Source organism: Pecten maximus, chromosome 15 (assembly GCF_902652985.1).
Source record: "Pecten maximus chromosome 15, xPecMax1.1, whole genome shotgun sequence".
NCBI lineage: Eukaryota > Metazoa > Mollusca > Bivalvia > Pectinida > Pectinidae > Pecten > Pecten maximus.
This window is the reverse complement of record NC_047029.1, coordinates 20271732-20343820: the sequence shown is the minus strand read 5'-3', so window position 1 is coordinate 20343820 and position 72089 is coordinate 20271732. Positions and strand designations below refer to the sequence as shown.

At 38.4% G+C, this 72089-nt stretch overlaps 1 protein-coding gene across 2 annotated transcripts; it reads right to left on the bottom strand.

The window, feature by feature from the left end:
* Positions 1-28883: 28883 nt before the first annotated feature.
* On the bottom strand, positions 28884-53840 carry LOC117343496 (cytochrome P450 3A25-like). Of its 2 annotated transcripts, none has more exons than XM_033905869.1 (15): positions 53768-53840; positions 51520-51627; positions 47622-47718; positions 44086-44138; positions 43047-43143; positions 42458-42580; positions 41761-41849; positions 41304-41452; positions 40796-40932; positions 38834-38945; positions 38415-38572; positions 36662-36750; positions 33369-33506; positions 32571-32733; positions 28884-30949 (listed from the first exon to the last, which is right to left on the bottom strand). In XM_033905869.1, exons 2-15 carry the CDS (start codon positions 51600-51602, stop codon positions 30878-30880), a joined length of 1560 nt encoding a protein of 519 aa, XP_033761760.1. In that variant the 5' UTR covers positions 51603-51627; positions 53768-53840; the 3' UTR covers positions 28884-30877. The 2 variants fall into 2 exon arrangements, with proteins under 2 accessions (XP_033761760.1, XP_033761759.1); XM_033905868.1 differs by having other exon boundaries at positions 53712-53835.
* Between the last annotated feature and the right edge of the window lie 18249 nt (positions 53841-72089).

The window sequence follows — 72089 nt, the reverse complement described above, 5'->3', positions numbered from 1 at the left end:
GACAATTTAAGTTTGTTATCGCTATTTCTCAGAAAGCACTGAAGGGATCTTTATCAAATTTCATATGTAGGTTCCTCTTGGTTTCTTATTATGCATATTGCATTTTGGGACCGATCAGAAAACAACATGGCCGACAGGCAGCCATCTTTGATTTTGACTATTTAAGTTTGTTATCGCTATTTCTCAGAAAGTACTGAAGGGATCTTTCTCAAATTTCATATGTAGGTTCATCTTGGTGCCTAGTTATGCATATTGCATTTTGAGACTAATGGGAAAACAACATGGCCGACAGGCAGCCATCTTGGATTTTTTACAATTGAAGTTTGTTATCGCTATTTCTCAGAAAGTACTGAAGGGATCTTTCTCAAATTTCATTTGTAGGTTCCCTTGGGTGCCTTGTTATGCATATTGCATTTTGAGACTAATGGGAAAACAACATGGCCGACAGGCAGCCATCTTGGATTTTGACAATTTAAGTTTGTTATCGCTATTTCTCAGAAAGCACTGAAGGGATCTTTATCAAATTTCATTTGTAGGTTCCTCTTGGTTTCTTATTATGCATATTGCATTTGGGGACCGATCAGAAAACAACATGGCCGAGAGGCAGCCATCTTTGATTTTGACTATTTAAGTTTGTTAAAGTTTGTTTCAAATTTCATATGTAGGTTCCCCTTGGTCCCTGGTATTGCATTTTTGGACCAATCTGAAAACAACATGGACGACAGACAGCCATTATCGCTAAATCTTTATATAGGTTCCCTTTGTTTGAAAAGTACTAGAGGGCTGTTTCTGAATTTACACAGATTAATAAGACTTAGAGGAAGGGAAAAGTATAGAAAAGATCAATCTGACATGGAACCTATAAAGATCATTCAATGGTGGGCGCCAAGAACCCTCTGGGATCTCTTGTTAAAGACTCTAGTATACATCGGCCAGGGGACAGAACAGAACCCAAAACCTTCCTCACAGGGGCAAACACTCAACTAAAGGCCAAAAGTGAGGCATTGTCAAGGGAGACATTAGGAAGTAGTTGCAAAGCAAGAAGAGAAAATATAAGATCCCAAATTTAGTCGCCTCTTACGACTCTTGCGCCCTACCTGCAGAGCAGCCCTTTGGGAGGAGGTAAACAACTTCACTTTAGTTTATATCAGGGAAATCACATTTTTAGCTCACCTGCCCGAAGGGGCAGGTGAGCTAATGCCGTGGTGCGGCGTCCGTTCGGCCGTCCGGCGTCAACTTTTTAGCCCACCATCTGATGATGGTGGGCTATTCAAATCGCCCTGCGTCCGTGGTCCGTCGTCCGTCCGTCCGTCCCTCCGTCCGTAAACAATTCTTGTTATCGCTATTTCTCAGAAAGTACTGAATGGATCTTTCTCAAATTTCATATGTAGGTTCCCCTTGGTGCCTAGTTATGCATATTGCGTTTTGAGACCAATCGGAAAACAACATGGCCGACAGGCAGCCATCTTGGATTTTGACAATTGAAGTTTGTTATCGCTATTTCTGAGAAAGTACTGAAGGGATCTTTCTCAAATTTCATATGTAGGTTCCCCTTGGTGCCTTGTTATGCATATTGCGATTTGAGACCAATCGGAAAACAACATGGCCGACAGGCAGCCATCTTGGATTTTGACAATTGAAGTTTGTTATCACTATTTCTGAGAAAGTACTGAATGGATCTTTCTGAAATTTCATATGTAGGTTTCCCTTGGTGCCTAGTTATGCATATTGCGTTTTGAGACCAATCAGAAAACAACATGGCCGACAGGCAGCCATCTTGGATTTTGACAATTGAAGTTTGTTATCACTATTTCTGAGAAAGTATTTAAGGGATCTTTCTGAAATTTCATATGTAAGTTTCCCTTGGTGCCTAGTTATGCATATTGCGTTTTGAGACCAATCTGAAAACAACATGGCCGACAGGCAGCCATCTTGGATTTTGGCAATTTAAGTTTGTTATCACTATTTCTGAGAAAGTACTGAAGGGATCTTTCTGAAATTTCATGTGTAGGTTTCCCTTGGTGCCTTAGAGAGTTATGCATATTGCGTTTTGAGACCAATCGGAAAACAACATGGCCGACAGGCAGCCATCTTGGATTTTGACAATTGAAGTTTGTTATCGCTATTTCTGAGAAAGTACTGAAGGGATCTTTCTCAAATTTTATATTGAGGTTCCCCTTGGTGCCTCGTTATGCTTATTGCATTTTGAGATCAAATGGAAAACAATATGGCCGACGGACCGCCATCTTGGATTTTGACAATTGAAGTTTGTTATCTCTATTTCTCAAAGTACTGAATGGATCTTTCTCAAATTTCATTAGTAGGTTCCCCTTGGTCCCTTGTATTGCATTTTTGGACCAGTCTGTCCTGAAAACAACCTGGCAAACAAACAGCCATTATCGTTAAATCTCAAATTTCTTATATAGCTAGGATTCCCTTGTTTGAAAAGTACTGGAGGGATGTCTCAATTTGCACAGATTAGTAAAATGAAGGGAAAAGTAGAGAAAAGATCAATCTGACATGGAACCTATGAAGATCATTCAATGGTGGGCGCCAAGATCCCTCTGGGATCTCTTGTTCGTTTAAACAACTTCTCAATAACCAAGAGGTCCAGGGACTTGATATTTGGCCTGTGGGATGCTGGGGTAAAGGGCTACCAAGTTTGTTCAAATAAATGACCTTGACCTTCATTCAAGGTCACATGGGTAAAATAGGCTATAATCTTCTAACGTCTTCTTATCAATAACCAAGAGGCCCAGGGACTTCATATTAGGGCCTGTAGCATGCTGGGGTGAAGGGCTACCAATTTTGTTCAAATAAATGACCTTGACTTTTACTCAAGGTCACATGGGTCAAATAGGTTATAATCTTCAAACGACTTCTTCTCAATAACCAAGAGGCCCAGGGACTTGATATTGGGCCTGTAGCATGCTAGGGAGAAGGGCTACCAATTTTATTCAAATTGATGAACTTGACCTTCATTCAAGGTCACATGGGTCAAATAGGCTAAAATCTTTAAACGACTTCTTCTCAATAACCAAGACGCCCAGGGACTTAATATTGGGCCTGTCTGTAGCATGCTTAGAGCCAAGAGTCACCAAGACCCGATCTTAGGCCAATAGTATGGTGGAATGAAAGATATTGACATGAATAAACCTAGCTTACTCTAATATTTGAATAAAGTTGTTATCAGCATAGTATCTGTAGAAATGACCTCAATCAACTGCAAATTTGCTGTATAGCCAGGTGAGCGATACAGGCCCATTGGGCCTCTTGTTGACTTGATATCAGGGAAATCACATTTTTGATTATCATTTGTTGAATTTATATTGGATTTCAATTTAACTTTGGTTTGGTTTGGTTTTGTTTATTTTGTTTAACGTCCTATTAACAGCTTAGGTCATTTAAGGACGGCCTCCCGTGCGAGCGACATGTATGCGTGTGGTGAGTGCGTATTTGTGTTTTGGGAAGCTGCGGTATGTTCGTGTTGTCTCCTTGTGATAGGCCGGAACTTTTGCCGATTTATAGTGCTACCTCACTACAGCATACTGCCGAAGACACCCAGCAGCACACCCCACCCGGTCACATTATACTGACAACGGGCGAACCAGTCGTTCCACTCCAAATATGCTGAGCGCTTAGCAGGAGTAGCAACTACCATTTTTAAAGACTCTGTTATGTCTCGTCCAGGGGACAGAATCCAAAACCTTCCTCACAGGGGCGAACGCTCAATTAAAGGCCAAAGGTGAGGCATTGTCAAGGGAGACATTAGGAAGAAGAAAGTTGTTAAGAAAGAAGAAAAAAGATAAGATCCCAAGTTAAGTCACCTCTTACGATCATGCAATGGGGGCAGCAGGTACAATTCTTACGCCCTACCTGCAGGGCCTAACTTTGGTGACAAGTACTCACGCTTAGTAGCTGCACGTACACATTACGGGGTTCAGGATCATAAAAGACCGCTCTCTGACACCCCGCGGGATTAAATACTAGCTCACGTACGAAATGAGTTCCAACCAAGGGAGGTAACTCCCCGATTTTCACTAAAATATTCATGGCAGTCTTTGTGCGCATTGGCATATAACAATGGATATTAGAAACTCTTGTGCTTCAGTCACACATCTATACTAAGAGATACGGTGAGTGCTGAAGAATGGAAATAAAAAACTACATCAAAATGTGCTTAAGTTTAAATTAGTATACATTTTTATTAAGTTAAAGTTTCTGAATAAAAGTGTTATATTACATATGTTGATGAAAACAAGATAATAATATGTTGTTTTCTTTCGTCAATTGTTAAATATTTTCTTGTTGACGTTTTCTAGCGACTAATTCTACCAAGGGTATTCGGGGTATCTGGTCATTGTTCTCGAACGCAAACTTCCACAATCTCGTAAAGTATGTGTCAACCAGGTGTGTTCTTTCTTCGTGTGATCTGTTGGACGACAATCCATCATAGATAGTGTTGTATAACCATGGTTTGATGCCAGCAATGATGCGGTCGGCGTACACCTTTTTAGTGGATTCGTCTAGTTTTGAAAAAATAGAAAATTGATATATTTAAGACAACATTACTGCTGCTAGATTCGATTACATCTACCCGTGTAGGGAAATAACCATTACTTTTGCGTGCTGAATAAATTGATAACCACGTAAGGATTAGCATTTTCCCCTCTGCTAAGGAAAACCAGTAATCTCTTTTCGCCATTCAATATTTAGGACTTGTAATTAATTTTGTTTATTTTTTTTCTTTCTTTTTAAACACAACTCTTGACGTCTCCACTTTTGATATCAGGGCTTATTGGATGCGTCTTCAGACAGAGACAAAAACCGAGTTCTATAAAACTAGGACTAGCTGTTTACTGATCGGGGTTTCAGATTGGCGTGCCTCTATAATGTGACCATGTGGCTGTAATGTGACGCTTTTAAAGTATGACAATTCAATATGATGCCATTTCGAGAACACGACACTGGCTGCCCTGTTATTTGTGAACACCGTCGGCACACGATTATTGATCGTGGTAAACCCAAGAAAACAAATACCATTAGGATAGAGTTTCAGGAATAAAGTTTAAATAACATGATCAGTAGGGGAATCGCTACCTTTTTCGGTGATTTCGAAGGAAGGGTGATGAAGGTTATGAACGAACGATCGTGTCGATACCAGCTCTAACCCTGTCTCCAGTATTTCCTTGTCATTTTCTGTAAACGGTAAAGCATGGTCTTCCTCGGTCCTATATAGTGTCTTTATATGATAGTCGTAGCTGTCCATGAACTCATTCTGTTATAAAGAATATGCGAGATGTACGTGTTCTACTTACAGCCCCGAACCCCTTGCCTACGTAATTATATCGACTGGCTAAGGTAAATATGTATATCCGTAGTTATTACCGCAACTTAAGCACATTTTGATGTAGTTTTTAATTTCCATTCTTCAGCACTCACCATATCTCTTAGTATAGATGTGTGACAAGAGTTTCTAATATCCATTGTTATATGCCAATGCGCACAAAGAGATGCAGAGATATGTATGTATGCTCTTTCTTAGTTACCTTAGTAATGATCCCGTCATCCAGTAGAGTCCGTAATACATATCCCAGAGTTGCATTTCCACCTTTGATGTGTATGATAGTTTCTCCGTGTTTTGTAGCTCCAATATTGAGTACCACCAAACATCCACCTACAGCAATACGTCAATGTTAACAAGAGTCCTACATGCCTTATCGCTCACCCGATCAGGTAATGTTTTACATCTTGAACAAGACACAATACATGTAGATTTGATTTTCCTTTTAACTTATTTTTAAGATAATTTTCAATGTGTTTACAGGTTTTACATGTCATTCAACTCGTTCTTTCCTTATTTCGTAAGAATTGTACCTGCTGCCCCCATTGCATGATCGCAAGAGGCGACTGAATTTTGGATATTATCTTTTCTCTTTCTGAACAACTTTCTTCCTAATGTCTCCCTTGACAGTTGACAATGCCTCACTTTTGGTCTTCAGCAAAAGTTCCAGCCTATCACAAGGAGACTTAACAGGACCATACCGCAGCCTCCCAAAACACACATACGCATTCACAACACGCATGCATGTCTCACGCCCGGGAGGCCGTCCTTAAATGACCATAGCTGTTAATAGGACGTTAAACAAAATAAACCAAACCAAACCTCAAAAATCAGCCAAGCCTTGTCTAAAAGTCATTTATCAAATTAACTTGCACATACAATACTGCAGGCTCAATGTCAATGCCTACATGGAAGTCAACAGAGACCATTGTTAAGATTAGTTGGCAAAGTACATCAATGTGGGGAAAAAATGCATATTTCGTATCTCACTGCAGTCATTTCAGTGGTTAATATAAGGACACCCAAGGTCTTATGAGCGTAACATATCATGTGATTTCTACTAAGTCAGGTTACTCGCATCACATAAGAGTAACAAGTTATTTTAGGCTATGTCAGGTTACTCGTATTAATCAAATGCGAGTAACGTGACGGCTGATATCGGCCATCGTAGAAATATGTATCTTAATTACCTGGCCGAAGTTCCCGTCCGCGCATAACCAGAAATGTTTTCCAATCTAAGGCTGCCTGGGCTTTATAGTCTGTCTTTTCCTCTTCGCTTGGCTCGAATGATCGTGGGACATCTTTGGGCCGATACGGACTAATTACGATAAAACATTTGTAAATAATGCTATTTTTATATGGGGAATTTACAAATCAATCGTACAATACTTTTGGAAAATAACACCCCTAGTAGCTTTTTTTTCGGCTGTAAAAATGGTAAGTTAAAATTAGTAAAAGAATATATGAAACATTGCAGATCGCTGAAATTGTTATTACAGGTTGTATGTTTTTACATCGTCTACATGTATCATAGCCAAAACAATCAAATGCACACAGTCGATAAATTATACTGATCGAAAGTTTCAAAAGGGCTTCATCAGTTTGGTACAAATATGATTTAAAAGGATTCTCATGTGCATCTTAAACACATACAGCGATTGAAAACTGTTCTTGTGAGTTTTCGAAAACATCTTTTTTTATTGTCATGCGAAGTGTTCGAATGACGAAGCTTTGACGATCGGTCAATATTAGGTGATAGAATTTGGTTTGGTTTGGTTAATTTTGTTTAACGTCCTATTAACAGCTAAGGTCATTTAAGGACGGCCTCCTGTGCGTGCGACATGCATGCGTGTGGTAAATGCGTATGTGTGTTTTGGGAGACTGCGGTATGTTCGTGTTAAGTCTCCTTGTGATAGGCCGGAACTTTTGCCGATTTATATTGCTACCTCACTGAAGCATACTGCCGAAGACACCCAGCAGGACACCCAACCCGGTCACATTATACTGTCAACGGGCGAACCAGTCGTCCAAGTCTGCCCTGCAGGTAGGGCGTAAGAGTTGTACCTGCTGCCCCCATTGCATGATCGTAAGAGGCGACTAAATTTGGGATCTTATCTTTTCTCTTCCTTAACAGCTTTCTTCTTCCTAATGTCTCCCTTTACAATGCCTCACTTTTGGCCTTTAGTTGAGCGTTCGCCCCTGTGAGGAAAGCTCTGGGTTCTGTCCCCTGGCCGAGACATACCAGAGTCTTTAAAAATGGTAGTTGCTACTCCTGCTTAGCCCGTTGACAGTATAATGTGCCCGGGTGAGGTGTCCTGCTTGGTGTCTTCGGCAGTATGCTTCAGTGAGGTAGCACTATAAATCGCCAAAAGGTCCGGCCTATCACAAGGAGACTTAACACGAACATACCGCAGCCTCCCAAAACAAACAAACGCACTCACCACACACATGCATGTCGCACGCACGGGTGGCCGTCCTTAAATGACCTTAGCTGTTAATAGGACGTTAAACAAAATAAACCAAACCAAACCACTCCAAGTATGCTGAGCGCTAAGCAGGAGTAGCAACTACCATTTTTTATGACTCTAGTATGCCTCGGCCAGGGAACAGAACCCAAAGCCTTCATCACAGGGGCGAACGCTTAACTAAAGGCCAAAAGTGAGGCATTGTCAAGGGAGACGTTAGGAAGAAGAAAGCTGTTAAGAAAGAACAGAAGATAAGATCCCATATTTAGTTGCCTCTTACGATCATGCAATGTGGGCAGCAGGTACAATTCTTACGCCCTACCTGGAGGGCAGCAGTTTTCAATCGCTGTTTGTTGTTTAAACCAGGGTGATGAATTTTATATTGTGCATTAATTATCTTGAGGTTATATATGCACTTCAAACCACAGCTACATGAATAAGATAAAAACAACAAAATGTAAAACATATGATAAATTAAATTCAGTAAATCTTCTGATTAAAACCGTGTAGCAGCTGGACAAAAGCAATGCGGATAGCAGGATTTTAGCTCACCTTTTAGACAAATTCATTGCAACAATAGAAGAAAATATCAAGTCAGCAGATTGATCTGGTAAGCACTGCTCATACATCGTACGACCAATGGCAGCACAAAACACATTGGGGCCAAGGTTAAGACCGTCTGCAAGTTAAATCGTAAATTACATTATATGAAGGGTACATGTGCTATCTGTGGTAGCCATATATAATATAAGATTTTTAATTTTTTTTTTAATATTGAAAATCGTAATCATTTACAAAAAAAAATAGTTTGAAAAATGTCATTGAGCAATACCAAAACGTAGGTATGATTATAAATTCCTACCATGTAGAACATTGAACATCCTGTTGAAATCGTTCCCTGGTAAGTCTGTGTAGAAAATCGTGACCTGCTGAGATTTTCCCTTGCGCTTTCGGATTTTTTCTATAACAAGTTGAATTAAATCATTAAATTAGAATTACATTAATGTTCGGTATTAAGTTAAAAAAATAATTCTGCAAAGATGTTGCATAGAGGGTGAAAATAGTACCACGGTGATTTTTTACAATTGAATTAGAAAATTATATCAACACATATATTTGTTTGTTTGTTTATGTTTTACGGCCCATCGACAACTAGAGTCATTTAGGGCCAAACACTAATATATTATCGTTTTTAATTTTAACGGTAAAATTTGTCATTTTTTAAAAGCATCATTTTTTAAAAGCATTCGTATTGTATATTTAGATCATTATGATAAAAAAGTTCGTTAAAAAAGGTAAAATATATATATATGTACGAATATATTATGTGGACTTAGTGATATATATAGAACATCAAAGAGAGTAACGTAAAAGACATCAAAGTCTATAGAATAGATGGATTTCTTGCAAGTAACTAAATATTGTTTTCGAATCCACGGAACTGAAAAGGGTTTTCATATCCGGGACCCGAAAGTATTTATCACGAATGTGCTTGAAATCGGAACATTCTATTAAGCAAGAGCTGTTGGAGAACAGCATAGCTCGTCTCGCAAATGTTTGTCAATAAATAATTAAAATATATTAATTGGAATGGTTTCGCAAATTGCATTAATAACATTTATATTGTTTACTTGATCAGATTATGTTTTGTGAATTCATGCAATTTTCAAAACCATACCAATTTGTATATATATCAATTATTTATTGACAAACATTCGGGAGACAAGCTATGTTGTTGTAGATTAAATGGATATATGAAATACAAATGTAATTGCTTTTGGACATATTTCTTCAATTTTTTGACAAAATATTATCCTAATGAGAGTTGTCTCCCTTGAAAAATGTGGACCTGTATAATTTGTCTATTGTGAGCATTTTCACATTGTTTTATTTTCAGTTTCACCCCAAGAAGGGATAGTGTAACTACATAGGGACTCTTTTACCAAATATCAGCACCCCAGTACAATCATAAAGTGATGTGTTAATAGCTTTCAACATTTCCACAAAAAATTTTTAAATGTGTTTTTCCCCCAAAAAATTATTTCAGTTCAACTCCGGCAAGGGATAGTGTAACCCCCACAGGGAACCTAATACCATGTATTACTATGCCTTTCAACACTCACAACTTAACACAAAGTCCAAAAATTAAAAAAAAAAAAAAAAAAAACAGATTTAAAAAGTTTTTTTTTTTTTTAAAGTTTTACTCCAGGAAGGGATTGTCTTACTCCATAGGGACTCTATTGCCAAATATCAGCACCCTAGTACAATTATAAAGTGATGTATTAATACCTTTCAACACTTGCACCAAAAACTTAACACAAAAATTTCAAAAATCTTTTTTTTCCAAAAAATCTTTGTTAAAATCAAAGTTTAACTCCGGCAGGGGATAGTTTGACCCCCACAGGGACCATATTACCATAAATAACTATGCCTTTCAACACTTACATCAAAAATTTAACATTTGAAAAACCAACGCCGACGCCGGAGTGACGACATAAGCTCTCACTCTTCTTCGAAGAGACGAGCTAAAAATGCTCCACTGTGAATTGAGCATCACATGCATAACATATTGGTGGATCTTCTCGTTTTAAAAGGAACGAATGAAAAGGATATGTGTGCCCGGTACGGAGCCGAGAGAGGACTATTTCATCTCTACGATCCTTCCGAATTTGTGTTGATGTTTTAAGTTTAGGTTGTACTTTAAAAAGTTTGTTGCTCGTCTGGAGAGACCACCGCTGCTGCCATTTATTAGCCCACCATCATTAGATGGTGGGCTATTCAAATCGCCCTGCGTCCGTGGTCCGTCCGTCCGTCCGTCCGTCCGTAAACAATTCTTGTTATCACTATTTCTGAGAAAGTACTGAAGGGATCTTTCTGAAATTTCATATGTAGGTTCCCCTTGGTGCCTAGTTATGCATATTGCATTTTGAGACCAATCGGAAAACAACATGGCCGACAGGCAGCCATATTGGATTTTGACAATTGAAGTTTGTTATCGCCATTTCTGAGAAAGTACTGAATGGATCTTTCTCAAATTTCATATGAAGGTTCCTCTTTGTGCCTTGTTATGCATATTGCGTTTTGAGACTAACCGAAAAAAAAACATGGCCGACAGGCAGCCATCTTGGATTTTGACCATTGAAGTTTGTTATCGCTATTTCTGAGAAAGTACTGAAGGGATCTTTCTGAAATTTGATATGAAGGTTCCCCTTGGTGCCTAGTTATGCATATTGCGTTTTGAGACCAATCTGAAAACAACATGGCCAACAGGCAGCCATCTTGGATTTTGACAATTGAAGTTTGTTATCACTATTTCTGAGAAAGTACTGAAGGGATCTTTCTGAAATTTCATATGTAAGTTTCCCTTGGTGCCTAGTTATGCATATTGCGTTTTGAGACCAATCTGAAAACAACATGGCCAACAGGCAGCCATCTTGGATTTTGACAATTGAAGTTTGTTATCACTATTTCTGAGAAAGTATTTGAGGGATCTTTCTCAAATTTCATATGTAAGTTTCCCTTGGTGCCTAGTTATGCATATTGCGTTTTGAGACCAATCTGAAAACAACATGGCCAACAGGCAGCCATCTTGGATTTTGACAATTGAAGTTTGTTATCGCTATTTCTGAGAAAGTACTGAAGGGATCTTTCTGAAATTTTATATGTAAGTTTCCCTTGGTGCCTAGTTATGCATATTGCGTTTTGAGACCAATCTGAAAACAACATGGCCAACAGGCAGCCATATTGGATTTTGACAATTGAAGTTTGTTATCACTATTTCTGAGAAAGTATTTGAGGGATCTTTCTCAAATTTCATATGTAAGTTTCCCTTGGTGCCTAGTTATGCATATTGCGTTTTGAGACCAATCTGAAAACAACATGGCCAACAGGCAGCCATATTGGATTTTGACAATTGAAGTTTGTTATCACTATTTCTGAGAAAGTATTTGAGGGATCTTTCTCAAATTTCATATGTAAGTTTCCCTTGGTGCCTAGTTATGCATATTGCGTTTTGAGACCAATCTGAAAACAACATGGCCAACAGGCAGCCATCTTGGATTTTGACAATTGAAGTTTGTTATCACTATTTCTGAGAAAGTATTTGAGGGATCTTTCTCAAATTTCATATGTAAGTTTCCCTTGGTGCCTAGTTATGCATATTGCGTTTTGAGACCAATCTGAAAACAACATGGCCGACAGGCAGCCATCTTGGATTTTGACAACTGAAGTTTGTTATCGCTATTTCTGAGAAAGTACTGAAGGGATCTTTCTCAAATTTCATATGGAGGTTCCCCTTGGTGCCTCATTATGCTTATTGCATTTTGAGATCAATTGGAAAACAATATGGCAGACAGACCGCCATCTTGAATTTTGACAATTTAAGTTTGTTATCTCTATTTCTCAAAGTACTGAAGGGATCTTTCTCAAATTTCATATGTAGGTTCCCCTTGGTCCCTTGTATTGCATTTTTGGACCAGTCTGTCCTGAAAACAACCTGGCAAACAAACAGCCATTATCGTTAAATCTCAAATTTCTTATATAGCTAGGATTCCCTTGTTTGAAAAGTACTGGAGGGATATCTCAATTTGCACAGATTAGTAAAAGGAAGGGAAAAATAGAGAGAAGATCAATCTGACATAGAACCTATAAAGATCATTCAATGGTGGGCGCCAAGATCCCTCTGGGATCTCTTGTTATTTTAACATATCATTTAGATATAATGCTGTGTTTTTAGCATTTGCAACAATTTCTATTCGCGTGAGTTTGTATTAAAAGCAAACACAAACTTAGGTAACCGACTTTCCCCTACACGCAATAATGGTATGTTCCGGTATTCACAAGTGTTACAATATAAGGTCATAGTTCATGGAAATGCGAGACGTCGTGAAGTCGCGACTACAGCATAGTTTAACTGTGTGGTTTGGTTTGGTTTATTTTGTTTAACGTCCTATTAACAGCTAAGGTCATTTAAGGACGGCCTCCCGTGCGTGCGACATGTATGCGTGTAGCGAGTGCGTATGTGTGTTTTGGGAGGCTGCGGTATGTTCGTGTTAAGTCTCGTTGTGATAGGCCGGATCTTTTGCCGATTTAGAGTGCTACCTCACTGAAGCATACTGCCGAAGACACCCAGCAGCACACCCCACCCGGTCACATTATACTGACAACGGGCGAACCAGTCGTCCCACTCCAAATATGCTGAGCGCTAAGCAGGAGTAGCAACTACCATTTTTTAAAGACTCTGGTATGTCCCGGCCAGGGGAACAGAACCGAAAGCCTCCCTCACAGGGGCGAACGCTCAACTAAAGGCCAAAAGTGAGGCATTGTCAAGGGAGACATTAGGAAGAAGAAAGTTGTTAAGAAAGAAAAGAAAAGATAAGATCCCAAGTTTAGTCGCCTCTTACGATTATGCAATGGGGGCAGCAGGTACAATTCTTACGCCCTACCTGCAGGGCAGTTAACTGTGTGATATCTAACTTTGAAAGCAATGCATCATGATGCATCAGGATGAATTAGAATATACTGGTAGAAAATGAATGTTCGTGTCTATAATACTACTCCGACCATAGTCCCACTAAAAATGTCCTGAATTTCTTTAGTTTACCCCCAAAAAGTAGTCCTAGCCCCTTGTTTTCGTGTGTATCCCCAAAGAAATCCATTTCAGAAGGTAAAGTAAAGGAAATAAAGTTTAGAAATATATCATGCGTATAGGATGGAAAGATCGTCGCTGTATTTGTATAACTTCCTGCTTTGGAATCGTCCCGAATAGGACGATGCTAAGATATAGCCATATCACCATTTGTAGACGATGGGTTCTCAACAATGGGTCACACACTACCAAATTAACAATGAGAGGCGTTTTTTTCTCATTTCATTGGAATGAACATTAATTATGTGTTGGACAACGCAATCATTTAAATGGTCTTGAAATCATGGAATGTGCCTGCAGATGATTCTTTCAAGGATTGTCGTCATTCTAAATTGACGCATTTAAATCTTCAGCATTCGGAACAAATGTGTCAAGTTACATGTCAGATGCTTATATCTCTGAAGAATATAAATCTAGATGGTACCCTATTTACAGCCAAATACCCCAGCGGAATGTTTACATTTTTGCCAACATTATCCCAACATGTCGTGAACCATGGTTGCAATTCCTGCAATTGGCTATCGTCTTAAATAACCTCTATGCCACTTGTCAAGAGTGTCTGCAGAATTTTTATCATGTCATCTTCCAGATCATAGTCTTCTTCCTCGTCAACTGCCGAAGAAAAATTCCTCGTCAACTGATATCATCAGATGAAAGCTGTGCCCCGAAGTATATTGTCAATGCATTAACAGTGCCATGATATCCGAGACACAGTCCGGCATGGCTAATCTGTTTGAGGGTTTCCTTCTTTATCCCTCCTCTCTACAGCTGAATTGAGAATAAAGTTGGTAGACAAGAAGCTTTAATTTGGACTGTTGCATTGAGTAAAGACGACAATGCAACGGCGATCGTTCGTGTGTGATTCTTTCTGCCTCGCGTTAAAATTTCCGAACCTTTAGGTGTAGTAGCCACGCTTTACAATACCTGAAATGTGAGGGGAGCCGTATTCATGTCTGCCAAAGTCTAGTTCAAGAAAAAAGAATTGATATTTTCTATTGTTACTTTCCGAAAATGAGGAAATTCCGTTGTCAAGAGACTGTTGATTTCTTGTCTAACAATTTTGGCTATGACTTGATGGAAATGTTTTCTCGTGCCAGTTGTAGCATTGTACATGCCTCTGATAGCTGCCATTGACCTTCTTACCTTGATATGGTTTATTAGAGGATCCCATCTTGTAGCACTTGCAGCACTTTTCTAAAGAAATCCATTTTTTGTGATGATATTGGAGTACTTGTTACTCATGTGTTGTTTCCTATTGGACAGCTCTGCTTTCCAATTGACATAGGTATTTTTACATGACCGGCTCCAAAAGACATCAAGTGATTTCTGGTGTTTGTTTCCTTCGATCAATAAACTTAAGCATTGAGGGCACAAACATTTCTCTCTTTTCTTCACTTAAACGGGTGTAAAGCTCGCATTTGTAAATCCTTCCGCTTGTGTCCGATTTCGGCAGATTTTTTTCCAAAGAAAACCTCCAATATATGCTTTACCGCCTTTCTTTGATTTGAATTGTTCGTTACAATTTGCGCAATTTCTATCGCTCTCAATTCTTGGTAAGTCAATAAATGAAAGGGTTTAGCGGTAACACACCACCAAACACACTAACAAATACGACAAAATAAGTCGTAGTCCAGGCGCTGTCGCTCCTAAAAGTCAATAGATGAAAGGGTTTAGCGGAAAATGTACACCACCAAACACACTAACAAATACGGCAAAATAAATCCTCGTTCTTGAATTTTCGGTAGGTATCACTTGATAATGCCAATAAAACTCGTAGCAACCAAAACATAACCTTTCCACCCTTTTTCTGATGAATGTTTAAGTCACACGTTATCCCGAGGTCTAATACCGTGTCGGTAGGACCATCGGTTATCTAGGCAAATTTGCTAACACTGAAATTGTTAGAATTCTTACACAAACAATTTCTCCGAAAACTAGAGCAGCACATGCATTTTGTACAAAGACATCGATCTGTTCCACAATGTCCTTCACATATTTTAGATTCATCTGTGAATGCGTTGTCACAGAGATATTTAAAAAAAATTGTCTAAAACATCCAGAATCTTCTACTGTCTTCTTTAGGTCTTTTGATGTGCCATTTCCTGATAAAATGCAGTTGTCATACAGTAGATATAAATACCCTAAACGTCCGTCCCGCGAACACCTTCCAGCTTCTTGCCAATAAGATAATACTGTTTAGGGACTACCGAGGTGAATAACAATGTCTACATCATTTATTTGTGTTCCTATTCCAAGAGCAAGTGTAGCGACTAAACATCTCAAATTTGAGTTAGGATCTTGAAACGAACGAACAATTTCTGGTATTGAATTTTCGTGGATACTACTTTGGAACATATCTATGAGGGCATGGTTTGAATCTTTATTCTAATGGCATATGTATCTATTAATGCAACTTTTAAGAAGAATGAACACTTCGGAAACTGTCTGCTTCTGCAATAAATGATGATTTTCAGCTTTTTTGAAATCAATGAAAATAGTTGGCCTGTCTGGAGATCTGTGTACTTTACTGGAGTCTTTAAAAATGGTAGTTTCTACTCCTGCTTAGCGCTCAGTGTATTAGGAGTGGGACGACTGGTTCGCCCGTTGTCAGTATAATGTGACCGGGTGGGGTGTGCTGCTGGGTGTCTTCGGCAGTATGCTTCAGTGAGGTAGCACTATAAATCGGCAAAAGATTCCGGCCTATCACAACGAGACTTAACACGAACATACCGCAGCCTCCCAAAACACACATACACAATCACCACACGCATGCATGTCGCACGCACGGGAGGCCGTCCTTAAATGACCTTAGCTGTTAATAGGACGTTAAACAAAATAAACAAAACCAAAGCCCTGCAGGTAGGGCGTAAGAATTGTAGCTGCTGCCCCCATTGCATGATCGTAGGAGGCGATTAAACTTGGGATCTTATCTTTTCTCTTCTTTCTAAACAACTTTCTTCTTCCTAATGTCTCCCTTGACAATGCCTCACTCTTGGCCTTTAGTTGAGCGTTCGCCGCTGTGAGGAAGGCTTCGGGTTCTGTCCCCTAGCCGAGACATACTTTATAAAAGGTAGTTGCTACTCCTGCTTAGCGCTCAGTTTCAGCGCTCTTCAAATTCAAGAGGAAATCAGTTCGACACTTACAGACTGCCATTTGATCTGAAATTAGACTTTATTAACAAAAGAGGGGCAAAGGTTCTGGATTTGAAACGAGATATTGTAAAGTACTTGCAGACATGTCAAAACGTAATTGTGTTTATATGTATATGAATTAATGAAATGCAACAGCTACAGCGCAATGAACGCGGGAAATATATTACTTTAATTTCAAAATCAGGAGAAGCATTGCTGGAAGATTATCGAGAATTAAATCGCTCAATCATTGAAACATGTACGGCTACCGTCAGTTTTGTCACTGTCCCTCCAGCAAACATCGGGGATTTTAACAAAGAATACAACAATGAGGATCTATTCCGTGCGGAAAAGATTCGTGAAATACGAGAAGAGCTTGCAACACTAGTTTCTAAAGTTACCTCGGAGTTGAAACATTTAAATGCATCAAAATTCAGTCAATTGGTCTGAATAAATAATGAAAAAACAGAAGAAAAAGTGTTGACGATCACGTTATATAATGTTATCTTTTGGATTTTCAACATTCGTATGGCGGATTACATGCTGTATCCGATATTAACATGAATGGTTCTTCGTTTTATATGCCTTCCGTATTGTATACACAAACGCAATGTCGATGTAGTAACCCAGAAATTAAACAGTAGGGTGCAAGTGGTTTGGTTGGTTTATTTTGTTTAACGTCCTATTAACAGCAGGTCATATAAGGACGGCCTCCCGTGCGTCCGACATGCATGCGTGTGATGAGTGCGTATATGTGATTTGGGAGGCTGCGGTATGTTCGTGTCGAGTCTTCTTGTGATAGGCCGGAACTTTTATAGTGCTATCTCTCTGAAGCATACTGTCGAAGACACCCAGCAGCACACTCCTCCCGGTCACATTATACTGACAACGGGCGAACCAATCGTCCCACTCCAAATATGCTGAGCGCTAAGCAGGAGTAGCAATTACCATTTTTTAAAGACTGGTATGTCTCGGCTAGGAAACAGAACCAAAAGACTTCCTCATGGCGGCGAACGCTCCACTAAAGGCCAAAAGGGAGACATTAGGCTGGTTTGGTTTGGTTTATTTTGTTCAACGTCCTCTTAACTGCTAAGGTCATTTAAGGAAGGCCTCCCGTGCGTTCGACATGCATGCGTGTGGTGAGTACGTATGTGTGTTTTGGTAGGCTGCATTATGTTCGTGTTAAGTCTCCTTGTTAAAAATGGTAGTTGCTACTCCTGCTTAGCGCTCAGCATATTAGGAGTGGGACGACTGGTTCGCCCGTTGTCAGTATAATGTGACCGGATGGGGTTTCCTGCTGGGTGTCTTCGGCAGTATGGCTTCAGTGAGGTAGCACTTTAAATCGGCAAAAGTTCCGGCCTATCACAAGGATACTTAACACGAACATACCGCAGTCTCCCAAAACACACATACGCACTAACCACATGCATGCATGTCGCAGGCACGGGAGGCCGTCCTTAAATGACCTTAGCTGTTAATAGGACGTTAAACAAAATAAACCAAACCAAACCAAATCTTGTGATAGGCCGGAACATTTGCCGATTTATAGTGCTACCTCACTGAAGCATACTGCCGAAGACACCCAGCAACACATCCCACCAGGTCACATTATACTGACAACGGGCGAACCAGTCGTCCCACTCCAAATACGCTGAGCGCTAAGCAGGAGTAGCAACTACCATTTTTAAAGACTCTGGTATGTATCGGCCAGGGGACACAACCCAAAGCCTTCCTCACAGGGGCGAACGCTCAACTAAGGCCAAAAATGAGGCATTGTCAAGGGAGACATTAAGGAAGAAGAAAGCTGTTAAGAAAGAAGAGAAAAGATAAGATCCCAAATTTAGTCGCCTCTTACAATCATGCAATGGGGGCAGCAGGTACAATGCTCACGCCTTACCTGAAGGACAGAGGTTGCAATTGAGTTGGTGTGGATTTGATTGTATTTAAGTGGTGTCCATCAACAGTTTCAACAAGTAAGCGTAAACATAGTTGTTAACATGAATTATCGTTTTAGATGGTTTATGACACTTTTTTGTCGCGCCTCAGAATTCGGACACTGGCAGCTACAAGAAAAACACGCTGATGAGATATGAGGTCGTAATATCCACCAACGTAATCAGGTGGAATATTACGTATAGAAGTAGGTTGGTGTTACCTTCGTTCGAGAATGGATTAGTTTAGGGTTGGAATTAGGTCAGTTTCGGACGTACAAGTAAGCTGTTTCTCTTCACTGACACTACTCACACTGCCAAGCTCATCAACTGTTACTTGGTGTTCACGACTCTCCTCAACACCCGCAAAGTTATCAACCCACGAATACTTTTTATTTCATTTTATCCAAATCCTGGCAAGCTCGCCAAAAATGTAACAGGACTGTTCATACCTCTTCCTCAGACTCGAGGATTTGAGCGCTTTAATGTAATATTTCAAATCATGAACAAAGAAGCTATTTACTTGAAGAAATATGTCATGTAATATTATATATCGTACTTTAGATCGTTACTATTGTAAAAGAATCGGCTTTTCACCTCAAACCGACACCTTTAAAATATTCATACCCAGGTTCGGTGATCTTGGATCCATCAGGGTCTTACATTCTGAGCCATAATTTGTACGTGAAGTCTGGCAAATAAACACAAACTCAAGATATATCAAGTCCAGGTAGTTTTATTAGACAACACTAGTAATGTGTAAAACACACTGACATATAGACAAATTATACCACTCTGTCATACACTCCAACACACATACTCTGACGTGACAGTAGTGTCTAGTGAACTCTCGGCCACATGGTCCTAGTTCTAAAAAATACTAACGGCTACACGGCCATACTCCTATATGATAGACGACGGTGTAAAAACCTACAAACAATTCAGAGTCGAAATATACTGACGACTACATGACTGACATGAAACCTACCCCTAATGACTGTGACTGGTAAGCTATTCTATTCTCTATACCCTAACATAATTATATCTAGCAATACCCTACATAATCTACCTACAGCTATTCCTATCAGGGAAAGAGAGCCAAACCAGTCTTGTCCAGACTTTAATTCTGACTGACGAACAATAGCGATGCACCGGCTTAAATAGGCAACCGCGGCGATCCGCACGTGCAATATTCGCGTCAAATTGTTCGGAACACTTCCGCTGCTACACTAAATACAGAGTTCCGAATGGTATAAACTTTCGGTATAGGAACACATGAATAAACCAGATTACGGTAAGCAGACGACAGCCAAAATCTACCTAACGATTTTCCTCAACTTCTACACTCCTTCCCCCTTAAGACTAAAGTTATAACTTTATGTCAATCATTTACAAAATTGCAGAATTTCGACACGGATGAGTAGATAACTCGACCATCCCGAACTGTACCGATCCAGTTAACAAACATCAGATGCAAGGTTCAGCTAAACTTGGTAAGCTACAAAGTACTCTTCATTCTTAAAAAAAAATCATATATCACATCAAAGGAAATATAAAATACCAGAAACTATTCGCATCCTTTCCGAATTCATACGCACAGATTTACACAATAATATTTACACAAACCAGCATTTCTGTCACCCATACAAAGTTCATGTAGACAATGCACTTACAGGTAGGCCTACAATCTATCGCACCACTCTCAGAAAGTATCAATTTGAGATAACAATTACCCAGAGGAAGGAAATGTCCCTACTAATTTCAACTACCTTCCTCCAACGTCAATAATCTACATGGGTATAACAATATTCATATAATGTTAACATATAACAATCCGTATAAATTTAAAGTGGCTAAAAAAAACATGACCACATAATTTAGGAAAGAATTCATTACTACATAATAATTCATGAATTCTGTCTGTAAATTACAAAATGACAGTAGATGTAGGATGAAATTCATTACTAAAAAAAATACTTCATGAATTCATACAACTCTTTTAATTATAAGTTATCAATTTACATTTATAATTTCATCTTTTAAATTAAAATTAAATCAATCCACATATATCAACATAATGCATCACTAATAATTAGAACAGATTTGATGCAACAAATAGGAAAAATTTACATCCACCCCCCACTCTGACTCAGTCACAGTCATACTATTTTTTTTTTCTTTTTCAGTCCTCCTCAATAGGAAATTGGTCAAAGTCCACCTCCAGGGGCGAGTATTGTTCTGGACAACTGTCCATACCCCTTAACCAGCGAACCTGATTTCTTATAATGGCCTGCCCTCGACCAAGAGGAACTACCTCCTGATCTCGGGCCACAGATACTGTCCGCGACACAAGTGATGAAAACATGCACGGCTCCTGCCTCAGCTACTCGTCGGACTGGTTCCTCCTCCCTTCTCTGGATCATCGTTGCGGTTGGCCGCACAAGAGGCAACTCCTTCTCCCCTGGATTGAGGAACTTACTATTTACGGACTCAGTACCCGTATCACTAAGGAGCTTACTCTCCTCAACCGCACAGTGGTGACGTCTCCGGAGGTGGCGCTGAAGCTGATTTCTTCTTACTGCCCGGAATGCACACTGTGGACAGCAGAAGTATGTCACCAACGGCTGATGGATCCTATTCCAATGCAACCGGAGGTCCGTATATTTGGTGAATGTGGAATCGCATCCCTTGACAGGGCACGACATACCAGGCCTCCAATACATGTCATCATCAAGATCAGCCTGTTCATCCATAGTAACTCCCACATCCAAGATGTCCTTGGTTTAGGTAACCTTTTAATGAAATAAATAAACATGTCTCAGTTCAATCTATTTTTGAGGTGGGCCCATAGAAACAATATTGTACCTCAATTACACAGTGAAGTGAGTACATTGACAGCAGGACTTTACAGCTTGTGTGAATTGGGTTCTACTACACCCTCTGTTCCATCAATAGCCCCGTCTACATAACCCTTAATGTGACATTCTGAGTAAGCTGGCACAGAAACTGTATTACACACCCATACACGAGCACACCCATTGTACCCTTCAGTAGCTAGATTGACACATTGACCCTCTAACCTAAGAGTCTTATCCCTAAAATGAATTTCACCTCCGTGTTTGCTCAGGAAATCTACACCTAGTATTCCTGACAACTGGTCTAACCTAGCCACTATAGCCTCCTGCTCATAAACCAACTTGCCTACCTTAATCCTAAAGTTGGCTTTACCAGCCACTGCTAACTTGTCACCTGAGGCTGAGAACAGCACAATACCACTGCTTGTTAACTCTGGCCTTCTATTAGTTGGGATAGAATTGTATAGATCCTGAGTAACAATTGTTACTGCTGAACCAGTGTCCACCAGATACCTAAAAGTTTTGCCACACACTGAAGCATCTATAAAGCGACAACCTCTGACAATAGCATTTAAGCTAACCTCCCTAAGCCCTTCTGATCCACTACCAGATGACTCCTGCTCAAGCTTGACCGGACCTAGTTTTTTGGTTCCTTTAATGTCAGAACATAGGGACACTCTGCTACAAAATGCCCCGTTTCCCCGACACCTAGAGCATAGGCTTTCATTGCCACGATACTGATTTTGGCCTTGACCTTGATTCCTATCTTGACCTTGACCTTGATTCCTATCTTGACCTTGACCCCTATCTTGACCTTGATTCCTACCTTGACCTTTGGGAGAACCTCTACCTCTCCTGTTTCCTCCCCCTCGAACAGCATTAACTAACTGCTTCCCAAGGGTTTCAAAACCTTCACACAACATAGTAGCTAGTTCAGTATTCTGCCTATTAGTGGATGGACTATTCTCCTGGACAACTTGTATATGACCTTGATCGACCTCGTCGACATAAGCCCTTGGTTTCTTTTCAGGAGCACGTAACTCCTTGTCAAAAGCCTCAAACTCAATAGCAAGAGTGATTGCAGCCTCTAAAGAGGATGGGTGATGAAACTGTACATGTCTTTTCATATCAATATTGCTCAACCCATGAATGAACTGATCGATCACATGGACCTCTGAGGAATCTGCCGCCATACCACGGAATGCCAAACCAGCCAACCGTCTTAGTTCCCGGCCATAACTAACTAGACTCTCTTTCTGACTATGAGTCCTATGTTTCAGCTGACACCTATAGGCTGTTTCTCTACCTGGGGGATCGAATTGTGCCGCTGACACATCTCTTAATTTCCCATAATCCCCTACCTGAGCCAGGGTCAGAGTGCTAAGAACTTTTTGAGCGGGTCCCCTTAGACTCATGGCTAATTGTTGTGCTTTTTAGCCCACCATCATCAGATGGTGGGCTATTCAAATCGCCCTGCGTCCGTGGTCCGTCGTCCGTCCGTCCGTCCGTCCGTCCGTCCGTCCCTCCGTCCGTAAACAATTCTTGTTATCGCTAATCCTCAGAAAGTGCTGAAGGGATCTTTCTCAAATTTCATATGTAGGTTCCCCTTGGTGCCTAGTTATGCATATTGCATTTTGGGACCGATCGGAAAACAACATGGCCGACAGGCAGCCATTTTGGATTTTGACCATTGAAGTTTGTTATCGCTATTTCTGAGAAAGTACTGCAGGGATCTTTCTCAAATTTCATATGTAGGTTCCCCTTGGTGCCTAGTTATGCATATTGCATTTTGGGACCGATCGGAAAACAACATGGCCGACAAGCAGCCATCTTGGATTTTGACCATTGAAGTTTGTTATCTCTATTTCTGAGAAAGTACTGAAGGGATCTTCCTGAAATTTCATATCTAGGTACCCCTTGGTGTCTAGTTATGCATATTGCATTTTGGGACCGATCGGAAAACAACATGGCCGACAGGCAGCCATCTTGGATTTTGACTGTTGAAGTTTGTTATCGCTATTTCTGTGAAAGTACTGGAGGGATCTTTCTCAAATTTCATATGTAGGTTCCCCTTGGTGCCCAGTTATGCATATTGCATTTTGGGACCGATCGGAAAAAAACATGGCCGACAGGCTGCCATCTTGGATTTTGACCATTGAAGTTTGTTATCGCTATTTCTGAGAAAGTACTGAATGGATCTTTCTCAAATTTCATATGTAGGTTCCCCTTGGTGCGTAGTTATGCATATTGCATTTTGGGACCGATCGGAAAACAACATGGCCGACAGGCAGCCAGCTTGGATTTTGACAATTGAAGTTTGTTATCTCTATTTCTGAGAAAGTACTGAAGGGATCTTCCTGAAATTTCATATCTAGGTTCCCCTTGGTGTCTAGTTATGCATATTGCATTTTGGGACCGATCGGAAAACAACATGGCCGACAGGCAGCCATCTTGGATTTTGACAATTGAAGTTTGTTATCACTATTTCTGAGAAAGCACTGAAGGGATCTTTCTCAAATTTCATATCTAGGTTCCCCTTGGTGCCTAGTTATGCATATTGTATTAGTTATGCATATTGCATTTTGAGACCAATCTGAAAACAACATGGCCGACAGGCAGCCATCTTGGATTTTGACAGTTGAAGTTTGTTATCGCTATTTATGAGAAAGTACTGAAGGGATCTTTCTCAAATTTCATAAGTAGGTTCCCCTTGGTCCCTTGTATTGCATTTTTGGACCAGTCTGTCCTGAAAACAACCTGACAAACAAACAGCCATTATCGTTAAATCTCAAATTTTTTATATAGCTAGGATTCCCTTGTTTGAAAAGTACTGGAGGGATGTCTCAATTTGCACAGATTAGTAAAATGAAGGGAAAAGTAGAGAAAAGATCAATCTGACATGGAACCTATGAAGATCATTCAATGGTGGGCGCCAAGATCCCTCTGGGATCTCTTGTTCATAGTTTCCCCACTGATTCCACAAGGCCACTTGCTCAAAGTGTAGAATGTAGTCATTAAAGTCACCAGACCCATCAAACTGTTGGGGGTCTTTCTGTTTCCTATGTACTCTTGGTAAACCACCAGAATTCCCATGATCCATATACAAGGAAGAACCCGTACTAGTATCCTGAGGGGGTCTTGGAGTGCTTACGGGGGTACTAGCATATGGAGTGCTTACGGGGGTACTAGCATATGGAGGCGGAGTGTGTGTAAAGACCGTCTCCTCTATTTCACTGGGTCCTGTGTATTCCTGTACCCTAGAATGTCTGAGCCGCGGTGGGGGTGTTTCAGGTACAAATATCCTGTCACTCTGACCATTCATCCCAGAATGTAAAGGCTGACCACCACACACAGGCCCCCCGGTTACCATCAAAGTACGACTGTGCGTCGTCCGCTTTGTCTACCCCACTAAAGGACACGAGTTTGGGACGAGCCCCTGTGCATGCCTGATTTCCTGCATACCTATGACCATCACTGTACATGTAGTTCCCCTGTTCTACGGAGTTGGGCCCGTATGTAGTAGATGCAGTGCTAACACAACTATCTCCCGGGATTCTACTTGTAAAAGTCGAACATGGAGGAGTTGTAATACTAGTAGTTATACATGTTGTAGTAGTAGCAATTGACCACGTGTACAATGCCCCCGGACCCCTAACGGGTACACTTGAAATATATTTATCTGCCATCACTTCAACTCAATTTTAACAAATTTTATCGCACCAACATTTCAAAAATGCCCAAAACGGGTTACCAAGATCCTGGTCAGTACGGCACCAATGTAAAAGGATCGGCTTTTCACCTCAAACCGACACCTTTAAAATATTTATACCCAGGTTCGGTGATCTTGGGTCCGTCAGGGTCTTACATTCTGAGCCATAATTTGTACGTGAAGTCTGGCAAATAAACACAAACTCAAGATATATCAAGTTCAGGTAGTTTTATTATACAACACTAGTAATGTGTAAAACACACTGACATATAGACAAATTATACCACTCTGTCATACACTCCAACACACATACTCTGACGTGACAGTAGTGTCTAGTGAACTCTCGGCCACATGGTCCTAGTTCTAGAAAATACTAACGGCTACACGGCCATACTCCTATATGATAGACGACGGTATAAAAACCTACAACCAATTCAGAGTCGAAATATACTGACGACTACATGACTGACATGAAACCTACCCCTAATGACTGTGACTGGTGAGCTATTCTATTCCCTATACCCTAACATAATTATATCTAGCAATACCCTACATAATCTACCTACAGCTATTCCTATCAGGGAAAGAGAGCCAAACCAGTCTTGTCAAGACTTTAATTCTGACTGACGAACAATAGCGATGCACCGGCTTAAATAGGCAACCGCGGCGATCCGCACGTGCAATATTCGCGCCAAATTGTTCGGAACACTTCCGCTGCTACACTAAATACAGAGTTCCGAATGGTATAAACTTCCGGTATAGGAACACATGGATAAAGCAGATTACGGTAAGCAGACGACAGCCAAAATCTACCTAACGATTTTCCTCAACTTCGACACATGGATTAATACTTCATCAACAAGTAAGCGTAAACATAGTTGTATACATGAATTATCGTTTTAGATGGTTTATGACACTTTTTTGTCGCGCCTCAGAATCCGGACACTGGCAGCTACAAGAAAAACACGCTGATGAGATATGAGGCCGTAATATCCACCAACGTAATCAGGTGGAATAATACGTATAGAAGTAGGTTGGTGTTACCTTCGTTCGAGAATGGATTAGTTTAGGGTTGGAATTAGGTCATTTTCGGACGTACAAGTAAGCTGTTTCTCTTCACTGACACTACTCACACTGCCAAGCTCATCAACTGTTACTTGTTGTTCACGACTCTCTTCAACACCCGCGAAAGTTATCAACCCACGAATACTTTTTATTCTATTTTATCCAAATCCTGGCAAGCGCGCCAAAAATGTAACATGACTGTTCATACCTCTTCCTCAGACCCGAGGATTTGAGCGCTTTAATGTAATATTTCAAATCATGAACAAAGAAGCTATTTACTTGAAGAAATATGTCATGTAATATTATATATCGTACATTAGATCGTTACTATAATAAACAGTGGTGATCATTTAAGGACGTGGCCTACAAATATCGGTATAACTTAATAAGGAAAGGCACTTGTGTAAGTAATGGGGTGTTACAGGGTGGTCTGTTATGTGCACCCTCGTTCAAAAAGTCATTGGGTTTGACACATATAAAAATAAAAATTCAACACTTTGCAAATGGTAAAGTTTCGATCTTTGACACATTTATTTACAAGCATTCCAAAACCTGGTGATCATTTTTGAAAGAACAGGAGAATATTTGCTTTAAATTTGTATGGAATTTTAGAAATAGAGTTGCCAGGACTCAAATTGTACATGACTACACAGATGGTTGATGTAGAAATGCCCTACCTGCAGGGCGTAAGAATTGTACCTGCTGCCCCCATTGCATGATCGTAAGAGGCGACTAAATTTTGGATCTTATCTTTTCTTTCTGAACAACTTTCTTCTTCCTAATGTCTCCCTTGACAACGCCTCATTTTGGTCTTTAGTTGAGCGTTCGCCCCTGTGAGGAAGGCTTTGGGTGCTGTCCCCTGGCCGAGACATACCAGAGTCTTTAAAAATGGTAGTTGCTACTCCTGCTTAGCGCTCAGCATATTAGGAGTAGGGACGACTGGTTCGCCCGTTGTCAGTATAATGTGACCGGGTGTGGTGTGCTGCTGGGTGTCTTCGGCACTATGCTTCAGTGAGGTAGCACTATAAATCGGCAAGAGTCCCGGCCTATCACAGGAGACTTAACACATACATACCGCAGCCTCCCAAAACACATACGCACTCACCACACGCATGCATGTCGCACGCACGGGAGGCCGTCCTTAAATTACCTTAGTTGTTAATAGGACGTTAAACAAAATAAACCAAACCAAACCAATTGATGTAGAATGACACATATTTGCTCATTTATAAAATCCTTTAAATTAAGTTAGATACGCAGAATTGTTAGCTCAGATGGAAAACATTGCTGTTAGATGTATGTGGCACAAATATCAACAAGTTGTTAGTGTTGGGAGACAGATATTTTTCATGGAAATACAAAAATCCATTTTGGAAAAAAGTATTTTCAACCTATGTATATTAGTATATTAGAAACATTGAGATTAAGACGCATGACCTAATGAAAATGCCAATCTGGTACTGTATAAGTATCAGTATCAAAGAGAATGTTTTTTTTTAACAAACTTGGTTTGATAAAGGAGTAAGATATCTGTCGTACTTGATTTGTACAAATAATAAGTGCGTGTATTCTTATTTAAATTTTTGCAGAATATTCTTTTCCCGGCTGAGACAAGCTATTAGAAATATATTGTATGAGTTAAGGGGCATCTAAACAGCAAATCCAGTCAAAACATTGATATTTTACAGGCCTATAAATCCCTATTATGGTGCAATGTCACAGAAGTAACATGATGAACTTTTAGTATGTATCATGGCAAACCCTGGGTCTTGCTGTTGAAATGTAATTTGTTAAGCTGTTTGTAAATTTCAACAAAACGTAAGAAAAATGCATGTTTCAGGGGGACATAATTAACTCATTTGTATCCCATATATTACACAAACTTGCCATGTCGTTTTGCTCACAAGTGTCTAAAGCACAAAATAGGAGCATTGGTTTGACCAGCTTTGACGTTATTATATGTATAAACGCTGTTTTTATTTTGACCTTGAATTGCAAATGGCGGTCGTGAACGATATCACACAAATATGGCATATAAGGAGGTATTTAAAACATCAAAAATGCTCTTATTAGACAATATAAAGTATTCTTGAAGTGGCAAGAAGACTGTTTTTAAGAAAAAATGTTCAACCGTTGAGTTTGGGGTAAAATATGCCTATTTCTGAAAAAGGCTGCAAACTCACCATTTTAACAAATTGACATTCAAATGTTCATGTTACTATGATGAGATGTCTTAAAAGTATGATATAGGAGTTTTGTTATGAACTGAAATGCCTCCTTTAAGCCATATTTGTGTAATATTATTCTCAGCCGCCATTTGCATTTCAAGGTCAAAACAAAATAAGTGTTTATACGTACATACAGTAAAATCCAGTCAAACAAATGCTCCTACCCTGTGCTATAGACACTTGTGAACATAACAGCATGGCTATTTTTCAGGTTTGATCATTTGCGTGACTTAGAATTATTCCATGCCAAATCTTACCACAAAGAAGAAACTGGTAGCATCTATAGCATATTATTGGTGATTGTAAGAAGCTACATATCCAAACAAACATTTTGGTATATTACAGGATATTTTTTGTGCAAATCTTAAGGTATTTATTCGTGTTTGAAATTCAACACTATTCTGCTATATAGATGACCCTTAAGTCAAAACCACACCATAGCCGACTTTGCACCTCCTTTCATTCCAATTTATTTGGAAGCTATTATAAAAAAAAACATGAAAGGCTGTATAGATATGTACATTTTTATTTCTAGACTCAAGTTTAATACAATGTACATTGAAAAATGGTCCAATGTATTAGAAACTAGTGATATTGAACTAAAAAAATAAATAACTGTTTAAAACAACGATTGATGTTCGTTGAGATGGCTCTAGTACAGGCTTATACATAGAATATTGTCAACAAATGACTACCTTGCGTAGTTAAATATATATGACGATAATTCTTGTACATTTTGTAAAGAAGTTGAAACACTTTTACATGTGTCTTATGAATGTGAACACGTTTAGAGGCTGTGGATATTACTTGAAAATTGGATATTTGAAGAAAAAAAACTCGCTGCCCTGCAGGTAGGGCGTAAGAATTGTACCTGCTGCCCCCATTGCATGATCGTAAGAGGCGACTAAATTTGGGATCTTATATTTTCTCTTCTTCCTGAACAACTTTCTTCTTCCTAATGTCTCCCTTGACAATGCCTCACTTTTGGCGAGTGACAGAACGACTTATTACATATACATTTACATGTATTGACCAGTCTTTACACTGAGCGGAGTTATAATGATTATATAATGTTGACAAATATTGACCAAACTTTTCACCAAAAATGGCAACTCGCTTAATTAGAACACTCGGATAACTCAAAGTTTTCTTGTGGTCCCGTCGAGTTCGAGTTAACGAAGTTCCACTGTACGTGTGGACTATTACAATATGGGAAAATATACATCAACAATAAATAGTACACTTTATTCACTCACAAATGGAGGTTTTTTCATAATCTTTTTGATCAATAGACAGAAAAGAATTATTCATCTGTTAGCTATAGCTAAAGCTACACACTTTGGTATTCAACTTATACATATATATACAGTTTGTGTATGCAAGTGTATGTAAAAGTTGTCTTTGTTTCTTTCTGTATCATGTGATTACTTTATGTTGAAATCTTAATATAAATGGCAAAAGTAAAAAAAAAAAAAGTTCCGATCTTTGGGCAGGATTAGGGTAAGTAATAATTAAAGCTCTCTATATGCTAAATGGTTTTGAATTGACTGAATACGGAAAACATTCAAGATGTCATTTGTTTACAAACAAATTACGTTTTTTTTCACAAAATGCTTAAAAATAAATAGCATCCGCGGTATATTTACTGTTTTAGTATTTTGGTATTTAACATCCACGCAGACTTCAACTAAGATGACTACCACTTCCTTTGAAAAGTTTTTAAACAATATTATATGGCTGGCAAATGTATATCCTCTGTCGTAGCCATGTGTAACATAAGTTGCAAATATTTTTTTCCCAAATACATGCATATGACGTACTACATGTATATTGACTGCTATAAAAATATATAAACTAATGTAATACCCTTCTTTTGTGTGATGTCATATAATCATGGTATATAGGAAAATAATTATTTGAAAGTGCGCGGGCTGATTGATAAGTTGTGAGCCTCATATTGAAGGAGGCACCCAAGGTGTTATAAGTCCTATTATTCTCTGACAGTTTCAGCAAAAAAGCTTCCAAGTGAGATTAACAGCGGTTTAGTTCGTGCTGTCGCTTAAATATATTCTTGGAGTGCATCGTATCTATTCTAAGACATTTCTTTTGTTGCATAATTTGTTAAGTTGCAACAGTGAACGAAACTGTCCAACTCGAAATCGATCAAATGCGGTAGAAATATGAACACATCATACAGATATTCCGTCTGTGCAATAAACAGAGTTGTCGTTCCTAGGGAAGAACAGGTCGATTTCACGAACATTAATAGAAAGATACAATAGTTGCATCATCGCGCATAAATGGACAAAACGTAAGTGGAACAAGACGCTATGTTGGAGCTTGACTCGCAGCACTTATTGTGTATAAATATAAAGATCATTTGTTCATATACAAAAAGGAATTCCATCTGTAAATTATTCTTTCATAAAAGTATTACATGTATATACAGTCGATGTCTCTGGTATCAATTTCAGGCCACGTCAGTAGTTATACCGGACCGGACTAGTTCCTCTTTTCGAATTTTAGGAACAATCCCATGGGGATGTTGCCCATCTTTGAAACTTTCACGGGAACCTGCAATATACATAAACATGTGATAATTATTGAAAATCTTCCAAATTTTGAAAAATTCTTTTTACCCAATACATATTTGATTTCAATAACAAATTTGCACTTGAACATTTGAAAAATATTACCAGGGAAACTTCAAAAATCATTTCGATAAAAATGTTATACAATCAACTATAATCAATGAAGATATTTTAATACTGGCCAGATAGAACGATGCTACCTGTCTATCGAGGAGACCCATGGGGCGTAACAGTCGCATGAGTTCTGAAATAGTTTATCAGTTTGTCCCTTTTGGCCATGCCCACCACTCCCTGTGGTAAGTCGGGCCAACAGTGCGCATACCATCAAATTGCCATCCAATGCTTATAATAGTAAACATATATTTTAAAATGCGATTCCCTATGTTTACTATAATAAAGTGTATCCCTTTCCTAGTGAGAAAAATGAGACCCAAGGGTCACGAAACAAATAGGCAATCTAGGACACTTTCACATACATGTTTTTGTATCAAGGCTTTTTCATTCCAACATAGCTGGGTAAAGCTAATTCTAAAATTTCAGGCCTTTTTGGGCCCAACCCATCAGCCCCTGAGGGTCAATCAGGACCAACAGGTGTATACAATATCCCATACTGATATTTTAAACAAGTTATTATTATGATCAATGATATTTAAACAAATGATGCAAAATATGTGATTTTCCTATATAACTTAAAGTTAAGTTTACTCCTTCCCGGCGGGAAACGTCCTCAGGATCAAGAAATCCACAATTTTGATAATAAAAACATCTTCAAATCCTTCTATCTAAGAGTATTTTCTATTGCTTCCTGTCTCGTTCATGAGAGGAAAACTTTTGAAATTTTGCTACTACATGTACTATTAAATTTGTTTGATGCGGAAGTATGTTTCGTCTTTAAAAATAGATTTTAAATGGTTTCCTGTTGTATTTCGCCTGCCCTGCAGGTAGGGCGTAAGAATTGTACCTGCTGCCCCCATTGCATGATCGTAAGAGGCGACTAAACTTGGGATCTTATCTTTTCTCTTCTTTCTTAACAACTTTCTTCTTCCTAATGTCTCCCTTGACAATGCCTCACTTTTGGCCTTTAGTTGAGCGTTCGCCCCTGTGAGGAAGGTTTTGGGTTCTGTCCCCTGGCCGAGACATACCAGAGTCTTTAAAAATGGTAGTTGCTGCTCCTGCTTAGCGCTCAACAAATTAGGAGTGGGACGACTGGTTCGCCCGTTGTCAGTATAATGTGACCGGGTGGGGTGTGCTGCTGGGTGTCTTCGGCAGTATGCTTCAGTGAGGTAGCACTCTAAATCGGCAAAAGATCCGGCCTATCACAAGGAGACTTAACACAAACATACTGCAGCTTCCCAAAACACACATACGCACTCACCACACGCATGCATGTCGCACGCAAGGGAGGCCGTCCTTAAATGACCTTAGCTGTTAATAGGACGTTAAACAAAATAAACCAAAATTGTATTTCGCATGTAAAATAATATAGCAAAACAAATACACGTATTTTTAACATTCATATATTAAAACCATCAAATGGTCTCCATATATCATAAATACAAACACACACACACACACACACACACATATATATATCGTGTGATTACCTCAGTCTTTGGACTTTTAACAGGTCGATATTTCTGTAGAATTCTGGCAATACCGATCTTGAGTTCAAGGAGCGCTAGCCTCATGCCAACACAGTTGCGGGGCCCAGCACCAAACGGCATGAAGACGAATGGATCCCTGTTAGCCTTGGCCTCATTTGTGAATCTATGGAGGGGTAATGTATAATGATGAATTAATGTCAATGTTATGATTTCACATAACAGATTATTGGTCAAATGAGTGGATCGGGAGTGATCTTCAATAATAAGTACATGGTTAAATGGAATAAACGAACAATACATACACACGGATATCATTGAAATGTACGGAGGGAATGGGACTAAGTGTTCTTGAAAAGTAGAGGTTTTCTTTTTCATCGACAGCATTGCCGATGAAATTGATGATTTTTCCTGTCACCATCCCGGTTTTCCTTTAGAAAACCCGACATTATTCCTAGATTTACTAGGCGAGTGTTGGAAGATGGAGCAGACTGGTCTGGAACGTCTGATTTTATTCCCCCAGTTCCTCCCACAGGATATCCGTGTAATCTATATTTTGATTTCGATATCTCGTTTTTTCGATGATGAAATAGAATTAAAGATTTTGTTTTCATCCGTTTGTTTTATATGTGCGTTTATAAGTTAATTTCAATTTTTGTCAGACTAATTCATTTTGTAACCATGGCTCCGATCGCTCAAATTAAAACATTAGGAGATTCTTACTTAATGGTAACATTTGCTGTTTTTCAGACGATTGAAAGTGTGGATTAAGAAAGCAAATTGTGTAAGATATCAACTTGCCTTTCTGGATCATATTTCTCTGGCTCTGGCCAGTATTCGGGATCCATGTGGATAGCGCCTATTGGTATGTTGACAATCATTCCTTTCGGGATTTTTATATTTCCAATGGTAACGTCATTGTTTGCCATACGGTCAATCCTATATACAAAATAGAAATAATACATCAATTCGCCGGACAAACTTTTCTAATGTCAGCATACTTCACTGATGTTTAGATAATAAACATGAAGATACTGATGTTAAGGTAAAACCTTGCAAGACAAACGGGTCAATGGGAATACACGGTCATCTGACAAACTCTTGGAGCAAGGACAAACACCTCAACCCGAAGGGCTCAAACCAGCATCATTACCATAACTTGTCTGTCTACAGCCAGTTATGTTTTAGACCACATTTCGTTTTAATCCATTTTGGCCAATGAATAAGTAATGTTTTAAACCAAAATGTCGGTCAAGTTTCTATTTTGGGGCTTCACCTCTCTGTCCCAGGGGTTGGACTAACCTCATTTATATAAATTATGATTACCTCCCCCAATAATGTGTCAGACCAAATTAGGGTGTAGTCCATGAAGGCATTGAGGAGGAAAAGAATCTAAAAACAGAATTTAGGCTTCCGCTTTTGGGGTCTTACCCCACTATCCCCAGCGGTCACACTAACTGCATTTATATACAATTTATTGGTCTTCAAGGATGTTTTAATGGTAATAAAATATAAGGTTAAGCTAATAACAAAACAACATATATAAACCAAAAGCCTTCAATCGTAATTTTCTATAAAGTAACGTATTATATCACCACAGTTATACAAGAGACAAGTGTCTATGAAATTATTAACTGCTCTGCTTAAAATAGAAATTTATTCTCAAGGTTAATAACAAATCTTACAAGTTAGATAAGTTTTACTCACCAATTCACCATTATTTATGATACTGATAGTTATTGATTTGTTTTCATCAAAATCTGGTCAAATAGTTAATTTTTCAATTTAAACAAATTGAACACTGACTGGTTTATTTTTAGAACGAATACATATTAATTCACATTGCTTAAGGATTTACTCCTCTGTGGTTGCAAGCCTCATTTTGATCATGTGTAAGGTTATTTTGTCATTATCATTAGTAAACACGGATCGAGAAAATGTGTCAGAAATCTAGTCTTCTGTTGTTTATATAAAATCTTTCACAAGCATTTTGATAAATTACCCATTCGGCAGCCATTTTGAAAATGCATATTTTTTTACCTTCATGAAAAGCCCATATTTCACATTTTTTTTACTCTAGATTGATCACTCGAATGTTCAGTGTGTAGCCATTTGTAATTGTAGCAAGCTTATTTTGCTGTACAACTTTTAATGTTAATGAAAATAATATACTAGAATGTGGATAATTATAAGTTTTATTCATTTCTGGTGTAAGTGAAGAACTTCATATTTCTGACAAAGAAATGACGAAAATAAAATAATAATAGGACCAAAAAAGAAGCTCATGGACCTTCCATTTTATGGTAGTTTTAGAAAGACTAGCTTTTTTTTCTTTTGGTCTGCTAAATATTTTAAAAACTTTGATAGCAGATATTTATATGAAGGGTTAAATCGCCAAAATATGGGGAAGGGAGTATTTCGCCATTGAAAATTAAAGGGTAGATTTAACTAAAATTACTTTCAAGAGTTAAATGAAAAGATTAAAGACATTTAACTACAAAAATACCATTTTTTCAGTTTTGTAAATAATATATCTTTTAGGCGAAACTATTTATAGGAAAGTATTTTTTCTGGTCAAGCTGTACACAAAACTCTATTAAAACGTCAATGGAGATGTATTTACGTGTTAAATTTGTTCTTATGACAAGGACGAGGACCACATTTAATCGACGTAAATCACAACTTTATTACATTAAACAACCATGAAATATATTTTCGTATAAATCCTATTTTCTCCCCTTACTAGTGTCTACTCGAAAACACTTTTGAGTTAATACAGATAGGATTTCACATATACATAATGCCGTTATACCCTTCTCCAGTCGTTAACTACAATTATTCAAAGTAAAATAAAATTCGATAAATAATCAATACTATTCAGGAACATCGCTACCGAGTGTAACTAAATTTAGAAAATTTACTCATTCTTTTTCAGTAGTACATCTGTTTAATGCAATATGAATAATTATAAAAAATAATAATAATATATCTGCAGTTTAGCAGGTAGAATGTTCCTGCAAAACGAACATGAAAATAAACTGCTCTCATCTGCATACACTCTTCTCAAGTCAATTACAAACTGATTCATGTCGTATTAAGGTTTCCCCTCTCTTTGATTATTCAATTGTTAACGTACTGGGTTGTGCAAAATGATTAAACTTGATACAGTCGTTATTCGTAATGCATTGTCATTAAGTCACGAATTAGAACAACCTTATCATAAAACCTAGTTTCTGAAGAACATCCTATATTTAAATGTACAATTACAAAGGACCACTGCCTTGCAGGTAGGACGTAAGAAGTGTACCTGCTGCCCCCATTGCATGATCGTAAGAGGCGACTTAATTTGGGATCTTATCTTTTCTCCTTCTGAACAACTTTCTTCCTAATGTCTCCCTTGACAGTTGACAATGCCTCAATTTTGGCCTTTAGTTGAGCGTTCGCCGCTGTGAGGAAGGCTTTGGGTTCCGTCTCCTAGCCGAGACATACCAGAGTCTTTAAAAGTGGTAGTTGCTGCTCCTGCTTAGCGTTCAGCATATTAGGAGTGGGACGACTGGTTCGCCCGTTGTCAGTATAATGTGACCGGATGGGGTGTGTTGCTGGGTGTCTTCGGCAGTATGCTTAGTGAGGTAGCACTATAAATCGGCAAAAGTTCCGGCCTATCACAAGGATACTTAACACGAACATACCAGAGCCTCCCAAAACACACATACGCACTCGCCAGATGCATGCAGGCCGCACGCACGGGAGGCCGTCCTTAAATGACCTTAGCTGTTAATAGGACGTTAAACAAAATAAACCAAAGCTAACAAAGGACCATTGGGTGCATATAGTTATTATTTCATTTCGCTAAATTGTGTTGTCAATGTTGGCGTAAGTTAATTGGATTACAATTGCAAGTAATAAATTGTGTAGTTTTGAATGTAGTTTATGCACCATTTTTAACAATGAAAAAGTGTTAACACAAAAGTTAAAGGGAGGAAACTCATTCTTCATTCACAATTTATACATCAGACACATTACACTTTGAAAGGTAATATCCCAAAAATTCCATAACATTTTACAAGAAATATTTTGTTTAGATTTATATTTACCTTGCCGCAGCAGGAAACAGCCTCATTGATTCATTGATACACATTTCCATGTAGGAGAGATTGCCCGCGTTATCATAGTCTGGGGCCGCCTTAAATGACAAAAAAAATCCTCTGAAGCATATATTTACGATATACAATTGATAAACTAAATAAGTGTAATGATATTCTTCATTAGGTTGGTATATATAAAGTAAAATGCATCCACTACACTGGCGTCTATTTAGAGATTTTAAAATACTCGTGTTAACAATTCTTTTTCTTTTGGTTTTGTGAATGTTTTTCCATTTTAATGTTTCTTTTTAAATCCATATTGATTTGTATCAATGATACGTCTCTGAACGATGTAGCAGCTGTTTTGCAGTTTTGTATTTTTGATCCGTAATTTTCAGTAGCTACAATATTACAATCTAATATATCAATCCCTGTATTGGGATATCGTAACTACGGAACTTTTAGTATAACATTTCATCAATCACACTTCTTCTATACGTGTACTGAAGTAGTAGCGGGAATCATATAATTAGTAATCATCCACAAGTAACATTACTGAGTAACAGGTTACTGTTACTATGACGACAACAGTCATCATAGCATTGTACGTATCTAGTAACAACGAGGACCTGAAAATACTATGTAGTTGAACATATTCGGAGGCGATCTAATTTCCATATATTTGTAGTCATTAAATACAATGCAAAAATAAATATCCAACGTACATTTAGGGATGTCTTTAATGCAGAATATTTACTATGCGAGCGAAATTCAACTTTCCCGAATTAGGTCCCTCAGGGACAACCGCGAAATATTACCGCCATTAAATTTTAGAAGGGCCCAATGGGCACGAATCGCTCATCTGCTAGTCGGTGATCCTTTTTATACATTAACATAATTGAGAACAAGTGTATCAGATACCAGATATAAGATCTCGGGGCCTCTCGGCTATTTGAAAAGTTGTCTTATAAATATTTTGGCCAGTTCAACTCTTTCAAAACTAAATCAAGGCCAAATTCATTCATTTAAAAAATAATCCAAGTCCTTCACCCATGCATGCTACCAGCTATATATCAGGTTGCTGGACCCTCAGTTATCGAGAAGTCAAGGGAATATTTTAGTTCATTTGACCCCTGTTACTTTGAATAAAGGTCAAGGTCTTTCATCTGAAAAAAACCTTGGTATCCCTTCACCGCAGCATGACAAAGATCCAATATCAAGTCCCTGGACCACTTGGTTATTGAGAAGTCGTTTTAAAATTTAAGCCTATTTGAACCCTTTGACTTTGAATAAAGCCCAAGGTCATTTATTTGTACAAACTTGGTAGCGCTTAAAAAAAAGCAGCCTACAGACACAATATCAAGTCCCTGGGCGAGAAGTCGTTTAAATAGTTTAGCTTATTTGACCTCTATGACCTTGAATGTCAGTTAAGGTCGTTCATTTGAACGAACTTGGTAGCCTATCAGCCCAGCATTCCACACATGCAATATCAGATTTCTTGGCGTTTCGATTAGAGAAGTTGCTTTTGAAGATTTCAATGTGTTTGACCCCTATGACCTTGAATGTAGGCAAAGGTCATTAATTTGATCAAACTCGCTATGCCTTCATATTAGCATGCTACAGGCCAAATATTAGGTCCCTGGCCTCATGGTTATTGAGAAGAAGTTGTTTAAATGGAAATGTTGACGACAGACGCCGCGCCATGGCATAAACTCACTCGCCTAACAACTATACAATGCATATCAGTAACGGCTTTATCTACCTCGCCCAGCGTTTCATCAATTTCCCGCATGAGTTTGTCACAAACTTCAGGGTGGAGGGCTAGGTGGTACATGAGGAAAGAGATGGTGTTGGATGTCGTGTCGTATCCGGCGACATAAAACAAGGTGGCCTGGGCGATTATCTCGTTTGAGTTCAGCGCTAAAACGTACGTTAAATATTAAAATAGTAGTTATTACGTCTCAACAGCGTGAATTATCAGCTATTAAATATCAAAGGAGTATTCTAATTTGAGTGGCAATGGACATTACGTCAAAAACAACAGAGAACACAGAAATTAAAACGAAACCGTTAATACAAAATAAAATTAATAAAAGATCTTACTAGACACATCAGAATTATTTCATTCCACGAAATGTATACAGAACGGTTTTATTACACATGGTCTCTGTTCATACTTACTATTTCGTGTCCATGTTGAAGATGTTTCACTAAAATCCTGTTCTTCCTTATCCGGCTTTGTGCTTTCCCCTCCTTCAGCTTTTACCAATATCCCGAGAAAATCATTATATTTCTGCAAGAAAAGGATGTCAGTAAAGAGGACCAACAAGAGCACATCATATACAAGTTTATGTTTTCTCTGTGGTGCTACCCGACTTCCATGTTTCACAGTACATTGTTAATCTAGGATTTACACCTAAGCAACGAGTTAACTTCATTACGATTATAATGTTTAGAAACAACAGTCAAGAGAAGATCCTAATTTAGGTCGCCTCCTACGATCGATCTAGGCAGCAGGTCGTCAGTTTGTACTTGGTTTAATTTTGTTTTGTTTTGTTTAACGTCCTATCAAAAACTATGGTCATTTATTAAAGATCTCCTCTTTGACACTGCCTCACTTTTCGCCTTTGGTTGAGCGTTCGCCCTGCGAGGAAGATTTTGTGTTCTGTCTCCGGGACGAGGTATATGAGAGTCTATAAAAACGGTAGTTGGTTCTCTTGCTTAACGCATTTTGGGAAGTGGGGAGACTGGTTCACCAGTTGTCAGTATAATGTGACCTGATGTAGTGTCCTTTTCGTTGACTCTTTAGTATTAGTGATGTAGCACTTTAAATTTGGCATCAGCCCCGCGTAATCACAAGGAGACAAATATACATTCACGATACGCGTGCATCTCGCACACTGAAGAGGCCGTCCTTAAATGACCTTGGCTATTAATAATTTAATAGGACGTTAAACTATACTTAAACGAACCCAAACATGTTTAGTGCATTTTGTATAACGTCCTATTAACAGACAAGGATATTTAGGGACGTGCCTGGTATTGGAGGTTGAGGAGTATCCGAAGAAAAACCATCGGCCTACGGGCAATACCAGGCAACTGCCTCGAGCAAATATGTACAGACGCCTACGGCACCACCAAGTAGAACGCCACAGTTGAATGTTAGACACATCACAGTCATATTCAATTATCGGTCCTTCCCTGGACTTGATAGGTATGCTGTTATTGTTTATAGTGATGTTGAATGTTAACCTTCAGATTTGTTCATTCAAGACACCACACATTTCAACAAATATTTCCAAAACTGAGCTGGAGTGCTGACCAATGCGTGTATTTCACCTATGATTTATGACTAATGGGGTCCATTACATATCTAAAAGGTTGAGTCATTCAAGATGATCTTAAGCGCGATATCTCACTTTCGTAGGAATTGTACCATTATCAAATTTTATTTTATACGCCTAAAAATCACACATTAATCGATCTTTCATGAGAACAGTCCTTTCACCAAGTTTCGCTATGTCGTGCTGCCGGCGAATCATGAAATCGTTGCCATGATGATGTTTTGATTGACAGAGAATAAAAAGAACAGGCGATGACCAAAGAGGTCTGCGGTCAAAGGCCAGAGGTTAGCCAATCAGAATTGTAAGAGGTCAGAAACGTTCAATAGGAGGCGTGTGAAGTGGTGTGTAAACAAAAACAATAATTTTACGAACGATATATATCACATGATCAAAGTTGTGAAATGGACGTTGTTGTTGGATAATATTGTTCATTGCTAACATGTAACTGTTCTTATTAATGAAAGAACACGCATTACATAATTAGGGAAATGTATTAAACGAACAGAAAGCATCGCATCAGCTCGAGACCTTGACAGGATTAGAAATACTATATCGCTATTGTTTTGCGTTACATCGTATATTATGTAATCACAAAAACTTTGTTGAACTAATTATAAAATGACAAATGAAAAACTTATAAATTTGATATGAAATGAAGAATAATCTATAATCCTAAATACCAGTTTATGTATAATGTTAATACCGGTATACTAAGTAGTCATATAAGGACACTTGTTCTTGTGTAAGCGCACTTGAACATAAATAGTGTAGTTATCAACGTGAAATCACACAAACGTACCCCTGGCGAACTTCGTCTTTCCTTCAACGCTTTGTTAGTGACGCGCGAGAAAAAATCAATAGCAGGCTTAACTTTTGTGAGCTGAATTCCAAGAAAGCGGCAGAGGCTCAAAGTCCATCCCAAAAATGGCAAAAAGACTGAAAATGCAGCGTTTAGACAGCAACTATTATATCATGTTAACAGATTTGTCTTTGGATAATTACAAACTAAATAAAATGTCGAGAAATATACAAATAATCGCAATATACTGTACGACAAAACTAGATAAACCACCACATATTAAAATTAACAAAGTATTCATAATGTTGACAGTAAGTTGAAATTTGAATGACGTACTGGCGACGATGTGAAGCAAAATAACACATTTTACTGAATATATTTACAGTAGATTTCACGTTTGATCTCTTGTTTCTGAAGAAAGATACCTTTTTTCTGATTTATGACCTAATATTATTATTTTATTTTATAAAATATCAAATTTCTTTATTACGAAGAGGGAATTACTCACAAACAATAACTATGAATACTGCCAAAGAACCTGAATCGCTGAAAAGCCGGGCATGTTTCAAGAAAGGATCATCAGGGTTATTCTGACTATCGACGTCAAGACCAAATGCTGTTCCAGCAATCACATCCATGGTAAACGCTCCGATGAAACTGGGTAGAAAATGCATCATCTTATTAGGTTGTACCTTAAGTGGTTTGATAACAATAAATGGATATATACTTTTCGTCTTTGATAAATAATCAACTGCATCTTGCACAAACCCTATTCCGTCGACTGTAAAATTTTCAAGTCGCTTACAAGGCCGGCAGGGGAATTAATCCGGTCGACTTGACTGAGATGTCAGTGCACCAATACTTATTTCGATACAACAATGATTCCACTAAGATATCTATAAATTGGTAATAGAAAAAAGAATCATCCTGAAACGGTATCACGTGCATTAAGGATTTTTTCTTACGTTTTCATGTCAATGTCTTCGTCTCCTTTAACCTTTGCTTCGATGTGTTCCATGAGTTTGTCGGCCGAACCGTTAATAATCGGTGTCATCTGATAGGACCGAATATAAAAAAGTTTTTAATCTACTACAACGTCAATACACAAAATTACAGAAATCACGAACATCAAGTAATTCGAAAAATACAATGTCGACATCACAACATTGTCAACATGAAAGCAATATGTCAAATCTGCAAAAAGAAATATTTCAGGACAATATCTCAAATAAAAGCCGCTACAACATTGACAATGCACAAGGAATAATTGTATCAAAATGGATGCAAATATTACCACATCGCCAACACGAACACCTCAAATCATACTTGAAACAGACATCACTGCATTATCAACGTATCCAGACATCTTAAACCATAGCTGATAAAAATAGCACAACCTCTTAAACACATGAAGACAATATCACATCAAGTTGATTAAAATAATACTCCATCATCAACACAATAAAAAATCACATGAGCACCACACCCTCAACACACACAGACAATATTTCTATCAAAGTTAATTAAAATACTACATCATCAACGTAAAAACACATCATTTGTTGATTAAAATAGAACCACATTTACGTTAACTTACATTATATCACTATATTATTAAAGACTAGTAGTTCAAGCATTAATTGTATAAATATCAATTTTTACCTGTCTCAATTTCTTGCTACTGAACGTTGGTGAGACAGTGTTCCGGACGAATCGCCAGTGGTCATCTTGTATTTGTGTAAGCATGGAATCCGTGATAGGATCGGTGTACTTTTTGAATGTGTCCTAAAATTAGAAAATATAACCATTATATATGCCCTGTGATGCCGTAAAACTGATACGTGTCGTGTGATGATGTTGTTTTATATTTAAGCATTGATGTCATTAATTTAGTTTCATTGGGGATAAAAAACTGGCTGCAAACTGTATGACTCCTCAGGCGAGTCCTTAAGTCATTAAACGTTGTTATTAAATTTGAAGCAAATCAGTTCTCAATTGTTCTAGCTATTTCTCCGAAACAGCAGAAACGACGTTTAAAGTTATTCAAGGCGCGATAACTAACATTAATTAAGGTCAGGAGAAGCGGCACTAGATCTTTTAAAGCTGTTAATGTCTTAAACATTGTCGCAAAGTTTGAAGAGAATCCGTGAATATTGTTTACAGTGATTGCACAGATACGAAGCACGACAGACATACGGGCAAGCCAGAATTAACATACACCGTTTCGGTGAAATTAAGGTTTGGTACCTACCCTTCTGTTGACAAAGCTTTTGAAATCCTTTACCAGGACATCCTTAAGAAGAGCGGGATCGGCAATGTACAAGACTGGGATATACGATTCATACATCCTGTCGTTAGAACAAAACACCGCTTTATTGTCGTGTGCTTCATTCCATATAGAATAATACTTATCATACACTACATATACTAACCATATACTTTAAATTCTTATAAACTCTAGATACTTATCATACACTGTAGATACTAACCATACACTGTAGATACTCATCATACACTGTAGATATGTACCATACACTGAAGATACTTATACATTAAAGATACTTATCATACACTATAGATAATTATAATACACTGAAGATATTTATCATACACTTTGGATACTTATCATACACTGTAGATACTTATCATACACTATAGATACTTATCATACACTGTAGATACTCATCATACACTGTAGATATTTATCATACACTGTAGATACTTGTCATACACTGTAGATACTCATCATACACTGTAGATACTCATCATACACTGTAGATATTTATCATACACTGTAGATACTTGTCATACACTGTAGATATTTATCATACACTGTAGATACTTATCATACACTGTAGATACTTATCATACACTGTAGATACTCATCATACACTGTAGATACTTATATACTTATATACAAAAATCGACTATGACAGGATATATTTCATTGTCTTCACATGTTTTTATAGGTAAAGAAAACTTGACCATGAACTTGTAACATAAATAACATGAATCTCAAAGACCCGCTTTTCAGAATTGCTTGTGAAGTGTTATGTTGTATCTTAAGATTAAACATAGGTCCTTACAGAACGAATGGTGAAGTGTATTTTATAAAAGACGGTTATTTGTAAAACCTGTTAAGTTTGATTGGGTTTGGTTTTATTTGTTTACCGTCATATTAAGTAAACAGCACAACGAACACATTATATTTCCGAAAATCGTAATACACGAATATAAGCTTCCAGTTTGTGTTCATTAGTGTGTTGGTACAAGAAAAATCAAAAGTTTACCCGAAGACTTTGCCATATTTGCGGTACATATCTAATTCCGTCTTCACGAGTCCCTGCAAAACAAAAGATGACCAACGCTTTATAAGTATACACGAGATTGTGGTACAGACTGATGTCATTGTCACCACAGTATGACCATAGCTTTATAAGTATACACGAGGTTGTGGTACAGACTGCTGTTATTGTCACCACAGTATGACCAAAGTTATATAAGTATACACGAGGTTGTGGTAGAGACTGCTGCCATTGTCACCACAGTATGACCAACGCTTTATAAGTATACACGAGGTTGTGGTACAGACAGCTGTTATTGTCACCACAGTATGACCAAAGCTTTATAAGTATACACGAGGTTGTGGTACAGACTGATGTTATTGTCACCACAGTATGACCAAAGTTATATAACTTCACACGAGGTTGTGGTACAGACAGCTGTTATTGTCACCACAGTATGACCAAAGTTATATAACGTCACACGAGGTTGTGGTACAGACAGCTGTTATTGTCACCACAGTATGACCAAAGCTTTATAAGTATACACTAAGTTGTGGTACAGACTGCTGACATTGTCACCACAGTATGACCAAAGTTATATAACGTCACATGAGGTTGTGGTACAGACTGCTGCCATTGTCACCACAGTATGACCAAAGCTTTATAAGTATACACGAGGTTGTGGTACAGACTGATGTTATTGTCACCACAGTATGACCAAAGCTTTATAAGTATACACGAGGTTGTGGTACAGACTGCTGTTATTGTCACCACAGTATGACCAAAGTTATATAACGTCACACGAGGTTGTGGTACAGACTGATGTTATTGTCACCACAGTATGACCAAAGTTATATAACGTCACACGAGGTTGTGGTACAGACTGCTGTTATTGTCACCACAGTATGACCAAAGCTTTATAAGTATACACGAGATTGTGGTAGAGACTGCTGACATTGTCACCACAGGGTGACCAAAGTTATATAACGTCACACGAGGTTGTGGTAGAGACTGCTGACATTGTCACCACAGGGTGACCAAAGTTATATAAGTATACACGAGGTTGTGGTACAGACTGATGTTATTGTCACCACAGTATGACCAACGCTTTATAAGTATACACGAGGTTGTGGTACAGACAGCTGTTATTGTCACCACAGTATGACCAAAGCTTTATAAGTATACACGAGGTTGTGGTACAGACAGCTGTTATTGTCACCACAGTATGACCAACGCTTTATAAGTATACACGAGGTTGTGGTAGAGACTGATGTTATTGTCACCACAGTATGACCAAAGTTATATAACGTCACACGAGGTTGTGGTACAGACTGATGTTATTGTCACCACAGTATGACCAAAGTTATATAACGTCACACGAGGTTGTGGTAGAGACTGCTGACATTGTCACCACAGGGTGACCAAAGTTATATAAGTATACACGAGGTTGTGGTACAGACTGATGTTATTGTCACCACAGTATGACCAAAGCTTTATAAGTATACACGAGGTTGTGGTACAGACAGCTGTTATTGTCACCACAGTATGACCAACGCTTTATAAGTATACACGAGGTTGTGGTAGAGACTGATGTTATTGTCACCACAGTATGACCAAAGTTATATAACGTCACACGAGGTTGTGGTACAGACTGATGTTATTGTCACCACAGTATGACCAAAGTTATATAACGTCACACGAGGTTGTGGTACAGACTGATGTTATTGTCACCACAGTATGACCAAAGTTATATAAGTATACACGAGGTTGTGGTACAGACAGCTGTTATTGTCACCACAGTATGACCAAAGTTATATAACGTCACACGAGGTTGTGGTACAGACTGATGTTATTGTCACCACAGTATGACCAACGCTTTATAAGTATACACGAGGTTGTGGTACAGACTGCTGTTATTGTCACCACAGTATGACCAAAGTTATATAACGTCACACGAGGTTGTGGTACAGACGAGGTTGTGGTACAGACAGCTGTTATTGTCACCACAGTATGACCAAAGTTATATAACGTCACACGAGGTTGTGGTACAGACGAGGTTGTGGTACAGACAGCTGTTATTGTCACCACAGTATGACCAAAGCTTTATACGTATACACGAGATTGTGGTACAGACTGATGTTATTGTCACCACAGGGTGACCAAAGTTATATAACGTCACACGAGGTTGTGGTACAGACAGCTGACATTGTCACCACAGTATGACCAAAGTTATATAACTTCACACGAGATTGTGTTAGAGACTGCTGACATTGTCACCACAGTATGACCAAAGCTTTATAAGTATACACGAGGTTGTGGTAGAGACTGATGTTATTGTCACCACAGTATGACCAAAGCTTTATAAGTATACACGAGATTGTGGTACAGACTGCTGACATTGTCACCACAGTATGACCAAAGCTTTATAAGTATACACGAGGTTGTGGTACAGACAGCTGTTATTGTCACCACAGTATGACCAAAGTTATATAACGTCACACGAGATTGTGGTAGAGACTGATGTTATTGTCACCACAGTATGACCAAAGCTTTATAAGTATACACGAAGTTGTGGTACAGACTGGACTGCTTTCATTGTCACCACAGGGTGACCAAAGTTATATAACTTCACACGAGATTGTGGTAGAGACTGATGTTATTGTCACCACAGTATGACCAAAGCTTTATAAGTATACACGAGGTTGTGGTACAGACAGCTGTTATTGTCACCACAGTATGACCAAAGCTTTATAAGTATACACGAGGTTGTGGTACAGACTGCTGACATTGTCACCACAGTATGACCAAAGTTATATAAGTATACACGAGGTTGTGGTACAGACTGATGTTATTGTCACCACAGTATGACCAAAGTTATATAAGTATACACGAGGTTGTGGTACAGACTGCTGACATTGTCACCACGGAGTGACCCACGTTATATAACTTCACACGAGGTTGTGGTACAGACTGCTGACATTGTCACCACAGTATGACCAAAGCTTTATAAGTATACACGAGGTTGTGGTACAGACTGATGTTATTGTCACCACAGGGTGACCAAAGTTATATAACTTCACACGAGATTGTGGTACAGCCTGCTGTGATTGTCACCCTTGCCTGACCAAAGTTATATAAGTATACACGAGACACTGGTAGGGATTACATTCACAGTCAACCTTGCGTGACCAACGTAATAAGGAAACATGATATTTTGATAAGTACTACTTTCATTTTCATGCTTCATATTTATAGTTATTTAAGTATACACAAGAATACAATCACTGTCATCGTTGATTGACCAAAGTTAGACAAGCATGCATGACACACTATTTTTCGTATGACTAAAACTGGTTAACTATACTTGATTTTCTGATAAAGACTGTCTATTTCACCTGTGATTCCCACGTGACATTAACAGTCAATTACATTTAAAACTTCATCGAACGAGTTACGTTTTCATCGACTGCTAAATTCACTTAAAACATCAATGAACGTTTTTCTATCCCACACATCATACAACAAATGAGCTATATACATACATCTTTTATGAACATCCTCATGTTTCCGAATATCGGGTTAGGCTTGGGACCGTCGATCCCCATCTTCTTAAAAGTGTTGTGATTCCAAGACATGTACCTAAAATAAATGAATCAATTAACAACAAAAAAATCACATTCTCGTGCTAACAGAACAGGCTAAAGTCAGCGGTATTCTCACGTTAAGGAGACAAACTAGAGTTATAAAACCACCCGAGCCGTATTCTCACGTTAAGGATTCAAACGAGTTATAAAGCCACCAGAGCGGTATTCTCACGTTAAGGAGTCAGACTAGAGTTATAAAGCCACCCGAGCGGTATTCTCACGTTAAGGAGACAGACTAGAGTTATAAAACCACCCGAGCGGTATTCTCACGTTAAGGGGACAGACTAGAGTTATAAAACCACCCGAGCGGTATTCTCACGTTAAGGAGACAGACTAGAGTTATAAAACCACCCGAGCGGTATTCTCACGTTAAGGATTCAGACGAGTTATAAAGCCACCCGAGCGGTATTCTCACGTTAAGGAGACAGACTAGAGCTATAAAGCGGTATTCTCATGTTAAGGAGACAGACTAGAGTTATAAAACCACCCGAGCGGTATTCTCACGTTAAGGAGTCAGACGAGTTATAAAGCCACCCGAGCGGTATTCTCACGTTAAGGATTCAGACGAGTTATAAAGCCACCAGAGCGGTATTCTCACGTTAAGGAGACAGACTAGAGTTATAAAACCACCCGAGCGGTATTCTCACGTTAAGGGGACAGACTAGAGTTATAAAGCCATCCGAGAGGTATTCTCACGTTAAGGGGACAGACTAGAGTTATAAAGCCATCCGAGCGGTATTCTCACGTTAAGGAGACAAATTAGAGTTATAAAACCATCCGAGCGGTATTCTAACGTTAGAGAGACAGACTAGAGTTATAAAACCACCCGAGCGATATTCTCACGTTACAGAGTCAGACTAGAGTTATAAAGACACCCGAACGGTATTCTCACGTTACAGAGACAGACTAGAGTTATAAAACCACCCGAGCGGTATTCTCACGTTAAGGGGACAGACTAGAGTTATAAAACCACCCGAGCGGTATTCTCACGTTACAGAGACAGACTAGAGTTATAAAACCACCCGAGCGGTATTCTCACGTTAAGGGGACAGACTAGAGTTATAAAACCACCCGAGCGGTATTCTCACGTTACAGAGTCAGACTAGAGTTATAAAGCCACCCGAGCGGTATTCTCACGTTAAGGGGACAGACTAGAGTTATAAAACCACCCGAGCGGTATTCTCACGTTAAGGAGACAGACTAGAGTTATAAAACCACCCGAGCGGTATTCTCACGTTAAGGGGACAGGCTAGAGTTATAAAACCACCCGAGCGGTATTCTCACGTTAAGGAGACAGACTAGAGTTATAAAACCACCCGAGCGGTATTCTCACGTTAAGGGGACAGACTAAAGTTATAAAACCACCCGAACGGTATTCTCACGTTAAGGAGACAGACTAGAGACAGACTAGAGTTATAAAGCCACCCGAGCGGTATTCTCACGTTAAGGAGACAGACTAGAGTTATAAAGCCACTCGAGCGGTATTCTCACGTTAAGGGGACAGACTAGAGTTATAAAACCACCCGAGCGGTATTCTCACGTTAAGGGGACAGAATAGAGTTATAACACCACCCGAGCGGTATTCTCACGTTAAGGAGACAGAATAGAGTTATAACACCACCCGAGCGGTATTCTCACGTTCAGGAGACAAATTAGAGTTATAAAACCACCCGAGCGTTATTCTCATGTTAAGGAGACAGACTAGAGTTATAAAACCACCCGAGCGGTATTCTCACGTTAAGGAGTCAGACGAGTTATAAGGCCACCCGAGCGGTATTCTCACGTTAAGGTAGCACACCACAGTAAGACAGCCTGGCCATGGGCAATTTTTTTGTTAAGCAAATAACTCCTGTATTATGATATGCATAAAAAATGAAAAAATAACTGTACACTATAATTGGTATATTCAGTATGAATTAGTACATACAGGCTTCACATTTATTAAAACAAAAATCAATAAATTGGTTCCGGATTTTAAATATCCGGATTTTCCGAACGTGTGTTTACACAGGAAATTTAGTTTTGCCTACAGCGCAAAATGGAAGCCCACAGAAAAGGTAAGATAGCGAAAAACTTAATTTACAACATATGTCCAAACAAGATTAATTCTGTCTTTGGGATAGAGATATTTAATTTTAAATAGGTTTCAGAAAAAAAATTGTGTAGAGAATTGTGCCATTTAGGGTCAAATATCATAATATTTTGCAATTTTTGAGAATTTTTTAAGCTGTTACCATGGTATTAACAGCTCTAAAAATCACAGAAAATATCAGTTTACTTATCCTTCAGAGCTCTATTAAAATTGCAAATGTTGTACAGATTTCAAATATATATACTTTATTAGAGGTTATATGTAAGGTTAACTGGCAATGTTTACATATCTAAAACATGTGCCATATTTTTCAGAATTTGGCATTTTTACTGTACACTGCTACCTAAGGGGACGGACTAGAGTTATAAGGCCACCCGAGCGGTATTCTCACGTTAAGGGGACGGACTAGAGTTATAAAACCACCCGAGCGGTATTCTCACGTTAAGGAGTCAGACTAGAGTTATAAAACCACCCGAGCGGTATTCTCACGTTAAGGGGACAGACTAGAGTTATAAAACCACCCGAGCGGTATTCTCACGTTAAGGAGTCAGACTAGAGTTATAAAACCACCCGAGCGGTATTCTCACGTTAAGGAGACAGACGAGTTATAAAACCACCCGAGCGGTATTCTCACGTTAAGGAGACAGACTAGAGTTATAAAACCACCCGAGCGGTATTCTCACGTTAAGGAGACAGACTAGAGTTATAAAACCACCCGAGCGGTATTCTCACGTTAAGGGGACAAACTAGAGTTATAAAGCCACCCGAGCGGTATTCTCACGTTAAGGAGTCAGACTAGAGTTATAAAACCACCCGAGCCGTATTCTCACGTTAAGGAGACAGACTAGAGTTATAAAACCACCCGAGCGGTATTCTCACGTTAAGGGGACAAACTAGAGTTATAAAGCCACCCGAGCGGTATTCTCACGTTAAGGAGACAAACTAGAGTTATAAAGCCGTCCGAGCGGTATTCTCACGTTAAGGGGACAGACTAAAGTTATAAAGCCACCCGAACGGTATTATCACGTTAAGGAGACAAACTAGAGTTATAAAGCCACCCGAACGGTATTCTCACGTTAAGGAGACAAACTAGAGTTATAAAACCACCCGAGCGGTATTCTCACGTTAAGGGAACAGAATAAAGCTATACAAAACAAATTTGTGAAAGATCCTACACTTCCTGAGAAATAGTGGTAACAATCTTGAACCTGTCAAAATTCAAGACGGGCGCCTGTCGGTCATTTTGTTTTGCTGCTTTTTCGTTTTTCTATCAGTCTGAAAATTGCATACAGTATACACAACGAGGGACATAACCTATTGGGCATCCTTCATATGACTTAGTGAGAAGATAATTAGCGGTAACAAGGATTATTTAAGGACGGACGGACGACGGGCCAAGTAATGATTGTGGATTTAAATCATTAACCATTTGATCATGGTGGGCTAAAAATAAAATTTAAAAAAAAAACCGAAACGAAACGCATTTGAATTCTTTTCTGCTCTTTTGTGGCTTTATATCTGCCCCCGATCGTATGAAATAAGTTTGCTTCACGACGAAAAATCTTTTATGTTTGTGACGTCCTGAATAAGATACACACTTGACACATGTATACACCTGACATCCGTGAAATGAACATATGTCGCTCGCTCATTGACTGCCATAATAACTAAATCACACAAACTAAGACTTGCATAAACACTTACACAACATAGGCCACAACGAGGCCGACCAACAACGACAGCCATTGTAACCAGGTAGGAATATCCACCAACCCCAGCACCTCCATGTTCCTCGACAGATCAGCTATGGTACTGGAAAGAAACGATCAAAAATAGGTCACATTTTACGTCGGAAGTGTAACATCTTTATACACAGCTTGGAGATAGCATATGCATCATGAGTCAGTGAGAGTATGAATAATCAATATATATATTTTGATTAAATATGTCGTCAAAAAAAATCTGGGACATATATAACATTATTCAGTGGCGCAGGAAAGGGGGGGGGGGGGGGGGATTCCCCCCTCCGCACTTTTTGAGATCTAAAATCTAAAAAATAGAAATTTTGATATTTATTTCGATAAATATCTGTAAATTTTCTAACCGAAAATGTTTTATTGAAGGCAACGATGAAAACTAATAAAAAAAACTATAAATAATATTATATATCCTGTAAAAATATATCAGTACTATGTTTTTTTTTAATCATATACATGTAACACCAGCCTTGTCAATGTGGCTTGACACAGAAATGCTTCTAGTAAACGTCAGCAACTAAAATATAACGACAGCTTTGTCCTAACGATGACTGTGATGATTACCGGAATCTGGTAATAATTTGACCTATCTATGGTGGCTCGTTAGGGCCAAGTATCAAATCTCGCATTCTCGACCAAAGGTCAAAAACGCGAGAATGTCAAAACGCGACGGCGAGGGAGCGAAATTGCGACGGCGAGAGCTTCGCCGTCGCGTTTTCGCATTCTCGCCGTCGAGTTTTCGCATTCTCGCGTTCTCGACCTAAGGTCGAGAATGCGAGATTTGATACTTGGCCCTAACGAGCCACCATAGATATCCTAGTACAATCTATACCGAGGATGTCAATTTAACCGTATTTTGTAGTCTTGCCCTTGAAACCTCTGAAAATGTGCTGCCCACTGGGATAGGTCAAAATAAAGTCTGTAACATATTTTCACGTCCCTGTTTCAGTGACCGTTTTAAAGATCTGAAGTCGCACATATAACATATATACCAACTGGAATTCCGACCACATTGCTGCAGGGCAGTATAATACATTTTGTATTAAAACTGATATCAGTTAGAAATACATTTTTGCATTTGACCTTTACTTGGGATATTAGAACTTTCATCGCATAAGATAATTACACAGGGACATGTTACAACGTTTCTGTGGAGCTTGTGTAGTACAAAAAGTATTATCAGTTTGACTATTATTACTATCAATAGTATTATCGAACGGCCCATTCATGCTGAAAAGTTCAGTATAAGTCCAACCAATAGTCATTAAAAATGGATATTTAATGAAACATAAACATAAGGGTGTGTTGAATTGGGACACCCAGGAAGAGCTCTGGCTATAGCATATATCGCATCTTTTTGGATTGGAGTGATTTATTACCAACAAGTGCAAGTTTCTACAACGGTTTAAAATATTGAACTAGTATCTGAAAACTGTCGGTTCCGCGATGGAAAGTCATATCTCGCGGAACCGACAGCTTTAATATTTTGGATACATCAACAATTTTAAATCGATTTCGATATGTTAAACCGTTATAGAAACTTGCTCTTGTTGGTAATTTATATATATTTAAATCATGTCAATTCAATAAGATGTGCTATATATGGTAAATAGTTCATTGCTTGCGATTCACAGAGGCTTCAAAAAGTAAGGATATTCAATGTGTTATATACGATAGACAACCTCCTCTCGGCGACTGTCTCTAATGTGAAGGGAAGTATTTACAGATAGTTACTTCAACAGAGCGTACATTGTTATCTACAGAACATATTACGCCTTTGGTCAATACAGGCAGTTTGTACATGTCCAAAAATAAACACGCATATGCCACACGCATACATCTCGCACACTGGGGAGGCCGTTCGTAGATAGTCTAATTAGCTGTTGATAAAGCCCCGAGTTTCCTCTGGCCCTGACACCGTGTCTGCTGTACGTAGGGACCCTGCACCATTGTGTGAGGGCCAGAGAAATATTATCGTCTGCCATCTGTCGCTACAGTTTGAGTAGGTGTGGATTTTACTAACCAGAACACAGGTTTAGGTCCAAATACGACTGTAAAAGTTCTCATGCCCCTGTGATAAGTAGTAAATCCCGTTATACTTTAAAATACGGCCATTATTATGTAAACATCAATACGTACCGTGTGTGTCAGTAATACAGGATGTATATACACGCGCTTTTCTGGAACAAACGTACCTGTCCCTCGACGATGTCTGCACGCCTCTGATATTTACGTCAATGTTTTCAATATAAACACAGTCAGTCGCTTCAGTACACATACAATGTATCACGTGATGACCTGTCAAGGCTGTGTTTATATTAGGAAGTTAGTAATCGATTTTGTGTTGTCAGCATATTCGATGGTCATAATGTAGTACGTACGAGTTGCCGAAACCTATGGAACGCCAAAGGTGCCTTATATGATAAATATACATTATAGGATCTAAATATACTATTACATATCATATTATCATTATATGATGCGATATTGTCATTAAATGGTATCATTTTGCTATTATATGATGCGATGTTGCGAATATATGATGTAAAAAATCATTATATATGGCGCGACATTACCATTATATGATGAAATGTATCATTATATGATGCCATATTATCTTTATATGACGTGATTTTCCTATTATATGATATGATACATGGTTCCGTTGTCTATATGTATAGGTATTTTTATCGATTTTTTGATATAAGACTTGACATGCCCCTGTGGTCGGAGGGCATGAAGTCTCATATTCCTACAGGATGCTGATCAGATGCGAGCCCGCGGATTTGTACCGGGCCTGGTCACGTGAGCGCTTTCGTATTATATAACGATGAAATATCTTATCAGGTGAAGTGCGGTCATATAATGATGTATTAATTGTCATCATATAATACTGATTTATTATCATGGTGAAACAATGTCATACAAATAATAAAATCGCACCATATAAAGAAAACATCCGATCATATGATGAAAAAATTGCATCATATAATATGAAAATCGTACCATATAAAAGTAAAATAACGCCATATAAAGATGATATCGCATTATATAATGATATTAATGTATCATCATCTAATGATACATATAGAATATTACATGGTAAAATCCATATCGTATTATATAATGATAATGTCTTGTCATTTAATGATACATTTTACATTACATCATATAATGATAATATAGCGTCATATGATGATTTTTTGTTAATACATAATAGCTACATTCCATCACTTTATAATGACATTATCGCATCATATAATGATGATATTATATCATATAATAGTAAAGTCAAATAATATAATGTGTATTTATCATACAAGGCAACTTTCGCGTTCCATAGAAACCTGTTTCAGCAGACAACTCGCACATATTCGTTGTATTTTAAAGGAACCACGAGACTGTAATTCAAACAGAATTATTTAAAATTTTATTTCAATCACATTAACAAAACATCATAAATACATTACATTTTAACGTACTAAAAGTACACGTATATTTCTGTCGGGTATAATATTAATATCAGTTAAAAATACATAATCTGAGTTTTAAATTCTTACAGGTACATATATACTTTACACATATACTCACCTACATATACAGACCCAAAGGTCAAACAGAACAACTCACATACACCACAGACAAACTCATACATCACAGACAACACAGACAAACTCACACAACACAGACAAACTCACACAACACAGACAAACTCACACAACACAGACAAACTCATACACCACAGACAAACTCATACATCACAGACAAACTCACAAATCACAGACAAACTCACACAACACAGACAAACTCACACATCACAGACAATCTCACACATCACAAACTCATACATCACAGACAACACAACACAGACAAACTCACACAACACAGACAAACTCACACAACACAGACAAACTCATACATCACAGACAAACTCACACAACACAGACAAACTCACACAACACAAACTCACACATCACGGACACACTCACACATCACAGACAAACTCACAAAACACAGACAACACAACACAGACAAACTCACACAACACAGACAAACTCACACATCAGACAAACTCATACACCACAGACAAACTCATACATCACAGACAAACTTCCACATCACAGACAAACTCACACAACACAGACAAACTCACACATCACAGACAAACTCACACATCACAGACAATCTCACACATCACAGACAAACTCACACATCACAGACAAACTCATACATCACAGACAAACTGTCACTTACACATCACAAACTCACAGATCACAGACAACCTTACACAACACAGACAAACTCACACAACACAGACAAACTCACACAACACAGACAAACTCATACATCACAGACAAACTGTCACTCACACATCACAGACTAACTGTCACTCACACATCACAGACAAACTGATACATCACAGACAAACTGTCACTTACACATCACAAACTCACACAACACAGACACATCAAAGACAAACTTAAACATCACAGACAACATAACAGAGACAAACTGACACATCACAGACAAACTCACACAACACAGACAACACGGACAAACTCACACATCACAGACAAACTCACACAACACAGACAAACTCACACAACACAGACAAACTCACACATCACAGACAAACTCACACAACACAAACTCACACATCACAGTAAAACTCACACATCACGGACACACTCACACATCACAGACAAACTCACACAACACGGACAAACTCACACATCACAGACAAACTCACACAACACAAACTCACATCACAGTAAAACTCACACATCACGGACACACTCACACATCACAGACAAACTCACAAATCACAGACAACACAACACAGACAAACTCACACAACACAGACAAACTCACACAACACAGACAAACTCACACATCACAGACATCACGACACAGACTAACTCACACAACACAAACTCACACAACACAAACTCACACAACCCAGAAAAACCATATATCACAGACAAACTGTCACATCACAGACAAGCTCACACAACACAGACTAACTCACACCACAAAAAAATCACACATCAAAGACACACTCACTCAACCCAGAGAAACCATACATCAAAGACAAACCATACATCACAGACAAACTGTAACACACATCACAGACAAACTGTAACTCACACATCATAGACAAACTGTAACACACACAACACAGATAAACTGTAACTCACACATCACAGACAAACTGTAACTCTCACAACACAGACAAACTGTAACTCACACATCACAGACAAACTGTAACTCACACATCACAGACAAACTGTAACTCACACAACACAGACAAACTGTAACTCACACAACACAGACAAACTGTAACTCACACATCACAGACTAACTGTAACTCACACATCACAGACTAACTGTCACTCATACATCAAAGACTAACTGTAACTCACACATCACAGACAAACTGTAACTCACACATCACAGACAAACTGTAACTCACACATCACAGACAAACAATACATCACAGACAAACTGTAACTCACACATCACAGACAAACAATACATCACAGACAAACTGTAACTCACACAACACAGACAAACAATACATCACAGACAAACTGTAACTCACACAACACAGACAAACAATACATCACAGACAAACTGTAACTCACACATCACAGACAAACTGTCACTCACACATCACAGACAAACTGTAACTCACACATCACAGACAAACTGTCACTCACGCAACACAGTCAAACTGTTACTCACACATCACAGACAAACTGTAACTCACACATCACAGACAAACTGTAACTCACACATCACAGACAAACTGTAACACACACATCACAGACTGTCACTCATACACCACAGACTAACAGTAACTCACACATCACAGACAAGCTGTCACTCACACATCGCAGACAAACTGTAACTCACACATCACAGACAAACTGTCACTCACACATCACAGACAAACTGTAACTCACACATCACAGACAAACTGTCACTCACGCAACACAGTCAAACTGTAACTCACACATCACAGACAAACTGTAACTCACACATCACAGACAAACTGTAACTCACACATCACAGACAAACTGTCACTCACACATCGCAGACAAACTGTAACTCACACATCACAGACAAACTGTAACTCACACATCACAGACAAACTAACACACAACACAGACAAACTGTAACTCACACATCACAGACAAACTGTAACTCACACATCACAGACAAACTGTAACTCACACATCACAGACAAACTGTAACTCACACATCACAGACAAACTGTAACTCACACATCACAGACAAACTCACACATCATGAACTGACACATCACAGACAAACTGTCACTCACACACCACAGACAAACTCACACATCACGAACTGACACATCACAGACAAACTGTCACTCACACATCACAGACATCAAAGACAATCTCACACATCACAGATAAACTCGCACATCACAGACAAACTCACACATCACAGACAAACTTACACATCACGAACTGACACATCACAGATAAACTCACACACCACAGACAAACTCACACATCACGAACTGACACATCACAGACAAACTGTCACTCACACATCACAGACATCAAAGACAATCTCACACATCACAGATAAACTCACACATCACAGACAAACTTACACATCGCAGATACACATCATACACACTCACACATCACAAACAAACTCACACAACATAGACAAACTCGCACATCACAGACAAACTCGCACAACACAGACAAACTCACACATCAAAAACTCACACACCACAGATAAACTTACCACAGACAAACTCGCACATCACAGACAAACTCACACCCACACAGTCAAACTGCCATTCACACATCACCAACGAACTCACACATCACGGACAAACTCTCACATCAAAGACAAACTCACACATTACAGACAAACGCACACAACGTAGACAAACTAGCACGATATTTCTTGACTTTGAAGGAACTTCCAGTGATGTGAAGAATTATATGAATTGCCTAGATGACATATAAAATTGTATATTTCGTATATCCTCCTAGAATAAATTACTTCTTTTCAGATTATCTAGTATATATTCACAATTCCTTGAACGCTACAATAATATAATAAATTTAATGTCGATTATAGTGCGATATCATTAATTGAACATCTGGTTTTCTGTTTTAGTTTTCGTCTGAGCTACGTTAATAAAAAAAAATAAAAATAAAAATAACCTGAACTATTGTGCTTAGTAACAATATATTCGACCTATTTCTTAACCTGTTAGTCTTGAGGAGACAGGTTTGTTTATCTAAACACTGACCACGGACGTATCAAAAGGCCACAGAGGAAAAAGGGGCCTCTTCCCCGAACACCAACTCTGGTAAAGACAAAGGCAGGTGTTTATGTAGGAAGTTCTTTGAAGTTTAGTTATAGCCTGTTTCAATATGAAATACCAACTCAGGTAAAAAAAATAGGGTCAGCTCAGGTATATGAATCAGATATAGTTGTCTAAATTCAAAGCACTATCATATGGAATATTTTACTACATGTAGTAATATTGAAATGACAATATTAAATCAATAAATATATATAAAATAAATAAATAATCAAAATTTAAAAGCGCTATGCCAAATGATATATTTTGCTATTGATAATGACAATATCAGATTAAATATACAAATAAAACAAGAGATCCCAGAGGGATCTTGGCGCCCACCATTGAATGATCTTCATAAGTTCCATGTCAGATTGATCTTTTCTCTACTTTTCCCTTCATTTTACTAATCTGTGCAAATTGAGACATCCCTCCAGTACTTTTCAAACAAGGGAATCCTAGCTATATAAGAGATAACAAACTTCAATTGTCAAAATCTAAGATGGCGGTCTGTCGGCCATATTGTTTTCCAATTGATCTCAAAATGCAATAAGCATAAAGAGGCACCAAGGGGAACCTCCATATGAAATTTGAGAAAGATCCCTTCAGTACTTTCTCAGAAATAGCGATAACAAACTTCAATTGTCAAAATCCAAGATGGCTGCCTGTCGGCCATATTGTTTTCCAATTGATCTCAAAATGCAATAAGCATAAAGAGGCACCAAGGGGAACCTCCATATGAAATTTGAGATAGATCCCTTCAGTACTTTCTCAGAAATAGCGATAACAAACTTAAATTGTCAAAATCCAAGATGGCTGCCTGTCGGCCATGTTATTTTCAGATTGGTCTCAAAATGCAATAAGCATAAAGAGGCACCAAGGGGAACCTCCATATGAAATTTGAGAAAGATCCCTTCAGTACTTTCTCAGAAATAGCGATAACAAACTTCAATTGTCAAAATCCAAGACGGCTGCCTGTCGGCCATGTTATTTTCAGATTGGTCTCAAAATGCAATATGCATAACTAGGCACCAAGGGAAACTTACATATGAAATTTGAGATAGATCCCTTAAATACTTTCTCAGAAATAGTGATAACAAACTTCAATTGTCAAAATCCAAGATGGCTGCCTGTCGGCCATGTTGTTTTCAGATTGGTCTCAAATCGCAATATGCATAAGTAGGCACCAAGGGAAACATACATATGAAATTTGAGAAAGATCCATTCAGTACTTTCTCTGAAATAGTGATAACAAACTTCAATTGTCAAAAACCAAGATGGCTGCCTGTCGGCCATGTTGTTTTCCGATTGGTCTTAAATTGCAATATGCATAACTAGGCACCAAGGGGAACCTACATATGAAATTTGAGAAAGATCTCTTCAGTACTTTCTCAGAAATAGCGATAACAAACTTCAATTGTCAAAAACCAAGATGGCTGCCTGTCGGCCATGTTGTTTTCCGATTGGTCTTAAATCGCAATATGCATAACTAGGCACCAAGGGAAACCTACATATGAAGTTTCAGAAAGATCCATTTAGTATTTTCTCAGAAATAGTGATAACAAACTTCAATTGTCAAAAACCAAGATGGCTGCCTGTCGGCCATGTTGTTTTACGATTGGTCTTAAATCGCAATATGCATAACTAGGCACCAAGGGGAACCTACATATGAAATTTGAGAAAGATCTCTTGAGTACTTTCTCAGAAATAGCGATAACAAACTTCAATTGTCAAAATCCAAGATGGCTGCCTGTCGGCCATGTTGTTTTCCGATTGGTCTCAAAATGCAATATGCATAACTAGGCACCAAGAGGAACCTTCATATGAAATTTCATAAAGATCCCTTCAGCACTTTCTCAGAAATAGCGATAACAAACTTCAAATGTCAAAATCCAAGATGGCTGCCTGTCGGCCATGTTGTTTTCCGATTGGTCTCAAAACGCAATATGCATAACTAGGCAACAAGGGGAACCTACATATGAAATTTGAGAAAGATCCCTTCAGTACTTTCTCAGAAATAGCGATAACAAGAATTGTTTACGGACGGAGGGACGGAGGGACGGAGGGACGGACGGAGGGACGGAGGGACGGACGACGGACCACGGACGCAGGGCGATTTGAATAGCCCACCATCTGATGATGGTGGGCTAAAAATAAAGAAAATTAGAAATTGTTTTCTAAATTCAAAGCACTAATTTTAGATGTTAACTATTATAATGACAATATCTGTTGATAATGAAGTTAACGTTGACCTGTGCATTCGCCATTCCGTGTATGATAAACAAAAATATTTTACAAAAAAAAAATACAAAGACTAACTAATATTGCTTTACAGTGAAAAAGTATGAATTTAAGATTTCGTAATTATGCTAATTTAAATGTTGATAATCAGATATATATTTACATCATCAATGAAAAATGAGACCAGTCTGAATTTGCTGAAATAATATAAAAGAATGTAAATTAAACAATCGTATTAAAGTATTTTTTAAATATTTATACTAAATCTGAAAACAAACACAAATTAAATCAATACGACACAAAATTTAACAAAATGTTAAAGTTTTATCAAGTATCCAACGATACAATTGTTTTACAATTCAAGATTCAGTAAGTACATACATGTATGTATGCCGAGATGTAGATAATTCAAATATCAAAGCAAAATATGATGATTTTCCAAAGTGTACTTCAGTTTTATACACTATTTCTTAAACAGTTTGACAATCGTCAATACAATGAAATACAATAATATTTTATTAGCAGCTAATGATTTTCTGATCACCCAACAGGTGAGTTGATTTACCTGTGTTCTGATTTACCTGTATTCTTACATTAAGAATATTTCTGTAACAGACTATAACTCCCTATCAACACACCTTAACCCCTATGTAAACACCCCACCCTCACCAGAGTTGGTGTTCGGGGAAGACCCCGAAAAAGGTGGGTCATCTGGAATTTTGCCAGCTCTAGTATAGCAAAAGGATGGGACACAATCTACGTGGACACTGGCTACGTCAACATGTATATGTACCCTCGCTCTATATTTACAAAGATTGGGAAAAAGCAAATATGATTTGAATGCAGGCAAACAACGGGAACGCTAATTTAAATCCACAATATAAAGAAACTATTAGTTTCTGATACAAATCATTCTGTTAGGCCAGTGCTGCAGTATTTAATTATCTGGTACAACTAGATAGTTTACTTATCTATAATTACATGTAGGTATATGTAACACAACCCCCCAAACGTATCATACACATCGTATTAAAAACTGAAACTAAACGGTATCATCTTTTACCGTACGACACTATTTGACGGAATATATTTCAGATATATTATTTCATCACTTGTGTATAGAAGATTTTTTTTTGATTTCAAGGTAACGTTAATCCTAATGGCGCATGCTATCAATGGGTTCAATTTATTCTAATTTGTCCGATGATTTTGCAAAAACAGGTTTATAAAAATACAATATAAAAAGTACTAATTGTAATAAGAAACCATTACAGATGTCCCCCAAACGCCCCCGCAGTCGTCTGCCCTGCAGGTAGGGCGTAAGAATTGTACCTGCTGCCCCCATTGCATGATCGTAAGAGGCGACTAAATTTGGGATCTTATCATTTCTCTTCTTTCTGAACAACTTTGTTCTTCCTAATGTCTCCCTTGACAATGCCTCATTTTTGGCATTTAGTTGAGCGTTCGCCCCTGTGCAATCTAATTAAAATCTAGATGGTCATTCTCACTACGTTACATGAATATGGCAAGCCAATATGGCAAGCCAAAGTGGAAAAAAGTCACTATTTATGGATATCCATAAATGAATTCTTAATTATTCTTAATATCCATAATTAATTCTAATATCCATAATTCGATTTATGGATATCCATAAATCAACTTTAATTATGGATATCCATAATTCATTTATGGATATTAAGATACGAATTATGGGTATTTACAGGCGATTTATGAATATCCATAATTCATCGCGTTTTTTAAATATCCGTAAATCATTTTTAAATATCCATAAATCAGCGACCCCTATGTCCGGTTGCACTATTAGAGGAGTTCCGAGAAAAAAAGACATGCGCATATTAAACATCCATAAATCAGTGAGGCGAGGTATAATAGTAGTGTAAGCACCTTGCTCTGATTGGCTGAAAAACACACTACCAATCTATCGCGCTCGTTTATTGGTCAATAACAATATAAAACGAAAGTAGCTTTCAATGCAATTCGGATACACGTAGATTTACTTTCCACCTCATCCACAACTTCACTGATAGATTTTATATTTAACGTTAATCGCGCAAATTACTAACCTTAAATCTAAAGAAAACACAGCAAACTTTGCGTCCCTGAAACAAAATGTTTTTGTTGTGATCAGACATCGTATATCGTCACATTGTTTTTTTAAGACCGCGATCTTTTATTGTTCATACATTTTGTATACATATTATTGTAACTATTTATTTTGAGATCCTTCCTTCCTTATGTTGTGGTTTCAACAAGTTTCATTGTGATAACAAAAGGATTAGACAACAGGCAACGCCTTTAAATCAATATACATTTACACAATAAAATAATTTGTTCAGAGGCGAAACAAACAACATTTGACACTTTTGACTGCCTTTTCGGAAAACATTCAACAGTTTTAAATGTTTTTTCACCAACAAGAGTACATATACATGAATATTGAAATACAATCAGAACATTGACCACTATGTATACGTACGCAGCATCTAAAAAAATTCTCATATCATAATAAAATGTAGCTTTTACGCAGATATCAGAAAACGTTTCATCAAACCGTACTACTTAAGAAAACCTAGTATGCAGAAATTTGTATAACTTTTAGAAACAAGAAATATTAAATATCTTTCAAATCTAGGGTATCATTTTCGACAACAAAAGACAATTGTTTCTAAAATTTAATAGCGGTAATAATCATTGAAAAAAAATGAAATCACTCTCTACACTAGCGCTTGTCGTCTGTGTATGTGTGGATTGGATTGGATTGGATTGGATTGGATTGGATTGTGATCATCAGAATTCGAATCAACTGAAAAGTGGTTACCAAATGGTCACACTCATCCTATTAGTGGCAATTACAGTGTAATTAACATAACATTTGTTTCCTGTAAATTGGTAACTGTTTGGCAACACAATTATTCAGTAATTTATATACTTGACATTGTTACATATGATCATTGTAAATTTTTGAAATTTTATTGTTAATATAAGTAATGATAAAATGATTATTAAATAATCTTTGATTTAAGATAATCAATTCATTATAAATATATACATGCAATTAATATATGTATGTTTTTGTAATTAATTTCATTTAAATTTTCAAATTAATACGTTTTTCTTTATATGTACATCCTATTGGTATAAGTTACCATCATGATATAATCAGGTAACAGGTGAAAAACATAGGTAAATTTAGATTAACTACTCTGAAATAGACTCTAATTCTTGTCACAACACTCCCCTCATTATAGGATTAAAAAATGTGGGCGAATGGAGATACAGCCTCATCATATACACGTATAACACTGTTGGGCTCCAAGACTTTGACATAATCCTGATGTAAAAATAGACCTTGGGGTCTTTCCCGACCTTAAGTGACTTAGCATTGCTGGGCATCAAGAGATAAACACAACCCTGTTGTAAATATAGGCCCTGGAGGCTATCCGTACCCCTAGGGACTTACATGTAGCTTCTTAAAAAAGCATTGGCATCCCCACCCTATAACCATTTCTTCTATATAACACAATTGTGCCTTAACACAATAATAACTCAACAATCATATAAATTGCAAGGCGGGACCACGCCCGGACTGAGTTTATTAACATTATGATATACATGTATTTACAAACACTGCCCTCACTCATACCTCAATGTACCACACCAATATGTCCTTGAAACGTACCACTCACCTCTCATACCACAAAGCCTAACCTTGTAAAAAAAAAAATATCCAAATTTCGAAAAATTTATACGTGTTGACCGTATAACGTGGTCGCTCTGAATGACCATACCGTGCTACAGCACGTGCAAATGCGGACTACAGCCGCGCCACCTGGCGGCACGCATTAGCCATAGGAGAAAATAATTTCATTCTGATTCGTCCCTCAAACGATTGAAATAATATTTCTCCTATATAACACAATTGTGCCTTAACACAATAATAACTCAACAATCATATAAATTGCAAGGCGGGACCACGCCCGGACTGGACCCCCAAAGAAAGGGAGGGACGGACGTTAATATGAATACCGTATAAAAACAACCCGCTTGTTATATTAGATGCCTAACTTTTGGGAGACTAACATTCGCTCCGCTAGCGAATCTTTAACGTATCCATCTTTGGCGGTCTCGGACCTCCATCTCCCGTGACTCTTAAAAACGCGGTCTGAGACGGCGAAGTTTGCAGCGGAGGTAGCCCCGCCAGCCCTCAAACTGTGAAGACCGTATTTACGTATATCTGGTACAACTCGCGCATCCGAGTATACGACAACTGACGACTGTCCGCCCGTAATACATAACCACTGTCAGTCTTAGTAAGAGATCGGAACAGGTAATTATCTGAATCGAATCGAAGTTCCGCTAAATTGACATATTTTTCTAGATTTTTGACTGGACATAATTTGGAAAAAGTCCTGGCGATGATAACGCAATTCCCGTCCCTATAGATGTCGGTTTTACTTTGTGGTATGTGAATGACCATGCGACTATCATACAGTGCTACATCACTCATCCGAATACTCAACAACTCAGAAACTCTAAGGAAACCAGCATACGCAATCAAACATGAACATATAATCCGTTGAGAATACAAATTGTCCTCACTGAAATTAGCATTATACATAAGTTCCAACAACTCTGGAGTTATAGGCTCTTTCTTGACCTTAGGAGAAGACAAACGCCGTCTGGCTCCCTCCAGGATATTTTTTTGCAAAACAGAATCCGTCGGTGAAACGCCACCTAATATCGAATGTGCCCATTTAATGCTATAACAAGAGATCCCAGAGGGATCTTGGCGCCAACCATTGAATGATCTTCATAGGTTCCATGTCAGATTGATCTTTTCTCTTTTTTTCCCTTCCTCTTACTAATCTGTATAAATTGAGAAACATCCCTCCAGTGCTTTTTAAACAAGGGAAACTTAAATATGAAATTTGAGATTTAGCGATAATGGTTGTCTGTCGACAATGTTTTCAGATTGGTCCAAAAATGCAATACGACGGACCAAGGAGAACCTACATATGAAAATTGAGAAAGATCCCTTCAGTTCTCTCTGAGAAATATCGATAACAAACTTCAATTGTCAAAATCCAAGATAGGTGCCTGTCGGCCATGTTGTTAACGATCGGTCCCAAAATGCAATATACATAACAAAGGGCCAAGGGGAACCTACATATGAAATTTGAGAAAGATCTCTTCCTTACTTTCTCAGAAATAGCGATAACAAACTTCAATGGTCAAAATCCAAGATGGCTGCCTGTCGGCCATGTTGATTTCCGATCGGTCCCAAAATGCAATATGCATAACTAGGGACCAAGGGGAACCTACATATGAAATTTGAGAAAGATCCTTTCAGTACTTTCTCAGAAATAGCGATAACAATCTTCAATTGTCAAAATCCAAGATGGCCGCCTGTCGGCCATGTTGTTTTCCGATCGGTTCCTAAATGGAATATGCATAAATAGGTTCCAAGGGGAACCTACATGTGAAATTTGAGAAAGATCCCTTCAATACTTTCTCAGAAATAGCGATAAGAAACTTCAATGGTCAACATCCAAGATGGCTGCCTATCGGCCATGTTGTTTTTCGATCGGTCCCAAAATGCAATATGAATAACTAGGCACCAAGGGGAACCTACATGTGAAATTTGAGAAAGATCCCTTCAATGCTTTCTCAGAAATAGCGATAACAAACTTCAATGGTCAAAATCCAAGATGGCAGCCTGTCGGCCATGTTGTTTTCCGATCGGTCCCAAAATGCAATATGCATAACTAGGCACCAAGGGGAAGCTACATATGAAATTTGAGAAAGATCCTTTCAGTACTTTCTCAGAAATAGCGATAACAAGAATTGTTTACGGACGGACGGACGGGCGGAGGAGGGGGGGGGGGGGGAGGGGGGACGGACGGACCACGGACCACGGACGCAAGACGATTTGAATAGCCCACCATCTGATGATGGTGGGCTAAAAAGCCTGTACTATAGGACTGGGCGATGTACTTTGCTGCACCAAACACGCTAGATATAAAGCCATGTGAAAGTCCTTAGCCGGTAAACAGGAATTTTCGGATAAACCCGTCGACATAGCCCATTTCTTCCACCTTAAAAATCCCAGATAATATGTCCTGGTGGTACTGGAGGCTCTTCTCTCGACTAAAAGTCCCGAAAGAGTATCCACATATCCGGCTAAGGTCTCAGGTACATTGTAGCTCCTCAATCTCGTGCTTGAATGCCTGTGAAAATACATGTACACAAACATATTTTAATTAACATATCATACAAAACTTGTACAAAACACGAAAACATACATCGCACCTCACCTCAATCAGTGAATAGATACTGCTCAATACAATCAAATTCAACCGTATATAATATATACATAATCAAAGTCAAAAAGCGTTAGACCAATTACAGACAGCACTGTAATTATAACCAACTACAGAAAGCACTGCAGTTGAGAATGGTTAATACCGGGGTACTAAAGTCCAGTCGTGTAGAGCGATCATCTTAAAAGGTAGATCGATCCTCCCGAAAACCGACTTATTACCCCTACCAAGAGAAAAAGAATCTTTGTTAGTTGGTAAGTATCTTATCCCAATCACCTCGGGCCTATAACCCTCACCACTGGGGCATACAAACGGCCAGAAACTGGCAGAACGCCATAAAGGTACAATCAATGTCCCATATGCGCCACACTGCTGCATATATTTCAGGACCCTGTGCACAATGCATACCGGTGGAACAAACCACCTGTTCACCCCTTGCCAATCGGCAGTGAACGCGTCCACTCCTGACGAGAGTGTGCCCCAATACCTAGGGAAACATACAGGTAACTTTCTGTTATTGTCGCTAGCGAACCAATCAACCTCGTGAGGTCCCCAGAGGGAATCTAAACAAGAAATATCTTTAAAAAAGATAAACGGCATAGTTTAAATTCTGGTGGTTATAATGTAAAACTACTGGTGAAATAAATTAATGAACTACATTTTAATTAATAAATACGCAGTTTCAGCACGGATAACAAAATTATATCAGTTTGAATCATTTTTGGTGATAATAGGACTGCAAATGTGTCATTTGAATAGATGCATCCACTTATTCAGCTTGCATTCAATTTGAAAGGGACATCACGATCAACGTTGCAATTTTCACTGAATGTACGCGTTTTGTTCCTTTCCAGTTATGTTTCTGTGCTGTCCCAATGTTCACAGTCAATCCCTATGTCCAGCTTGACCACTCGATTTAGTTGGGAATCCCCCTCTTAATTTAGCGCGGAAATTATTTTTAAATTATTACGTGACTGTTTTGAAATCGTGGCAACAAAAACAGACGATAGTTTACAAGGCGATATCTATATTCCGTCTGGGTTAGTTGGATAACGATATTATACAGTGGTTTAAATGTTAAATAACACGTTCTGTATATATTTCGGCACACATATTTATGTGTAAATAAGTGTAAACACTGTTCATATAGTATAGTGACAGTAGCGATGTACTGGTACAGACTGTAAATATTACCGAGCTTGTGGAACTATTACAGAGTTTGTGTAAATACTAGCCTACCGAGATTGTCATGACCTACTATCAAACAATCAAGCAGAATACGAGCGGCGTCCGTATTACTGCTGTTTTCATGTTTGAACTGTTACAATCTATTGTACTGCTTCCCAAGTTTAATTCTAGGATTGTGTTTGATCCATTTCCCTATTATTCTCTTCATTGCGAAAGCTGTTATCGTTTCCAACCGCAGTCGATTCACAATGGAAGCCATTTTTGTTTCCATGTGTTTTAGTTTGTTGTGCACATGCGTTTATCGTATATGTCACAAAATTTGCATATTCAGAGTGACCTTTTAATAATTGATGTTTTTATGTACATACATTATCAAATTCGAATGGTTATTGTTCAGAAGGTTATTTTTTTAAAAGATATACCCAATAATATGATAGAAAATACAAAATAAATATTGGTTTACCGTGAGGTCCCTTTAACTTTGTTTAGTTTTAAACTGTATATCTGCATTTTGCATTGACCGCTACATTGACCAATCACGTACTTCATCTTGACAGAAACGCCACCTGTCGCGTCATATCCGTCCAAAACAAAATTAGACGGCTATGCCGAAAAATAGAAAATATCGTCAGACACGCCCCAGTCATCGGGATCTATAATACGACTAATATAGTCTGTTTTTTTCATTCTCATTCCTTGGGATCCACTCAATATCGACAGATATACCATAAAGCACACGTGTATCAAAAATAGACAAAGCGAAACCCTGTAATTCTGGTTTCATACTGCCTTTATTCACAATACAGACGACATTCTGGTTATCCGTGTACCACTTTATCCTTTGACCTCTCAACACGTGAACCATCGACAACACTGTTGACAGCTGACAACTCGCGCCAAGTATAACTCTTGGACCTCTCTATCTCTGACCGACCACATACCATGTGAAATTCCAGAAGGGGTATTGACAACATAACCCCCATAGCCTGTACTACTGGCATCACTGAACACTACCTTCTGACAAGAATAATCTACTTTAAACTTTTTCTCGTTAACATGACCGATTCGTTCCTCAAACTGGGCAATATGATGTGAGCATTCAATGATGAAGAACGGGATATGTCGATGACTTTTGGTCATTATATAAACAACATTCCCAAATATGTAAGACATTGAAATAATATGACCAACAACAGATGATAGCTTCCTTGTACTAACTGTTCCGCGATCTTTGATATCGCGTTTCACTTAAAAAATAGCCCGTTTCAACTATCAACTCTTGCCAGTGGAACTTTTAGAACTCCCTTCACAGTATCTATGAAGTTTCCCAGAAAAACTAACTGCTGAACCGGAATCCAGGTAGATTTTTACGGTTTTGGAACGAAACCTTTCTGGATTAAATCATGTTTCACTTGACTAGCTATTGACTCGCAGACTTTCTCATCAGAATGCATACCCAACCCGTCATCTAAATACATGAGAATCTCTATTACTTCAGAACGCAATTTCTTAACTAGGGGTCTAGTAGTCTTGGTAAATATGTAACAGGCTGAACTAAGACCGAACGGAAGCACTTTAAACTTGAAATATTTAGTGATGTTGCCAAAACACCATGAAAAACTCAAAAAATGTGTATGAGGTTCAAAAATATCGATATGATGATAGGCCGAATGAATATTCTTCTACAAGAGATCTAGCTACAAGATCTAAAATAGCTTTCTCAACAATTATTTTTCAAACACACCGAAAGTGGTGACGAATAAAATGATATTTTATACCCATATCCAATCTTGTCTTATAAAAAATCACAACAACCTATGTTTTGCCAAAACAAAATATTTTCTTTAGCCTACCGCTTACGATGATATCGGCCTGACCCTGTTCATACTCATAAAAATCATCAATAAAATATTCATCTTTTACAAAGTCATTATTTTGGACGGCTGGGCTTGGTTTGACTCTGACATTCGTTCCTCCAGTGATTGAATGAACCACAGCTGTAGCATCCTCCTCCTCGCCTTCGATGTACGTGCGATGGTGCGAGTCCAATGAACCATGACTCCTGACCCTGGGGTCCACGAAAGGGCAGCTGATGGATATTAGATTAACCAGGGACACTTACAGTACTGCTAGGCTTACTGTTACAAAACCTCTTATTTTGTTGTTTCCCTTTCTTTTTCTTTAGCGCTCGGTTCTCGGCCCTATTAATCCGGCCCTCATCTTCTGAATCGCTAGCAATAGGGTTCTGTTCATATTGGCGGACGGTTTACCGACCACCGTCGCTAGAGTCGGCGATCTTGATAAGTTTATTACGCTTAGTCAGTCTTTCTCTTACAATATCGACCAACTCACTCACGTATGAAGCCTTTCCGTTGTCAATAGCCCAGGAAAGTTGCTCCAACTCCTCACCGAGTTCTGTATTGAAGGAATATTGGATTGTATTGCCTTCGTATTTCCATTTATAGGAATGTTCAACCTTCAGCCTTTTAACTTGAGAAGATACCTGTGTTGAGGCCCCTTTAACTTCTTCCTTGAGGTCACTAACTTCCCGTCGTAAATTTGAGTTAATTTGCGCAATATTGTCTCCCTGAGACAGTTTTAGTGAAACTTCACTGCATTAAGAATGTCTGCGAGACTAATGTCCCTTCCCAGAAAGTCATTGGTTGGAAAGGAACTGGTACTGTTGCTTTCTGCCATAAATGGATTGAAGTGAAAAGTCAGTCCTAGGATTATACGTGTTGACCGTATAACGTGGTCGCTCTGAATGACCATACCGTGCTATATAGCACGTGCAAATGCGTACTACAGCCGCACCACCTAGCGGCACGCATTAGGCATAGGAGTAAATAATTTCTTCTGATTTCTCCCTCAAACGATTGAAATAATATTTATTTTGTCCTCTATGACCACACAAAAATCTTGCTATAGATTGTTTTTGTCTTTAAGACAGTTATAAAAATGAAAACAATTACGAAGCAAAAGAAATCTCATTTAATCTCAATTTTAAATCAGAAGAACAAGAAAACAAATTGGAATGGCCTTAAATATAGATAAAAAGATATTTTGTGATGAGTAATAAAATATCCAGGCAAGCGATGGAACTCTTATAAATTTAATTGCATATTGTAACAAAGTGGTCATTGCAAAGATGATATTGACGGTTCGTTTGCCTTCAACTAACAAATTTCCTAATTTGCTTGTTCTTTTACAGGACAAGTTTCTCACAGAGAGGGATACCCCAGCTGTAGCAGTTACAATCATGCCAACAAAAGCGACACCATTTCCCCATACAGAGGCAGTCCACATTATCAAGAGCTCCATCATGGTCTGGCTCCCTAGTATCCCAGTTCGTGTAGCCATCCTTTATTTCGTATCTCGAGGTTTCCC

Excerpts from the sequence above, each read along its gene's own strand:
- LOC117343496 (XM_033905869.1), bottom strand. The coding sequence starts at position 51,602 with ATGGAGGTGCTGGGGTTGGTGGATATTCCTACCTGGTTACAATGGCTG. Across the intron at positions 44,139-47,621 it reads TGAGGATGTTCATAAAAGAT|GGACTCGTGAAGACGGAATT; the intron begins GTATGTATATAG and ends TTTGTTTTGCAG. Across the intron at positions 42,581-43,046 it reads AAAGCTTTGTCAACAGAAGG|GACACATTCAAAAAGTACAC; the intron begins GTAGGTACCAAA and ends TTCTAATTTTAG.